Source organism: Erythranthe guttata, chromosome 3, assembly GCF_056151865.1.
Source record: "Erythranthe guttata isolate IM_541 chromosome 3, IM_541, whole genome shotgun sequence".
NCBI lineage: Eukaryota > Viridiplantae > Streptophyta > Magnoliopsida > Lamiales > Phrymaceae > Erythranthe > Erythranthe guttata.
This window is the reverse complement of record NC_142535.1, coordinates 13,271,475-13,331,205: the sequence shown is the minus strand read 5'-3', so window position 1 is coordinate 13,331,205 and position 59,731 is coordinate 13,271,475. Positions and strand designations below refer to the sequence as shown.

At 36.5% G+C, this 59,731-nt stretch overlaps 1 protein-coding gene and 4 long non-coding RNA genes across 8 annotated transcripts; 1 reads left to right on the top strand and 4 right to left on the bottom strand.

Moving 5' to 3' along the window:
* The first annotated feature begins 21,232 nt into the window (after nucleotides 1-21,232).
* LOC105971412 (transcription factor MYB44) lies at nucleotides 21,233-22,361 on the top strand. Its single transcript, XM_012996266.2, has one exon. The coding sequence runs from the start codon at nucleotides 21,387-21,389 to the stop codon at nucleotides 22,338-22,340; it is 954 nt and encodes a 317-aa protein (XP_012851720.2). The 5' UTR covers nucleotides 21,233-21,386; the 3' UTR covers nucleotides 22,341-22,361.
* A 13,033-nt stretch (nucleotides 22,362-35,394) lies between these two features.
* On the bottom strand, nucleotides 35,395-54,142 carry LOC148771847 (uncharacterized). 4 transcript variants are annotated; one of them, XR_016030316.1, is made up of 6 exons: nucleotides 54,092-54,142; nucleotides 53,939-54,045; nucleotides 53,703-53,809; nucleotides 36,003-36,075; nucleotides 35,705-35,778; nucleotides 35,395-35,556 (listed from the first exon to the last, which is right to left on the bottom strand). It is a non-coding gene; the product is annotated as an uncharacterized LOC148771847 (long non-coding RNA). The 4 variants fall into 4 exon arrangements; XR_016030317.1 differs by lacking the exon at nucleotides 54,092-54,142 and having other exon boundaries at nucleotides 53,703-53,796; nucleotides 53,939-54,073; XR_016030315.1 differs by lacking the exon at nucleotides 54,092-54,142 and having other exon boundaries at nucleotides 53,939-54,060.
* Nucleotides 36,694-40,062, bottom strand: LOC148771849 (uncharacterized). The gene is made up of 2 exons (XR_016030319.1): nucleotides 39,232-40,062; nucleotides 36,694-36,955 (listed from the first exon to the last, which is right to left on the bottom strand). It is a non-coding gene; the product is annotated as an uncharacterized LOC148771849 (long non-coding RNA).
* Nucleotides 42,617-46,631, bottom strand: LOC148771848 (uncharacterized). Its single transcript, XR_016030318.1, has 2 exons — nucleotides 45,801-46,631; nucleotides 42,617-43,524 (listed from the first exon to the last, which is right to left on the bottom strand). It is a non-coding gene; the product is annotated as an uncharacterized LOC148771848 (long non-coding RNA).
* On the bottom strand, nucleotides 49,818-53,200 carry LOC105954348 (uncharacterized). Its single transcript, XR_001172513.2, has 2 exons — nucleotides 52,370-53,200; nucleotides 49,818-50,093 (listed from the first exon to the last, which is right to left on the bottom strand). It is a non-coding gene; the product is annotated as an uncharacterized LOC105954348 (long non-coding RNA).
* Nucleotides 54,143-59,731: the final 5,589 nt, after the last annotated feature.

Sequence of the window (59,731 nt, the reverse complement as noted above, 5' to 3'; positions counted from 1 at the left end):
CTTTGTTGACTATTGCTATAGGTCATGTATGTTGAATTTTATTTATTGTAGAAGTTAAATGTAATTAATTATATATTTAAATTATTCACTTCATATCATTTGTATAATTCTTTCACATATTACATTTAAATTTTGAGATTCCTTCATAGTCCTAGATTCTTCACCCTTTTGTCTCTTCCATATTATTTTTTGTCATCCAAAACGCATATATCCTTTATTTCCGCAGAAATTACTTTTGAATACCAACACACTAATAGATTGGTGACATAAATTAGGGTTTTCTTTTTACAGCCTAGCTCACTGGTCAATCGATAAACTCTTCAACGATCGGTCGTTTATTCCAATATGTTCGCCCATCCACAGATCGATCACTCAATTTCCAAAGATCAATCCATGACCTTCTTCATTGCATTCATCGGCCCGTTTTCTCTCTCGTTTGCCATGTTTGCTCTATAGCCACTAAAACACCACTCACACACTTTTAATTATATTTTTAAGCTAAATTTCTTGCACGCACTTTTAATTGGAGTTTTTTTAATTCACGATTACAAAGATCTAGAGCGTTGTTTGCCTCCCGATTCATCACTTAACTACATTGATTTAAATTAGTTCACTCAGTTGATTTTAAAACTAGTTGATTGGTTTAAATCAGTTGAGCCAATTGATTTACAAGTGATTCAAATCAATTGGTTCAACTGATTTTAAATTAATTAATTAATTTGAATCATTTCATTCAATTGATTCACAATTAAGAATCAGTTGACTTAACTGAATTCAAATTAGTAGACATAACTAAGTTGGAAAAAGTGGTCGAACTAGTGTTTGAATTGTAGCTACTAATGTGAGAATTTCCTCTATTAAAATTGTGAGGGTATTTTCATAAAAAGATGAAACGATGGACTCTACTTGAAAAAAAAAAAAAAAAAAAAAAAAAAAAAAAGAATGTAACCAATGAAAATAGTTTTGATTGAATTTACTTAAATTGCCAATAGAAATAAATAGATTGAGAAGGGAAAACAAAATAAAATGGTTTAATTTTGAAAAGTTTTTATTTTGGGAGTGGTGTGGTAAAAGGAGAGTGCGTTATAGCTGTCAAAGCTAACTGACAAAGTGTGCGAATTTCGAAAGCTGCAGTTAGGCCACTTATTAACAGCCGTCTGACGTGGCGGGATACGGGGGTCATGATTTAGCTGCGAGGTTGTCGGAATTTCGGTCATCAAGTTCTGTCGACGTGGCATGTGGGTCCCCTTTCGCACCCAAGTGGCCAAAGTATTTTGTCGTTATGCAAAGAGTCTACCGCCACGTCACCACAGAGCTTAACGTGCGGTTAAGTTATATTAGGTATAAAGTTCAAAGGTGGGGCCCCCGTTTGTAAAGGAGGTTGGAGAGTCTGTTTAAATGATTAGACCCGCATTAGTCAGTCATTTGTAAGGCTAACACGTTTTATCTATTCCTAATCTCCTTTTCATATTTTTGCTAAAGTTGCTTTAACATTGTTGCTTAATGGGTTAAAATGGTTTTTTCACTATTTTTTTTATTTTTTAAAGAAGGATAAATATTTTCTTCTATATTCACTGTATATTCTTTTCTTTCTATATTCGACGAAAACTTAGGTTAGCGAAAATTAAGTAAAAGGAAATTGTGCCTATTTTTGTCAAACATATATAATTGCAAATGTTTTGGACCTTGTTTTCATTTGTTTCTTGTGAGATATAGATTTTTTGGGTAAAAAAGTTCGGAATATAAGTATTGTTTGCTATTGTTACGTGAGATAGTAAAAATTATTGTAGCTGTCAAATCATATTTAAATATATTGGAAGAAAAGATATGTTAAACAAATAATTTTATAATAAAGTGATGTGTATTTATTTTTTTACATTTTGTTTATTATAAGAGCCAAATCATATTTGAATGAAAGATAATGAGGTTGTTTGGAGAAATATTTTGAAACCCTTAAGAAATATAAATAATTAAATATAGATTCGTTTTGGTTTATTGTATTCTTTGTTCAACTAATTCTTGGGTAAATTACAATCACCCTTGAGCTATGGCCAAATTACGAAAATCCTCATTTGTTTGGATAATTACAACCACCCATCAACTCCTCAAATTTAGTGGAATTTTCGAGATTATATGGAATATTATCACTTTGTACCCGTTTTATCTCATTCGAACTCTACATTTTGAAGCAAGATGATCATAATATGTGTTTTTTGGCTTGTATATATCAGATTGTGGTGCATCATAAACTGTATTTTTACACAAACCGAGTACAAACTAGAGCACATTCTATGAAATCTAGATGATTATGTTGAATTTAACACCATAAGGGTGGAGGCATAAAAAAAAATCATAGCTAAGGGGTAGATGTAATTATCCAAACAAGAGAGATTTTTTTGTAAATTGACCATACCTCATGGGTTGTTTGTAATTTACTCTTAATTATTTTATCCCGTTGTAAATTTGCTATTTAATTTGTTGTGAAAGGGAATAAACTGAAACGAAAATGGAAATTCTATTATTATCTTAATTAGTACATACCTTAAAAAATAGTTTGAAAATATCTTAAAAGTAGAGCACTAAACAATTATCGTAGAGCAAATATAATCACAAAATTGAATTACTCTAATGTATGATTGGAGAGTAGATAATTTAGAATTTCATTGAAACTAGTCATAGTTACAAAATTTAAGATGATAGTCTCAATCTACAAAGCCTCCTCGAAAAGAAACACTAGAGTATCAATGGCAGTAAATATTTTTTTGTTTAATTATGAGAAAATAAAAACATAAATTATTATTACATCAACTAAAGTAAGAGATAAAGTTAGATAACTACAGTTTTGGTCTCCCAAGTTTGCACGTTTCTCATTTTTTGTCCTCCATTTACCACAGTCAACAAAATACACTATAATGTTGTCACATTTTGACACGTTGAGTCCCTCCTTTTGTTTGACCGTCAAGAAGTAACGAGTGTTGAATTAGGTCTGAATTTGAGATTTTCCTTTGAGATAATTACAATAAGCCCCATGTATTCTTTCAAAATATACTAAAAAATAAAATCCCTACAATTTTATCTAACCCCAATTTCATCAATTAACCAATTTTGACCAATGATCCTTATTTTGAAATTGGGGTTTAATTTGGGCTAGATGAACTTTTAGGAGCTTTTAGAAAGTTTTAACATTATACAGGGGTCTTATTGCAATTTTCTCAAAAAATAAATTCCCGAATTCACCGATAGTTCAACTGTTGCCAGTTGCTTGTTGACGGTCCTACAGACGGATGGACCCAATGTGTTAAAATTTGACGACATGAAAATCTATTTTGTTGACGAAGATAAATGGAGGGCAAAAGTGAAAAACGTGTAAACTTAAGGACCAAAACTATAATTATTTCAGATAAAGTTCGAAACAACGTCAAGTTTTCAACAAGAAAAAACCCGAAAAAAATTGACATTTGCATCATTTTTAATGAAGTCTTCATAGATTAATAATAAATGTAGTATGTATTAAACGGAGTTTTAAATTTATATATTTTGCGAAGAATACACAACTTATTGTTAATGTGCTATCTTACAAAGTTAGCGGATTAATAATTTGCCACGTCATTTTCGAATCGTGACCGATAAAAATATTATTTGAGCAAAACTATTAATTAGTTGAGATTAATTTAAAGTTTTGTATATATAGAAGTAGATATAGTGTTGATTTAAAAAATAAGAAAAAAAAATCATATAATGTAACATTGCACTAAACTATTCAAAATTACAAATATTACAGATATCACAATTTTTCATTTTTTTTATTTTATGTAAAGGGTCCAACTTTTCATGACTTGGTATAAGTGGAGCACAATGTTGTTGGGTGTCCCAAGAAAGCAACAAATTAAAAAAACAATTAAAAACTTATTATAGAATTATTAATTTAATATTAATTAATATAATGTTATTGAAAGGAATATAGCGTACTTGAGGATTGGGCATCTCCATGAACTTTTGCTTATGGACATTTAACTACTACATTATTATTATTATCAACCGAATTATTTTAGTCAGTTTTCACATGTGGAATCAAATTAAATTTTATTTATAATAAAGAAATTCACAGCCAACTGTATAAATGCATTGAGTAAATTTTCACTCTCGTATAATAACTTACGAACCATATGAGATACGTAAACACACTAGGCTAATCATGTGTGACATGTTTGACTTAGCGATCATTAACAAGAGAATTCGAATTTGGATCAGCTGACACGAATTCACTTACTTCAACCACTAAGTGATTCCATGCGGACCAAATTAAATTTAATTTGCAAATCAATAGTATCATTAACAAGGGAATTCGAATTTGGATCAGCTGACACGAGTTCACTTATTCCAACCATAAAATCATTTTATACTGTCCAAATTTAATTTAATTTGGCAAATCAGTAGTATGAAGTGGAAGGAAGCATCCTCTATCTTTCCTCACCATGTGAAATTATTAATCTAATTCAATTATTTTGCCCCAAAAAGAAAAAAAAGAATCTTTTTAACAATATATAAATATTTCTTGAAAAGATAAACATAACTGTCCGTTGCTTGTACTTGCTCAAAAGAAGAGATCGGCGAGAATAAAGTTCGATTTTTTATTAATTAATTCCATGGGTTAACTTTTTTTATATATAATTAAATATTTATAAATTAATATAGCTGAGACAAACAAAATTTTATTAATTTAGTAAGATATAAAATTATCAAGATAATTATTTAGTGCGTTGTCATCAAATTGGAATCGAAAAAATATTGTTGAATTTGAATGCCTATCAAAGTCCACTCTTCTGTTGAGACAGACTACGTGTTACGACATTAGGAGTGGCAACAGTATTCTTGTGTTATCACAGTAATTAACCTACTAAAAGCAGAATAAAAAACACAAGAATTTAATGTGGTTCGGATACAAACGTACCCTACATCCACGAGGACTTGCAAAACTAGTTCAGATTTATGTGTACATTAATAGGACTTAATAAAACACTAAAGACTCCCTCTTTATGTGATACGCCGTTCTTGCACACGACTCGAACTTGTTGATAATCAAAGCAATTCCTCCTCCGCACTCTTGGACTTCCTCCAATGTTGAACTTCCTTCAAACGGCGGATCGACCTCTCCCGAGATCTTTTAAGCACTTCTCCCGAAACGCCGATCTTCTTTATGGCCTGGTAGAAGAAACCTGTTATGTTGCCACACCTGCCGTGCAGACAGGGCTGCAGCACGGGCTGCACCCTTCAAAGCCTTTATGCTGGGATTTTTCTTATTAAAGCTCCACCGGACTCATATGAGGTTGAGGGCCTTATATAGGCACGAAATCTCCACCCTAAACCTAACTTGGGCCCTAAGAAATCGATTTAACTAGGTAATAGAATCCTAGTCGATTTCTACTTCTATTCTAGATAAATACAAAAGATACCTAACTAGAATACAATACATGGAAATAAATCTAAGTCCTAATAACAATATTACAAAAATAGGACTCTAATTAATTCCAAAATAAACATGGAAAACAAATCTTTGCCAATCTTTAATTTCCACGTATGGCGGATTTCTTCAATCTTCACAAATAGAAATCTCGTGCCAACAATCTCCCCCTTTGGCATAGATTGGTTAGAATCCATGTTTAACAAGAACTCCCCCTGCAGATGAGATTTACTCCCCCTGCAACAGAGATGCCACTTTTCTTCACCCGTCTTGGTCTTCTATCAGAGTGTCCCATCACGGGGCACGTTACAACGCAGCGGAATTGGGTGAATGCCGTGACAGACTTCCGTCTCAACCTTCCTTGTGAACACACGTCATCCAATAAGCAAAGCAAACAAATCAAAACCGAAAATCGGACACTAAGTATATCTAGTGACCCGCTCTGATACCAATTGTTGAATTTGAATGCCTATCAAAGTCCACTCTTCTGTTGAGACAGACTACGTGTTACGACATTAGGAGTGGCAACAGTATTCTTGTGTTATCACAGTAATTAACCTACTAAAAGCAGAATAAAAAACACAAGAATTTAATGTGGTTCGGATACAAACGTACCCTACATCCACGAGGACTTGCAAAACTAGTTCAGATTTATGTGTACATTAATAGGACTTAATAAAACACTAAAGACTCCCTCTTTATGTGATACGCCGTTCTTGCACACGACTCGAACTTGTTGATAATCAAAGCAATTCCTCCTCCGCACTCTTGGACTTCCTCCAATGTTGAACTTCCTTCAAACGGCGGATCGACCTCTCCCGAGATCTTTTAAGCACTTCTCCCGAAACGCCGATCTTCTTTATGGCCTGGTAGAAGAAACCTGTTCTGTTGCCACACCTGCCGTGCAGACAGGGCTGCAGCACGGGCTGCACCCTTCAAAGCCTTTATGCTGGGATTTTTCTTATTAAAGCTCCACCGGACTCATATGAGGTTGAGGGCCTTATATAGGCACGAAATCTCCACCCTAAACCTAACTTGGGCCCTAAGAAATCGATTTAACTAGGTAATAGAATCCTAGTCGATTTCTACTTCTATTCTAGATAAATACAAAAGATACCTAACTAGAATACAATACATGGAAATAAATCTAAGTCCTAATAACAATATTACAAAAATAGGACTCTAATTAATTCCAAAATAAACATGGAAAACAAATCTTTGCCAATCTTTAATTTCCACGTATGGCGGATTTCTTCAATCTTCACAAATAGAAATCTCGTGCCAACAATCTCCGATCCCCAACACGCGCGCGCGCCCCCTACGCTATTGCCGGGTGCGCCCTCGCGCCCCGCTCCGCGCCTAGCGCCCCGCGCCCCGGTTGTCCAGCAAGCCCGCGCCCTGTTCCCCGCGCGCTCAGCTAGCCTGCGCCCCGCACCCCATCATGCGCGCACTCTGTGCCGCCAAAAAAGAAAAAAAAAAAAAAGGGTAAAAACCGCAGCCAAGCCGCACCCGAGCCGAGCCACGCGCGCGCGGCTCTATTTAAAAAGAAAAAAAAAAAAAACTCGGGCACGATTCCCTAGACGCGCACGGACGAATCCCGAGGTGCACATCCGGCACGCTTCCCGAGGCAAAAAAAAACGTGCACGATTCCCGAGGCAAAAAATGCACGATTCCCGAGGCAAAAAACACTCGGGCACGATCCCCGAGGCGCGCGGGGCACGAATCCCGAGGCGCGCATCCGACACGCTTCCCGAGGTAAAAAAAAGGGTACGATTCCCGAGGCAAAAAATACTCGGGCACGATTTCCGATGCGCGCGCGGGTACGAATCCCGAGGCGTGTGTCCGGTACGCTTCCCGATGCAAAAAAACGGGAACGATTCCCGAGGCAAAAAATAATCGGGCACGATCCCCGAGGCGCGCGAGGGCCCGAATCCCGAGGCGCACATCCGACACGCTTCCCGAGAAAAAAACGGTCACGGTTCCCAAGGCCAAAAAAAAGTTGGACACGATCCCCGAGGCGCGCATTCGGCACGCTTCCCGAGGCGCGCATCCGGCATGCTCCCGAAACAAAAAAAAAAGAAAAAAAAAAGGGAGAAGAAAAAATGAATAAAGCAACATGATGCGTCACTCTCGAGGAAGTCTCTATCAACTCCTCATAAAATTCAGCTCTACACTCTCTCTCTCCGTTCACTACATGCGCGCGTGCCCCCCCCCCCACCCATGTGGGCTACTGCGATCATGGACCCCAAGTGCGCGCAAACTCAGGCACATCAGCGTCCTACAATGCGTGCCGCCTCTCCTACCTCGTAGCGCGCGCTTACCTGAGGTCGCGCACAACTCTCAAAATTCTACATCAAATCACGTGAAGATTTTGACGCACTTTACTAAATCGCGCAAGAATTTCTGTGCGCTCCACCAAATCACTTGATAGTTTCACCTCGCTTAACCAAATTGCGCGAGCTATTCAACGCGCCTACCAAGTCGCGCTCGCTCTCAAACGGATAAATAAATAAAAAAATTATTTCTCCACGCCATGCCAACGATTAACGCAAGACTACAGCACCGATCTACTCTCGACACGATCTGGTACCCTTTTCGACTTGGCTCCCACATCGTCTCGAGAGTGGGGGGCTTGCGAGACAACTCCCACAAGGAGCCAACTCGCTAGTACTACCACCCGCAGCGAGATAACTCCCACGAGGAGCCAACTCCCCCGGGTCTCATAACCACAGCGAGATAACTCCCACGAGGAGACCAGTCGCTCCGTCCTACAACCCGCAGGCAGCGAGATAACTCCCACGAGGAGCCAACTCCCCCGGGTCTCATAACCACAGCGAGATAACTCCCACGAGGAGACCACTCGCCCCATCCTACAACCCGCAGGCAGCGAGACAACTCCCACGAAGAGCCAACTCCCTCGGGTCTACGGAACCACAGCAAGATAACTCCCACGATGAGACAATTCGCTCAGAGCGACCTCAATCCGCGCGCTCCTAAGTCGCGCGCCATCCGATGCTCCTACAACTCCGTTGCGAGGCAAACTCCCACAAGGAGACAACTCGCTCGATCCTACAAACCCGTTGCGAGACAACTCCCATGAGGAGCCAACTCCATCGGCATTACGAATCCGCAGCGAGACAATTCCCACGAGGAGCCAACTCGCTCGGAACTACAACTCGTAGCGAGACAACTCCCACGAGGAGATAACTCGCACGGTCATATAACCCGTTGCGAGGCAACTCTCACGAGGAGCCAACTCCCTCGGGTCTACGAAACTATAGCGAGATAACTCCCACGAGGAGACCACTCGCTCCGTCCTACAACCCGCATCGAGACAACTCCCACGATGAGATAACTCGCTCAGTCACATAACCCGTTGCGAGGCAACTCCCACGAGGAGTCAACTCCCTCGGGTCTACGAACCCACAGCGAGATAACTCCTACGAGGAGACCACTCGCTCCATCCTACGACCCGCAGCGAGGAAACTCCCACGAGGAGCCAACTCGCTCGATACTACAAATCCGTTGCAAGGCAACTCCCACGTGCAACCACCTCGCTCGATAATAAGACTCGCTGCGAAACAACTCCCACGAGGAGACAACTCGCTCAGAGCAACCTCAATCCGCACGCGCCTCAGTCGCGTGTCATCTAATGCTCCTACAACTTCGCTGCAAGACAACTCTCTCGAAGAGACAACTCGCCCGAAATTCACTATATAATCGCAAGCTCAAGTTAGCATAATTACAACCCTAGAAGCACTTAAAGATATTATGAGAATCTATATAGCCTGGCCAGCTTGATTACTCAAATTTATCTACTTGTTTTCGATGGGTCATTCATTAAAACGTGGCCACGGTCCAAACATACTTAAGACCCACGAGGTCTAACAAGGGGCACGACCCCCATAAAAAAAATCTTGAGAGTCTGATCCCCTCCTCAAGTACATCACGCACAAGGCTATATGTAAACACATATAAGCAACGCGTCAAAACATTGACAATGTCGAAAAATAACAACTCCCACGAGGAGAATACTAGCTCCGTGCTACTACATTATCGTGAGACAACTTCCACGAGGACATAACTCGATCAACTCTATTACCCCAGAGACAACTCCCACGAGGAGATTACTTGATCCGTGCTACTACATTATCGTGAGACAACTCCCACGAGGAGATAACTCGATCAACACTATTACCCCGCGACGAGACAACTCCCACAAGGAGATAATTCGCTACTACATCGTCGCGGGACAAAACCGACGACTCAATTAACTTACATCGCGACAACTTGGTCGCGCTATGCACCTATGCGCATTCACGTCCCTCCGACACACGCTCCAACGCGTTATCGCACACCATCGACTACTACAATTTTTACTCTCGACACGATATGTCACCCATTTCAACATGGCCCCCACATCGACTCGAGAGTGGGGGGCTTAATGATACGCCTAATTGGCCCAACCCAATGGGCCTACAAATTATTTACCTACCGGGCCACGAGCCCAATATCGAAGACTACTATCACCGAGGCCCAATCACCTTCAAGCAAGGTTTGGGCCCGACAATCTCAACTAAGCTATAAATACACATTTGAACTCATTCCATAAGGTACGTCCTATTATCTGAGCAATACTATTAAATGTATTCTCTGGACTATTTCTACTATCAGCACGTCTGACTTGAGCGTCGGAGGGGTTTCCGTCGGATCAACCCCCGGCTTAGTTCATGTGTTCTATGATCGCAGGTACCTCAGGATCATCAAATTGTCAAGCTACTGATCTGCTATGCTCTCCCAGTACATTTTCTACACCACCCCAGGTGATCTAAGTAATTAGCATCATCATGGATCAAAAATTTGCTTTTGTATGTTTTAAAAATATTTAAACTTTGTTCTCTATTATTATATTATAAAGATATATATATAATTATAATAAAAATTAATGAAGGAAGACAGAGCTTGAAAATGTCAGGTACAAATTACCGTAGATCCGTATATGTAGTAGAAAATTATATTTATTGAAAGCTTTTCTGAAAGCCGAAAGGGTGAATAAATAATTTCTATTTTTTATTGTTTTTCAATAAATAATTGGGATTATTAATTAATTAATCAAAGGTTGTAGCTGATTATTTAAAGAAGTAGAGCATAAGTAATCATGTATGATTCGGTCTTCCTTTTTTCTTATTTATTTATAGAAAAAACATAAGAGTAGGTGCACCTTTTAAATAAAAATAACGTTTGAATGATTATTATATAATTTATAAGAGTAGTAGCTCCATGGTGTTAAACTTAAAGGGTAAATTACGAAAAATTATCCGGAATTAGATTAAATTACAAAAAACAACCCACATATTTTTAATTATCAAAATCCAAATGACGTTTGTTTCACGGATCTATTTTTATTTTAGGGATAATTTTTTGAAAAATGTCGATTCTACATCTACAGACGTGACATTTTCTTTGGGTAAACAGCATAAAACCCCCACGTGTTAAGAAAAACATGTGTCAAATCCCCTATGTTTTCTTTTTCTTGCGTAAAACCCCCTTATGTTTATTTTACTTTGCACGAAATCCCCTTTTCTGTTAAAAGTTAACACCGTTAACTATAGAGGGGGTTTTATGCAAGTTTTTTTGTAACATAGGGGAATTTATGCATATTTTCTACAATACAAGGGGATTTTAAGCAAAATATAATTTATTTGTTTAAATTTCATATTATCTTTGAAATTAAGTTGAACACATTTATTCAATTACAATATCAAAAATAAAAACTTAATAGGTGTGGTAAATGTTTTTTTAAAAAATCAATTTTTATATGATATAATTTATTAATGCATAAATTTTGATTTTTGAAATTATATAATTATTTTATTAGAATTATTATACATGTTTATAATTTATTCTTAACTAATTATATGTGAAAAGAGCATAAATAATTTGAGAATTTGTTCGAACTTCCATCTCGAGTATTATTTTTTTAGTTTTCATATTTTAAATTAGGGGCAATTTGCTATAGGTCCCTCTATATTATAATTTATGTGTGTAAATCCAAGTCAAAAATTAATAATATTTATTAAGACAAAAATACCCTTAATTAAATCAAATTAAATCAAATCAAATCCCCAAATATCTCTCTATCAAAACAAATTCCCAAACATATCTCTTTCAAATATTAACTAAAACAAATAAATTAATTCATAATAAAAGTATACAATTTATTTTACAAACTCGTACTCTAGAAACGCCACCGCAGCCCCATCACCGCCTATGATCCGGGAACTGCGACGCCTATGACTCCGCGAGCTGCAAATAGCAAACTGAAAATTAGATTTTATATTATTGAATTGCAAACAACAAAGTACCTATGATTTCGCCAAATGCAAACAACAAACTGAAAAAACAAAATCCATAATTTGTATTACTGAATTACAAACAAAAAATTACCTATGACTTCGCCAAATGCAAACAGCAAATTGAAAAAAAAAAAAAACATTCAGCAAAACTTGCATTATTGAATTGCAAGAAATAAACTACCTATATGACTTGGCCAAATGCAAACAGCAAACTGAAAAAAAAATAAAAAAAAAATCAGCATCATTAAAAACATCAACCAAAAAATTGTTTATTAAACAATTTGCAAACAACAAAAACATTAAACAAATTGTAAGCAAATTGTAAAATATAACTTAAGACATACCTTGCAAATTGTAAACCAGAGGAATCAAATCTCAACATCAAACGCAATTCTTCAAACAACAAACGAAGTTAAACCAACCTAGAAACGAAAATTGCTAACAACAAAAACGATGGGAATGTTCTACGTACAGGAAACACAATGTAAATTTTGGCTATGATTTTGGATTTCTGATTTTTTTTTAGAGGGAATGTTTGTTGTCCTCTTTAATTATTTCACCAAGAAATCATCTCATAATCTAAAAAGATCCTTGTTTTTTCCTTCTCTAGAATATTTCTTCATTAAAAAAATAAAAAAGAAAAAGAAAAAAAAAAAGAAAAAGAGAAGCACGAGACACAAAGAGAGGCGTGAGAATGGAGATGTAGAAGAAGAGATAGATGAGGAATTAAATATAGGGGAGATTAACGTGAGATTGGAGAGAGAGGGTATATAAGATTTGTTTTCTTATTAATTGATGGTATTTATATATATATATACTAATTATTTCAATTTATTTATATTAATTTATTGGGTCAAAGGACCATGCCTATATTCATTTAATAACTAGGATCTCTACCTATATAAGTCCAAAATAAGGGGTGTCTAGCAAATTTTCCCTTTAAATAAATTAATAGATATATTCGACTTAATTTAAGAAAATAATTTGAATTTTAAATGAATAAATTAATTTGCATAGACCCCCCTTGTTTTGATTAATTATGCACCAATCCCTCTATGTTACAAAAAACTTGCATAAAACCCCCTCTATAGTTAACAGCGTTAACTTTTAACGGAAAATGGGATTTCGTGCAAAGTAAAATAAAACACAAGGAGGTTTTACGCAAGAAAAATTACACAGGGAAATTTGGCGAAGGTTTTTCTTAACACATGGGGGTTTTATGTTGTTTACCCCATTTTCTTTATGCTACATTTTAAAGACAAAAATTAGTCTCATACGGATAATGGTAATAATAAAAAAATGTGAACGTGTTTTTTAAAAAAATAAAAATTATGTGTAATGTTTATAGGAATAAAATCGGCATTTTTCGGGAATAATATTTGCCTTAAAAAGTAGCATAAAACAATGTAATGTTTATAGGAATAAAACCGGCATTTTTCGGGAATGTTATTTGGCATCTAAAATTTTCCGTGGGAAATAACACAATAAGGGAATCGGTGTAAGATAAAAATAAACAACTGAGGGATTTTGGTAATTACGGATAGATGGAATATTTTTCGTATTTTATCCTAAACAATCACAAACTTTCCAAGGAATTTTTACATATATATTTGTGTGTACAACAAAATTTGTATAATAGATTTTAGGTTTTGAACATGTTATGACATGATTACAATTTTTTTTATTTGGCTTTAAAGACTTCTCTATGCTAAGAATTTTTGTTATAATTTATACATACAGTAGAACCTCGAGATAAATTAATATCCGATGAATGTACATTAGTTCTATGTATATCATTTAATATATATATATATGCTATTTTAAAATAAACTGAAAAATCATATGATCTACAATTTATTACCATTTACTATTTGTATATATATATTTTTTAAAGATTTGTGATTCGACTAACATTAACATTCATGTATTCAATACTCATAAAAATAAAACACGGAATTATAAAAAAAAAACGGAATTGAGGTTGAGGATCAAAGAAAATGGAAAAGGACAAAAATAAAAGAAGAAGAAAATAAAATAAATAAATAAATAAATAAATAAGAGAGAGTATACGAATACGAGTGAAACACACGTGTGGCGCAGTACAAGTCACGTGATGAATCGGAATGAGAGGAAAGGGTGCACGTGCGGAATATGGGGGGGGGGGGGAAAATGATAGAAGTAGGTGAAGGATGGGCCACACAAGTCAGAAATAGAGAAAATGAATAGTATTCAGTTTGTTAAACAAACAGCTGTAACGGACTTAGTAACGGCTGCGCCAGACTCCGTCATCATTTTTGCGCAATTTCTGTTTGTTTCATTTGGAAATTGGCACCACTCCTTTCATTTATTAAACCCCGTTCCTTTTCCATTTCCTGCAATTTCTGTTTGTTTAAGTATTCCTTTTTGTTTATTTATTGGGTAAATTACAACTACCCATGAGGTATGGTCAATTTACGAAAAAATCTCTATTGTTTGGATAATTACATCAACCCGCTTTAACTATGATTTTTTCTTACACCTCCACCTTTATGGTGTCAAATTCAACATAATCATCTAGATTTCGTGGAATGTGCTCTAGTTTGTACTCATTTTGTGTAAAATTACAGTTTCTGATGCATCACAATCTGATATATACAAGCTAAAAAATACATATTATCATCATCTTGCTTCAAAATGTGGAGTTGAGGGGGTAGAAAAGTGATAATATTCCATGTAATCTAGAAGATTCCACTAAATTTAATAGTTGAGGGGTAGTTGTAATTACCCAAATAAGAGAGGGATTTTCGTAATTTGACCATACATAAGGGGTTGTTGTAATTTACCCTTTATTTATTTTATTTTTTTCGTTTTAGTTTTCATTTATTTTCTTTCTATTCAAGCTCCAAAAAATGCATTTGTTTATTTTATTTTTAAATAGGCAAATTTGCATTCACCTCCCCTAAACTTTCGTCTTTTGACAAATACACGCGAAACATTTAACATTTTGACATATATATATCCCTTCCATCCATTTTTCCGTTAATAGTCTGCAGTTTGAGGGGTACAGTAAGAAAATCACATATAAATTAATAAATAAAAAAAAGTTAACTTGCAAAATTAATATGTGGGCTAGAAACTGACTTTTTAATTAATTTTTCAATCTTACATCTCCTCAAACTTCTCGGCCATTATTTTTCAATATTTATGAAAAATATATGCGAATCTTAAAAAAAATTATGAGATGGGAGAAACAAGGGCACACATGGAACACCTTCTGATTAATGGGTTTTTCATAAGAAATTCACTATAGTAAAATTATTTTTCTTGTTATTGTATCTACAAAAGTCATCATGCCTATGTAAATATGATACGATATATATTTAATATATCGTATATTTATTCGTTAGTTATTATTTTATTATTTAATATATTATTGAAGTATTATTTTAATTAATAGTTTATAGATTAGTATATTTAGATATATATATGGCCGTGAGTTAGGAGATTAGTTAGGAGATTATTTAGTATTTTATTAGTATAGGTAATTATCTTTTCTAGTTAGATTAGGATTCTAGGGTTTTATTCTCTTTAAATAGTCGTTTTGTGCTAGGGTTTTAGAATGAAGAGAAATAATAAACAAGAGTTTTCTTACGTTCAGTAAAGAAATCTTATGATACACAAGAGATCGCATCAATTGGTATCAGAGCGAAGTTGCGATTAACACCAACGCTTCGTTAGCAAGGCAGCGATTACATCAAAGCTACGCTGGAGCAAAGTTGAGATCACATCAAAACTTTGTGAAAATCATGATGTCAGAAACAAGACGGTTGGAGCGATTGGAGAAATCCGTAGAGAGATTACGGATTGACTTTCAGAAATTGCTCGAACAAAGTCACGGACGACGTCAACGCCAACACAAAAGCCGAAGGGACCGCCGCCCATCACCGCCAACGCCACTGCTACCATCACCACCGCCGTTGTCGAGCCTATCGCCGGAGGAAGAGGAAGAGGACGACGATGATTTTTTCGAAGAACCCCAGATTTTTGTGAGTTCGCCGGAAGAAGAAGAATCGAATTCCACTGAGATAAAGTGGGACGAAGAGCCGAAAGAAGAATTATCGGATTCACTTGAGGTAATTTGGGACGAAGACGAGGAATTAACAAGGGAGGAGAACGAAGAGCTACGATGGATATTGGGTGATTTCAATGATCTTCAAAACAAAGAAGACGAAGGAGTATTGACGATTTTCAAGGAGATTAAGAAATCTAACATTGCTATTGATAAGATTGAGGTATCACTAAAAGTGTCAAATATTTCCTCGATGATGTTTAATGAATTGTTTGACCATAACAAACAATACGTTAAAGAGTCAACGATGGTGGAGACATGTGATGAAGTAGTCGATCAATTGATTGAGATTCGTGTTCTCAGCATCCTACATGAGAACAAATTATTTTTGAAGAAATTGGATGGCATCAAGCATAGATGGAAGCGCAAAAAAGAGAGAGCTGCAAATATTCGAACCTTGAGGACAAGGTTCATTTCAAGAGGGGTGGTTTGATACGATATATATTTAATATATCGTATATTTATTCGTTAGTTATTATTTTATTATTTAATATATTATTGAAGTATTATTTTAATTAATAGTTTATAGATTAGTATATTTAGATATATATATGGCCGTGAGTTAGGAGATTAGTTAGGAGATTATTTAGTATTTTATTAGTATAGGTAATTATCTTTTCTAGTTAGATTAGGATTCTAGGGTTTTATTCTCTTTAAATAGTCGTTTTGTGCTAGGGTTTTAGAATGAAGAGAAATAATAAACAAGAGTTTTCTTACGTTCAGTAAAGAAATCTTATGATACACAAGAGATCGCATCAAAATATAATATTGATCTGTAAAAAAAATGTAATGTTTGATGAATTGTAATATAAAATTTGAACTGTAATATAATAATAAAAATAATAAAATAAAAAATAAAAAAGTATAGTATAATAATAATAATAATAATAATAATAATAATAATAATAATAATAATAATAATAATAATAATAATAATAATAATAATAATAATAATAATAATAATAATAATAATCATCATCCATTCTAGATGTTCTCAAGCTTAATCAAAAGGAAATTAATGAATTTAAAAGTTTTTTAATAACAGATGTTTATGTTTTTCATTGATTTGAATTATTTAAAATATCTCTCTCATTTGCAAATGATCAGAATAAAAGTAAAAAAAAACCTCATTTTCATGCAATTTTATACCGAATGGACAGTATGCATGAAATTCTAAAAAACACAATAGTATTATAAGTTCAATTAGAGCACCGTACCATTTAAACTCTAAGTCTTTTTTACTACGAATTTGGTACATTTTGCTACAATTAATGATCGTAATAAAAAATAATTTTTCTACTAATGGTAGAGAGAGAAAGAGAGAGAAGGGGAGGGAGGGTTTGGGGTGACGGGAGAAAGAGAGTAAAGAGAAAAAAAAAAAAGAGAAACATGATTTTTATTAGTTATTGTAAAAGGATTTTCGAGTTAAATAAAAAAAAATGTGTATCAATTTTTATTTTGAAATAGCCTAAAAATATTTTATTTGAGATTGTCGCTCACATATGACTAAGTTTGGTTTGAAGGATGTCACACGCGTAACCCCTTAAATTTAAGCTAATAAATGCAAAAACTAAAATTGTGAGAATAAATGCAATTTATTACTTGTAGAATGAAGAGTTCTCTATTAAATTATAATATGAGAAAACATGTATTCATCACAATAATCAATGCACTTAAAAATAAATTAATCAATGAACTCTTCTCTTTATATGTTCCATAAAGAGGCTTTATTCAAAATATCTTTATAGTAGAGTTTAATTATGCTATATTTTCAGTTTTCTGTTTCGAAAAGATGACATAATTTGATAAAAATATAATTTTAATTCATGGGTCAAATACATTTTACCATCTAAAGTATATCTTATGTAACAATTATAGGTCAAAACCTTTTTAATATGATTTATATACATCGCTTTCCCTACGAACACTATTTTGATTAATATCTTATGTTTCAAAATATGAGTATACCTCCTAAAACATCATTTAATTTACATCATAAGTTGTAATAGATCATAGTATTTTTTTTTTTTTTAAATTTCCCCTTATTTTAATTAATTAATAAAAAATATTAATGGAAAAATCAAATCATATTTTAAAATTTATAATTAGTTTTATCTTGCATTTGTAACATAAACAACATTACAATTTTATTTTTATTGGATACATATATAAAATTCAAAAGTAACTAAAAATCAAATTATCAGACAAAGAAAATGGGAAACGATATATGTACAGTGTTTTTACTAATCCGAAGGAAATTTAATAAATCAATGTACATTTGGAATTGGAGTATTATTTTCTACTTAATTTCACCTTGCGTCAATGAAAATTGCCTTCTTGACACTTTGCACGCTTGGAAAAAATTTAATACCATTATTTTTATCAAATAAAACAAATTCGTACCAAATTATCTTAGATCGTAGGTCTTGTAGTGGAATTGGTAAAATCAATATTGATGTAATCAATTATGGTAATTTTATTTCTCAATATATTTAAGTTAGTGGTGCAGTGCCTGAGTTAAAAAAAAAAAAAAAAAAACAATTTAGCTAATTTCATATATAAAAACAACTCCAGTAAATATTTTCACAAATTATAACAAACGAATATACTGATTTTATAATTAGTTGGAAAAAAAATATGATTTTTTTTTTTGTTTTGGGTTGAAATATTTAGTTCTCAAGCAATTTAGTAATATTACAATAGTAGACAGTAATATTATTATGTTACCCCATCAACAACTCAAATAAAACAAAAAATCCAAAAAAATAATAAAATTAATGTGGTTGGCATCAATATTATTGTTGCAATTAAGAAAATAAAATCAAATTAGAAGAGAGAATCCCTCAACATCTTTGGTAGTGTTGACGAAGTCGAACATTTACAGTTATTTTACTGTCTACGACAGTAATATAATTACGTTGACTTGTCAGCAAATCAAACAAAATAAAAAAAAAACCAAAAAAAAAATAATAATATTGTCGCTGACTCTAATTAGGGGTGGTAAACGAGCCGAGCCGGCTAGCGAACTCGACGAGCCGGCTCGACAAAGGCTCGAACTCGAGCTCGAGCTTCGGACAAACTCTCGAGCTCGAGCCAAAATTTAGTTGTTCGACAGTTAAATAACTGCTGGAGACAGTAATTTAGCAACAAATACAGTAGTATTAATTAAAATATTTAAAAAAAAAATCAATGAACAGTTAAATTACTGTCTCCGACAGTTAAATAACTGCTTGAGACAGTAATTTAGCAGTCAAGTTAGTAATATTAGTTAAAATATTTTTGAAGGAAAAAAAAAGTTAATTAACAGTTAAGTTACTGTCTCCGACAGTTAAATAACTGCTGGAGACAGTAATTTAGCAGCCAAGATAGTAATATTTATTAAAATATTTTTTTAAGAAAAAAACAAAATTATATAAAAAAAAGAAAAAGTCAGCGCTAGAGACCGACGGTCACCGGCGGCCAACGTTGGCTGACCGGCGGTCTCCGGTGGTGGCTGGTAATTGAAATTAGGGTTAAAATTGGTTAATTGATGAAATTGGGCTAAATTGGGGTGTAAATCATGAAATTGGAGTTGAAGAATTGGGTTTCAATGAATTGATGGTAATTTTGATATATATAAAATGATTTTCCTTACTTGCAAATAAGTTTGAATGAACTGGATTTATTTGAAAGACAAAAAAGTTGGATTTCCCTCTTTTAATTAAGTGCCCTTGTCATAGGCCTATTTGCTATTTACCCAATTTTTAAATCAGTAGTAGTATTCTGATTAAAAGAATGACTCAATAAATTTAAAAATTTACAAGATTTATAATGTTTATTGATTACAATTCATGGATTTTTAATATATCTTACGACATAATTAGAATGAAGAAATAAAATAGGGTACGCATGAAACATTTTAGATAAGTGAAATATGATGGGAATCAAATGATAGTTATGCTAAATTTCTATAGTTTTTGGTATGTGCACAGTGCAGATAATAAAGTAAGGAGTATATATGTATTTTCTTTTTATTTCTACTCTCATGTTTGATAATTTGAAATAAGTATGCTATAATTGTAATATAACTTATATTTAACAATCAAATTATGTGTTAGTAGTTATTTTCAATATATGGTTGTACTATTAAAAAATTATAATACTTTTATTCAAATCATGTCTTAGTTATTCAAAATATACGAATTTAATAAATTAACTTTGATTAGTTTTCGCTTGAAATTTAGGGAAAATTCCACTTTTCCCCTCTGTACTTTGGTTCAGTATCACTTTACATCCTTTTACTCTCGATTGTGTCGATTTGCCCCCTGCACTTGAAAAGTTGTCCTAATGTGAGCCTCGTTGTTAGTTGTCAGACATTTGACATTAAGACTGTTTGGTCTAAACTCTAAAATAACAAAAACGTCACTCCTCCCAGTTTAAATAATTATTAAAAAAAATTAAAAAAATCGACACAACGAAAAAGCATAGTCCACGACGACAACCACAATTTATTTTTATTTTTGTAATTATTTAAACTGGGAAGAATCGTTTTTTTTTTTAATTTTCAGACCTTAGATCAAACGGTGTTAAGGTAAAAGTTCTGAAAATTAACTTCAAGTACCACATTGAGACAATTTTTTAAATATAGATTGGAATCGATGCAATCGAGAATATAAGGGGTAAATTGATATGAAGCCACAGCCGAACGAGGAAAGTGAAATTTATTTGAATTTCATAAAGCAATATAATTCAAATTTGCATGACTGACACGTGGACGAAAAAATCCAACGGCCGTTGGGAAGTGTCAGGCACTACAGGCTGTCTATTGACGTTCCTCCTCCTCCGTTTGTTGGTGTGGCTTTTGTCGTTTTCTGCCAGCTCACTCCCCTTTCTCTCTCCCCATAATAAAATCCCTCTCAATCTTCTCTCTCCTAAAAAAATTAAATATCACAAAAAATCCGTTAATGCTCTCCAGCCTGGCTTAGTCAAAACCCATATTTTCCCAACCGTAATACGGATACCACCCCCACCCCACCCCACCCCCAACCCACCCCGGTTTAATTAACTTCTAAAACGGTCGGTGATTTGAATTTTCTGTAATTAAAAAAAAGAAAAGAAAAGGAAATTGCTTTATTATTTCCGTAATAAAAATATCCAGGATTTCTGTAATTTGATTTTTCTTAGGTGTCCCATCTAAGCCACCGCCGTGTCCCATGCCAGCTATACATTAGTAACTGCCCTTCCAGCCGGTCACTTTTTACCGGCTCAGCCGGTCATCCCTATCCCCTTGCTCACACATAAATAAATACCCGTCTTCTCTTCCACGCCACCTTCCCTCATTTCAAAAGGCGAGGCTCCGCCTCTCCAATTCCAAATACCTAACCTCTACACACACTAAAAACTGTATCTATATATATATATATTTTTTCCCCGAAAAATCAAAATCAGTTAATTTTGAATTTCTAGGGTTTCTGATTCTCCGATGTCGCAGAGGAACGATTCCGATCGGATCAAGGGGCCGTGGAGCCCGGAGGAGGACGAGTTGTTGCAGAGGCTGGTGGAGAAGCACGGCCCGAGGAACTGGTCCTTGATAAGCAAATCGATTCCCGGCCGCTCCGGCAAATCGTGCCGCCTGCGGTGGTGCAACCAGCTCTCGCCGCAGGTGGAGCACCGCGCGTTTTCGCCGGAGGAGGACGAGACGATTGTCCGCGCGCACGCCAAGTTCGGCAACAAGTGGGCCACCATCGCCCGGATGCTCTGCGGCCGGACCGACAACGCCATCAAAAACCACTGGAACTCCACGCTCAAGCGCAAGTGCGTTTCCATGTCGGAGGAGTTCAACAACTTCGATCCGGAGGCGCAGCCGCCGCTGAAGAGATCGGCCAGCCTCGGTCCGGCAACCTCCGCCTTCTGTTTCAACCCAGGCAGCCCGTCCGGTTCCGATATGAGCGACTCGAGCCATTCCGGTCACCTTATCTACCGACCGATTGCCAGAACCGGCGGGATCTCCCAGTCCCCGCCCGATCCAACCCGTGAACCGGTTACATCACTCAGCCTTTCACTACCCGGATCCGACCCGAATCTAAATACTATTACTGAACCGATCCATAACCCCATACCCGAACCCGACCCGAACCATGCTGTTAAACCAATGATGGTTCCACCCAAGCACCCAAATCAAATGATCTCATCTCTTCCGGCGGCGGCGCCGCCTCTTCAGACGTACCAGTTTGCTCCGGCGGCTCAGCCAGCAGGAGTTGTGGGGGAGAAGCAGTTTTTCAGCGCGGAGTTTCTGGCGGTGATGCAGGAGATGGTGAGAAAGGAGGTGAGGAATTACATGGCGGGGGTTGAGCCTGAGCCGAATGGGTTCTGCATGCAGACAGAAGCCATTAGAAATGCTGTGGTGAAGAGAATGGGTATTAGCAAGATTGACTGATTGTTGATGATTAAAAATGAGGAGACAGAAAAAAAAAATCGGTGCAGAGGGAGGGGGGTAAAAGAGAGATCTTTATCTCCTGTTTGGTTAGAGAGAGAAATAATTTTGGGATGATGGTGTACAGATGATGAAGGTAGAGCTCGCTAAAAAAAAAAAAATAATTAGAAAATGAGATGCAGTTGATAGAGGTGGTTGATTGTTGAATTATGTTTTATGAAACTGCAGAGGACTTAATGTGAATTAAGTAATTAATTATGTTTTTTAATATTTGATTGGAACTAATTAATAAATGGTAGCAAAATCCTTTCTTTGGCCGTAGAGTTTTTGAAATTGCAAATTTTGCTATTGTTAGTTTAGAAGTTTCTGGATTTTAAATCAGTCCAACTTCATTGAAACAGAGGTTTGCTGTTTTCCCTAGTACTTTGGATCTATTTATTAGAATGGCATAGTTGACTAAAATATCTAGGTTTTACTTGGAGTGGTGTTCATTCACTAAATCGAAATTTGGGTGCTTCGAACATTTGTACCGTTTATCGAGCCGAACTATTAGGTTTGGTGCGGGTTTTTACAGAATTGGTTCAATTTTTTCGGTTCGGTACCGGTAAAAACTGAAGATTTAATTTCTTATTTTCGAAAAAAGGCAAAAAAAAATAATATTTAAACTAATTAATCTTTAATTTTACTTTCAAATTTCAATAATGGACCTAAAAAAAGTTATTTATCAATAGAGACTGATTTGTAAATAATGAGTATAAAGAGTCTACAATATAATCTCAACAAATTAATACTCGATAAATTACTTTATAGATGTTCGACTGTATAATTACTTTATAATTTGTTATCACCTCAAACGATTTAAAATAAAAGAAAAAGAATATTTATAAAATATTTGAGTATTCGGTACAGTACAATATACCGGACATGAATAATGTATATTGTATCGAGTACTGGAATTCAAAAATAATATTACGGAATACCGAACCGAATTTTCAGTTCGGTCGGTTTATGGATCGAGTGACACCCCTCTCCTAGGTTTTACTCACGAATAACTAGGTTCACTTTTTGTTTTAGGGTCAGGTCAATATTTGAAATTTGAATGTCAAATTCAAGTATTATTTCGTTTAAATTGTTTTTCTTTTCTTTTACCTTTTCTAAAATAAGAAGAAAAAAAAACGATTTTTTCGGTACAGAACCGTACCGAATTGAATAGTTCGTTTCCATGAATTGTACAAATTTTAAAATACCAAAATTTTGAATTGCTGAAATTCCAGTACCATTTGGTACGGTTTTACCACATGAACGCCCATACTTCTAACCATTGGGCTACAACTCGATCTTTTAAAATTATCACATGTATAATACAAAATTATATAGGTAATACTATTTAAAAATCAAGGTCGTGCAATTGCACACATTTGAACGTAGATAGATCCCCACTAAAGACCATGCCAATTAAATTAAGAATTTTACACTCCGATCAACTACTAATCTTTCTTTGTGTTCTCTATTTCACTTCTTTCTTTTCAATAATGAAGAAACTAGAGACATTCAAACCAGACGAGAAATATCCGTTATTCTTATGGGCAAATGGCAAAAAGGCCCATCACATGGGACTTAAATGCATTTTGGTCCTAAAAAAATACAGTCTCTCAATTAAGTCCATCCCTATGTCTTTAGTCTAAAATAACCTCAATAATATAATTCTTATCAATTCCACCCATTATGATCTAACTTCCTTAATATTACACATTGACCCCGGATTTAAACAAATATATCACATTAACCCCCAAAACTTTTTTTTTCTGAAATGTCCAGATTCTGGCGTTGACTTTTTTTTTTTTTTTTTTTTTTTTTTGAAAACTTTTTTTTTTTCCTGAAATTTTTTCCGGTCGGTCAACCACCGTTGACTGCCGGTCTCCGGCGTTAACTTTTTTTTTTGAACTTTTTTTTTCTTAGAAGAAAAAAATATTTTAATTAATATTACTGTTTTAGCTACTAAGTTACTGTCTCAGACAGTAATATTACTGTTTGGGACAGTAATATTATGACTATTATTTTTTCCGAACAATAATATTATGAATATTATTTTTCCGAACAGTAATATTATTAATATTATTGTCTAAGACAGTTAAATTACTGTTGAAGACAGTAATTTAGCAAACGAATACAGTAATATTAATTAAAAATATTTTTTTTAAGAATAACAAAGCCAATTAATAGTTAAATTACTGTCTCCGACAGTTAAATAACTGCTGGAGAGAGTAATTTAACAAACGAATACAGTAATATTAATTAAAAATATTTTTTTTAAGAATAAAAAGTCAATTAACAGTTAAAATCACTGTCTCCAACAGTTAAATAACTGCTGGAGACAGTAATTTAGCAACGAATACAATAATATTAATTAAAATATTTTTGAAGAAAAAAAAAGTCAATTAACAGCTAAATTACTGTCTCCGGCAGTTAAATAACTGCCGGAGACAGTAATTTAGCAGCCAAGACAATAATATTAATTAAAAAAAATTAAGAAAAAACAAAATTAAAAAAAAAAAGTCAACGCCGGAGACCGGCGGTCAACGGCGGAATCTGGCCGGAAAAAAAACATTTCAGAAAAAAAAAATATTTTCCGAAAAAAAAAATTTTTGGGGGTTAATGTGATATATTTGTTTAAATCCGGGGTCAATGTGTAATATTAAGGAAGTTAGAGCATAATGTGTGGAATTGATAAGAATTAGGGTTAAAATTGGGGTCAAAATTGAAATTATGGTTAAAATTGGTTAATTGATGAAATTGGGCTAAATTGGGGTGTAAATCTGAAATTGGAGTTAAATTGGGTTTCAATCAATTGGGGGTAATTTTGGTATATATAAAGGGATTTTCCTTATTTGCAAATAAGTTTGAATGGGGTGAATTTATTTGAAAGACAAAAAAGTTGAATGTCCCTCTTTTAATTAAGTACCCTTGTCATGGGCCTATTTGCCATTACCCCTATTCTTATTGGGAAAACTAGGTAAAATTCCCCTAAAAAATATTTTGTATTGTTAATAGTTCCCTCGAATATTTTGAATTTACGCATTTAAGTGTCTCGGGCAACTTTGTTGGACAATTTAGGCTGGAAACAAATATATAAGTTAGAAAGCTTAGAGCATCTCTGATATGCTTATTTGGGCCAACCCAATAAGCCAACAATTTCTTTGCCTACTGGGCCACGAGTCCAATATTGAAGACCACCACTATCGAGGCCCAATCACCTTCTAATAAGGTTTTGACCCGATAATCTCAACTAATTAAACTTCAGCCCAATCAATGAGGTATAAATAAATGTTCGAGCTCATTCCTTAAGGTACGTCATATTATTTGAGCAATACTACAACATGTATTCTCTGGACTATTTCTACTATCCGCACATTAAACTTAAGCGTCGGAGGGGTTTCTGCCGGATCAACCCCCGACTTAGTTTACGTGTTTAGTCATCGCAGGTATCTCATGGTCATCAAGTTCGTGAGCCGATGGTCCACTTTGCTTTTCCAGCTCATCCTACTTCAACCCTCTAAGGTGATCTAACTCTAACATCATCATTTTGGCGTCGTCTGTAGGAAGGCAGACACAATCACGTAGCGCGAATGATGGCCTCGAGACATTTTCTCAGAGGGAGTGTGACATTGCTAACAACCTCCCACCTCGTGGAAGTTCTGGCTTACCACATCCTCCTCCTCGTGCTCGGGATCCACCACGAGTCCCTCCTCGTGATGTCCCACTAGATCCTCATCAGAATCCACTTATTCCCGCCCCTCGAACTGTTCAGCTAATCGATGAGACCCTTCATAAAGAACAACCTCCCTCCTCATGCAGGCTTTGGCTTGGCGATTCCCCCTCCCCACATTCGGGATCCAACACAAGTTCATCCTCGCGAGGCCCCACTGGGTCCTCAACAGGATCAACTTCTACTTGCTCCTCGAACGGTTCAGATAACCGATGAGGACCTTCAGCGTATGATCGCGGAAGCTTCAACAAGATCAACTTCTACTTGGTCTTCGAACGGTTCAGATAACCGAAGAGGACCTTCAGTGTATGATCACGAAAGATTCAACTCGTGCTGCCACTGAAGCAGTGGTACAATACATCTCTATAGCAAGACTACACGCTCCTCCTGCGGCTCCACCTGTGGCATATCCACCGCTATAAGGTAACGGCCACCAAACGAGTGTGTCGTGGGCATCCACTTCGGACCCTAGATTTCGGATACAGTAATCCACTCATCGCCGAGAAATACGAATTGGGAAACAACACACACATTTACCTCCAAGAGGCAACGCCTCTCCCTTATGACCTCCTCCTTCCAATGATGTCAACGACACTTGGAGTCCTTCAAATCCATAACAGGGTTCGTGATCACCTCATCATAAGCTAGGGGCTATCCCACCCCATGGTTTGGCATCTCATCACAACGGTTGGATATTTAATCTCAAGGGTGGTACATCTCCCTTTCAACTTCAAGGGGTTTCACATCCCATCTCAAGAGTTGGATATGGTCTCCCTACTCTAGAGATAGAACATCCCCAAGGCGTGGACAACAAACACTGTAAAAAAAAAAAAAAAAAATTGAGCCGCGTCGCGCGCCCCGCACCCCAACAGCCGGCAAACGCGCGCCCCAGCAACACCGCGCGCGCGAACTTCGCGCCCTGCTCCCCTTGCCGCACATGCGCGCGCGCCCCGCTTCCCTGCCGCTCGCGCTTCCCGCTCCCCGCTCCACTCGCGTGTCCGCGCCCCTCTGCCTTGCCGCGCGCACGTCCGCACCCCACTCACCTGTCGCGCGCCAACCTTGCGCCTCGAACCCCGCTTCCCTTGCCGCGCGCGCGCGCGCGCCCCACTCCTCTTGCCTTGCGCCCCGGGTGCCCAGCACGCCCGCCCCCCCGTTCTTCGTGCGCCCGGCCCGCCTGCGCCCCCCCGCTTCATCGCGCGCGCTCCACTACAAAAAAAAGGAGAATGAATAATAATATCTTTATTATTTTTATTCCACGACAATGATTAACACAAAACTAAAACACCGATCTACTCTCAACTTGATTCTGCGCCAATCGCGCAGCACACGCTCCGATATCTCCAACCGCGCTACGTGCGCGTGCTGTCCACCACCGTGGGACCTTCATTCCCGCCCAAGACCTCGATTCACGTGATACTCTACTGTGCAACCTCGACCCACGTGATCCTCCACCGTGCGACATCGATCCACACGTGCTTCTTAGATACGCACGTCGCTCCACAGCCGTTGGAATACAACTCGCTCGGTCCTACGGACATCAATTCGCGCGCGCGCCTCCCACCACTCACTTAATCGAACGCAACTTACACTGCGCACCACCAAATCGCGCGTGAATTTCAACGTGTTAGAGTAGGTGACCAACAAGCCAACATGTGGCTGTGGTCTTTCCATTTATTCTTGTAATAAATAAACCTTTTTCGTATTAATGATAAAAAAACACCTTGGCATAATATATCTTTGGAGCTAATTGCAAATACCACCCATGTGTTATCTCTAATTGTTAAATAACCCCTGTGGAAAAAAAACTCACCAACACCCCCTTGTGTTATCATTTTCGAAGTACACTGCACCCTTTGTGATTTTAGGCTTTGACTGAAGGTAAAATTACAAAAATGCCCTATAAGGTTTTTCAGCAATTAATAAAGCATATTATAATTTTATAAATATTATATATTTTTTTTATTTTGTAAATATTAAAAATACAAAAATATAATTAAACCAGAATAAAATATATATTATAACATTACAAGTTTTTATATGTTATTTATTTATTTTTTACATTCTATATTAAATAAAGAAAAGAAAAGAAAAAGAAAAAAGAAAAAAAGAAAAGAGCTTCTTCTCCAGAACCCGGCCATTGCAGATCCCTCCCTTCCACCCAACTCACAGGCCGTCACTCATCAACCATTTGTTCATCCGGCCGCCGCTTCTGCTCCGCCGCTGTTCACCACCATCTCAGCCCTCCACCACCACCACCACCACCATCTTCTTCAAATTCTCCACCCACAACGTCTTCGAAATTTTAGTTTCCACCAATAAACTTTACACGTGCCTCAAACCTTACCACAATCTACTATTTTGATGGCGGTGGCGGCGATAAGGCGAGCAAGAGAAGAGAAAAGCACAAAAAAATGCAATTTTTTGACCTAGCAGGTTCGGCCGTCAAACTCGTCGCCGTCGAGAGAAATCGTTTGGAGATGTTGTAAATAGGTCGTTGCTGTAATTGGGGCTGGGGTTAGCCTCGGATTGTTCGGATTCGGCTCCGATATTTGGATTGCAGAATAGGAGGTGATGATGTTGAACTTGGGGTTGGGGTTGGGGTTGGGGGTGGGGATTCGGGAAGAAGACAATGATTTTTTATTTTATTTTTTTATTTTTTTATTTTTTTTAATGACATATAATATTTGTCACATTATTATTTTGAATTCTAAAAATTATAATTTGGTCCTATAAATTTAGGTTATTCATAATTTAACAAATAAGGTTATTTTTTATTTTATAAAGGGGTATTTATGACATTTCCCCCTAAAAATACTATTAAAAATCGCACAATCCGCGAGTGAGTGACACGGTTTGCCTCTAGGGGTCTCGATGCTCTGACTTTGATAACACAAGGGGGTGTTGGTGAGTTTTTTTTTCACAGGGGGGTATTTGACAATTAGAAATAACACAGGGGTGGTATTTGCAATTAGCTCTATATCTTTGGGTAAATTCTACTTTACCCCTCGTACTCTTCCCAAGAACCACTTTACCCCCTCGCACTCTTAATTTCGTCGATTTACCCCCTTGTACTTGTACAATTTCCCAATACAACCGTCTTCGTCAACTTTTTTTGATTTTGACTCTGACACCATTTGGTCAAGAGTCAAAATATTGACGTAAATATTGATTTTTTTTTTATTTTGACTGTCGAGATTAGAAAAGAGAAAGTTTCACACGTTCATATATATTTTTGCTTTGCAGTGGGTGGAATCGATCAATTTTTGGGTCTTGATTTTTACTAAGTTAGGGGTTCAATTTGGGATATCCTGGAAGGGGAAGTGGTGGGAGAAGAAGAAATGACAATATTGACGGAGGAGAAACGACGCGTTATATGCAGTGGCAATTTTGTAATTTACAGAGTTGACCAAAAGGCGTCAGAGTCAAAATTGACAAAAGTTGAAGGAAATGGCTGTATTGGAAAATTGTACAAGTACAATGGGGTAAATCGATGAAATTGAGAGTACGAGGGGGTAAAGTGTTTCTTAGGCAGAGTACGAGGGGGTAAAGTGGAATTTACCCTATATCTTTGTCCCTTTGTCACGAACATAGATATAGTCCTTACAGTTATTACAAGTACTAGTAATTGATCTTTATGATCGTGAGATACTTACTTTAGGATTATAACTGTTAAACGTATTCTTAGTCGAAGGGGTTACGCCACCAATGAGAATATTGGCCTTTCCCATTAAGAGACTAGCATTTAGTGTATGTGTACTGCATCTCATAAGTAAAAGGTATTATGATATCGGCATGCATAAGTGGGTGCTCGTAAGGGGACGAGTTCATTGAACTCCCTCACCCTAGACATCTCTAAGTGGTTCTCAATAATCGAGTAGAGATATCTATGGTGTAGATGTACACCATTAGTCCTTATGACCTAGACATGACCGTGACTTCACTAGCTAGAGGACCAGCTGTATCGTGACCTGTCCCTGAGTCCCACCGAGGACCGCCCCAAGGGACAGTGCTCGTGCAGTCCGAAATCTAGTGGGAGGTCTGTGCATTGTAGTCGGGGATTCGATCGCTAGAATAGTCTTGAATGTCCTGTGTGTTCTCATAGTTTGTAATCTCTAAGTCTCTGGCCAGAGCTGACTAAGTGATGATTAGAGAGTTCGATTCTTTAAGTCATGCACGTACCGATTACAACATTTAGAACGACCGCACAGTCATTGAACTACTAAGGAGGTCTCGATGAACCAATGCCTCTAGTTCAATCGGGACATATGAATCGATGAGATCGTACTGTACGTTAACTATATCAAAAGGTTCTTGCAGGTACTTCATTTGTATCTAGGGAATCATGACGCGTAGTTGCTAGACGCCAATCTTGATTCGTTGGGTGATTAAGGTGAAACGAATTTCATCTTAATCGTAACTCTAAGGGACGAGTGTTGAGCACAAAGGGTTGTGGATACAAGGCTAGCTTACACCTGAACCATCGAGGGTCACACTGCTCGTGCACTCGAGATCTTTGAATAAACGATCAGAGATAAAAATGTTTAATCTTTGCATGATCGGAAGTTAACGTGATTGAGTCCAACATTCGTAATTTGGAATTATGAATGAGAATAAGAAAAGAAACAGAATAGGCGAACATCATAGTGAACTTTCTAAATCGGGAAGTCTCCAAATTTAGAAAGTGCACTGAATTAGGGTTTCCCCTTTTAGAAAGTTGGAAATCAAGAATCGGTACTCGTAATGACGAGGACATTATAATAATTCCGAAAATGTAATCTTTACAATTTTCCGATCATTGAATTGAGAGAAACGAGCAAGTAAAGAACTCACGAAGTTAAGCTATTGGGCCCGGTCCAACTTAAGCCCGTTAGGGCTTTTTTACAAGACACTATAAATACATGATTTATAGGTCTTGCACAAAACACACAACACATCTAAAACCCTAGCCGCTCGTCTCTCTCTCTCGGCCGATCTCACCCACGGCCACCGCCGCCGTTTCACCGCCGGGATCAGCCCCCCTTTGGCCGATTGTCTTGGTAGTTCTTTTCTTATTTCATTTTCTTCCGTATGTTCTAACTTTTGCGTGTCTAGTGCCACGTATTTAGTAGATCAAAGTATACGAGCTGAAATCCGAGAGGAGGAAGATCGAAGATTCGAAGAACCGAGGAGCTGCCCCGATCCGACGACGCACGCGCTCCCACACGCCACCCGAAGACAGTGCGTGATCCACACGCGCCGTCGTTGACGTAGCTTCGCCGTCGCCGCTACCCGACTGCACGGATTGGTTTCCGTGGCAGTCGTGCTTCGATTCGTGCGCCAACCTCACGCTTCAAGAGGTAAGTCTCGAATCCGGTATTCGTTAGGCTTTTAATTTAATTAGATTAAATTATCCATGTTCGTAGTATGTTTCGTGAATTAATATGTATGTTATGTTTAAATGAAATTCATGATTTACTGCGAGCATGTTAAATGCTTTACTGCGAGCATGCTAATTGATTTACTGTCGATTAAATTAATTCGCATGATTGTTGTTTTTAATTTTCGCTGGAAGCGCAAAGGTACGCAACTAATTGTTTATAATTGTCGGGCATGTGATTATGTGATTTAAATTTGTTTAAATTCGCATAAAATTTTTGTTTTCCGCTGCGTATACGTGTCTGATTCCCAACACAACGTGCTCTACCAAATCGTGCAAGGATTCCAACATGCCCCACCCAATAACGCTCGCTCTCCGCAGAGAAAATAAAAATTATTATTCCTCCACGCTACGTCAACGACTAACGGAACACAACAACATCGATCTACTCTCGACATGATCCGATACCCTTTTCGACTTGGCTCCCACATCGACTCGAGAGTGGGGGGCTTGCGAGACAACTACCACGAGGAGACAACTCGCTCGGTACTACAACCCGCAGCGAGACAACTCCCACGAGGAGACAACTTTCTCGGTCCTACAACCCGCAGCGAGAGAGCTCCCACGAGTAGACAACTCGCTCGGTCCTACAACCCGTTGCGAGGCAACTCCCACGAGCAGCCAACTCCCTCGGTACTACGAACCCGCGGCGATACAACTTACACGAGTAGCAAACTCGCTCAGTCCTACAAACCCGTTCCGAGGCAACTCCCACGAGGAGCCAACTCTCTCGGTACTACGAACCAGCAGTGAGACAACTCCCACGTGGAGACAAATAGCTCGGTCTTTCAACCCACGGCGAGAAAATTCCCACGATGAGAAAACTCGCTCGGTCCTACAACTGGTTGTGAGGCAACTCCCACGAGGAGCCAACTCGCTCGGCATTACGGACCCGTTGCAAGGCAACTCCCACAAGGAGCCACCTCGCTCGGTAATAAGACTCGATGTGAGACAACTCCAACATTTCAGAGCGACCTGAATCCGCACGCTCCCCAGTCGCACGTCATCCAACGCTCCTACAACTTCGATGCGAGACAACTCGCCCGGAATTCACTACATAATCGCAATCTCAAGTTAGCACGATTACAACCCTTGAAAAACTTAGAGATATTATGAGAATCTATATAGCCTGGCCAGCTTGATTACTCAAATGTATCTTCTTTTTTTCGATGGGTCCTTCATTAAAACGTGGCCACGGTCCTATCATACTTACGTCCCACGAGGTTTAACAAGGGGCACGATCCCCATAAAAGAATCTTGAGAGCCTGATCCCTTTTTCAAGTACATCATGCACAAGGCTATATGTAAACACATACAAGCAACGCGTCAAAACATTGACAATGTCAATAAATAACAACTCCCACAAGGAGATTACTCGCTCCATGCTACTATATTATCGCTAGACAACTCCCACGAGGAGATAACTCGATCAACTCTATTACCCTGTGACGAGACAACTCCAACAAGGAGATAACTCGCTCCGCGCTACTACGTCGCGGGGCAACACCGACGACTCAAGTAACTTACATCGGGACAACTTGGTCGCGCTACGCGCCTTCACGCCCTTTCGACACACGCTCCAACGCATTTTCGCACACCATTTGGCCATACGCCAACGAGCGACTACTATATTTTTTACTCTCGACACGATCTGACACTCACTTAAACATGGTCCCCACATCAACTCGAGAGCGGGGGCTTAATGATATGCCAAATTGGGCCAACCCAATAGGCCAACAATTTCTTTGCCTACTGGGCCACGAGCCCAATATTGAAGACCACTACTACCGAGGCCCAATCACCTTCAAATAAGATTTTGGCCCGACAATCTCAACTAATTAAACTTCAGCCCAATCAATGAGGTATAAATAAATGTTTGAACTCATTCCTTAAGGTACGTCCTATTATTTGAGCAATACTACAATATGTATTCTCTGGACTATTTCTACTATCCGCACGTCTGACTTGAGCGTCGTAGGGGTTTCAGCCGGATCAACCCCCGGCTTAGTTTACGTGTTCTGTGATCGCAGGTATCTCAAGGTCATCAAGCTCGTGAGCCAGTGATCCACTTTGCTTTTCCATCTCATCCTACTTCAACTCTCTGAGGCGATTTAACTCTAGCATCATCAATCTCCAACCGGTTTCACCATTTTTCACTAATTTCTATTTTTGGTGGTGAACAAATTGGTTCATTTCCCACCGGTAGCATACCATTTTACCCTTCCACCATTTTTGGTGGAAAAATGGTCGTTTTGGTCTCCCATGGATTTCAGCAAAATTTAGACCAAATTTTTTTTTTTGAGTAAATTCAAGTCCATTACAAGGGGAAGTAGGGGAGGGGGGACTCGAACACTAGACCGTTACCCTATTGGTAAAGGCTAGGTACCAACTCTCCTAATGATAAAAAATATGTTATCAATTTTAAAAAACTATCTAAACATGAAATAACATGAACTGAAATTATTTTACATATAATAAAATCATAAATAAAACAATAATCTCATAAATTATTACATAAATAAAAGTATTACGACATATATTAATTTAAAATCATAAAAAAAATATCATTCACCATTCTTATCATAATCATCACTGTCATAATCTTTGTATCATCGATTTGAGCACGTTTATCCCACAAGTGTTCTACCACTCTCCTCAATTCATTGTGCTTTCCTTGATTTATAAATTTCGATGTCGACCAAGAAAACTAACATATGTCGCATTATTAAAATCTCTCAAAAGCTCAACAGGCGGAATATATTTTATCAATTAAAGTATGTTTCGTTAAACATTCTATTGTTACTTATTATATTTTATAAATAACAATTAGTGTATTAGTCAAGTAAAGAAATGAATTAATTAACATTGATAAAAAAATATATAAATCAATTAGAAATAAGCATTTTTATATTAATATAAATAATATTTTTATTAATAATAAAAAATGCATTCATATTTTAGAAACTAATTTAGTAATTAACATTAATATATTTACAATAAATATGTTAATAAGTGAGTAATCAGGTGCAATTAGTTAAAATCATCATTTATATGCTAATTAATAAAATGGTGTTAATTATATCAAATCCTATTTTCACCTCTATATTTTGTAGAAAAAATAGGATTTGGTGGAAAAAATAGGAAAATGGTACATGGGGAGAGATGAAAAATCTTTCACCAAAAAATTTGGTGGAAAAATAGTATTTGGGTATATAGTGATATGGGGATTGACCACGGCGGGAGGCTAAAATCAAATCTCCATAATTTTAGGTGTAATGTTGACATATGAATTTCGAGTGAGAGGCTAACACTACAAGAAAATGCACTTCTGGTGAGGAAAATATTCGTCACAATAGGTGCTTTTTTTGTCACTAAAACTTTTAGTAACGACGAATTTGTTACCTTTGTATTGTCCTCTAAAGCTCGACGCTAAAAGTTTTGGTGACAAGTTTTTTGTAATCGTTACCAATTCATTGGTAACTAAAGTTGGTTCGTTACAATATAGTAATCTATGGTAACAACATGATCCTTACCAATACTATTTATGTCGTTACAAAAACAACATTCGTTACCAATAGTCAAATTTTGAATATTATTTGATATATATTTTTAGTAATAAAATTTGTCACAAATACTTATTATGACAAACTAGTCCTCGCAAATGCCCATAATTATTATATTATTTTAGCCTTATATAAATCATAATTTTGTCACAAATACTATGACAATAAGTAATAATAATAATAATTATTATTATTATTATGATATTTATATTTTCATATAGTTTTCGATAATGGCTTGTAAACCTGAAAAAAAGTTGTATAAATTGGCTCAAAAATCATATATACAATTAAAAAAAATATATCCCAACTAGCAAAAAAAAAAAATACATCTTTCAATAGAAAATATATAAGTTTCAAAAGTAAAATAAGATGACATGTAGCAATATATTTCAAAGTGTATGGCTAATATGATCAAAATTCAAGCTAAGTTCTAAAACTTCATACCGCACTGTCTATCGTATTTACTCCAATAACCTGTAAATACAAGATGGTTTAATGTTGTTAAATCATCAAGACACATGAACAATTTTAAGAATAAACGCTATACATAGAACAAAATAAAATTTAGGAAAATATGTATATTATCATGAGATCATATAATTGAATGTCAATATTTACTTACATTATAATCAACTCCTTCGTCTCTTCTCGTACACCTTGTATTTCTTCACATCAACTCCGTTTTATATATATGTTCTGTAATGAATGCTAATAGAAATAATAAGTAACCGCAGATGAACAAGATTTGCACATTATTCTATATCTCAAGAAGCATAATCACCCAACAAACACATAACAATGTTGATCCATTTAAATTTCCAAGACTATTCCGTTGGAATTCAAGTTTAATATTATATCCTTTTTGAGTCCTTGCAAAGACGAAAACAATGAAAAGAGTTGTAAAATTCCAAGTTACTGACCTCTTGTTATTTTTCAGTGATGATGACCCTACTTAGTCATTGTCCTCAGCCCGAAGTTGTATATAATCTCAATCTGCAGTAACCACACAATTAGTGTTACAAGTTGTGAAATGGCAGAGAAATGCTTAAAGGCTAATCAATTGAGAGACAATGTTGTAATAGCATAATAGAAGAACTTCCTTTTCTATTAGCAATTGATTTGAAATATAAATGCAAACAAAAAGACGAACGAAAGCTCAAACTCGTGCAAAACTTTACAATCAACTAATACAGAATCCATGCAATAGATAAAATAGGCTCCAGGGAAAGGAATATAAATACAGAATTATGCAAAGATTCATTTTCGTTACTCTTGCACGTATAATGGACGGCATATGAAAGCCTACATGAGAGTAAAACTTTATACTGTTAAGAGTAAAATGCCAAGTAAAACATACAAAACCCAGATTGCCCTTATGATGGAAAACAGAATGTAGTACTGTAATACAAAGTGTAGCACCCTCAATGATTTAAAAGAAATTTTAGAAAACACGGACTTTATTAAAAACTTTTGGAACAAATTTGAACTTTGAGAAAAACCACTTTAAAATTTAAGAACCATGTCCCTTTACTTCAAATCTAACCCACAATCGGAAAATAAGGTTTTTCATAGAGAGTGTACCATAACATGAACGGGATTTTGAAAATAATCTCGAGGTGGCGGAATAATCCACATAAAACATTATCGGGGTTTAGAAAACATTCGTGAGACAGCGGAAGGAAATAAACTTTATTTAAGATACCCCCGTTTAATAGACTGGGTTCCCAAATCAGAGTACAAAATGAAATCATACTATGTTGATTAGTTTTTCGGTAAATCGTTGACGTGGTAAATACGAGTAAAATAATCTAGGCACCAAAGCTCGTGATTCCTCGAACTCCTCTCCGCCGGCCTCCTACATAGCTTGGAGAACCTGAAAAGATAATTTGCATAAAAGCATGAGCCCAAACACTGGCTCAGTAAGGACATTAGTCTTAGTCTGACGAACTCACGCCTCTCTCAACGCATCTCTCACGACCTATGGGAGTCCTAAAGTATTCGTCTATGTTCTTTTCCGTCTATGTTATTTTACGTCATAATTATATTATGCTATATTATTTCGTATGCAAGTATGCACTTGTTGGGATCCCTAACGTAAGCATCGGCAATAGACGTTTATATGCTGAGCCCGGTCATTCGGTGGGAGCTAACCACCCTGTTGTTCTATAGTAACTGTTGTTGGGATACCGGCCCCCCGTATCCCGTGTCTATTCAACCGTAGCAACGTTACAACTTTGACTTTTCTTTAGTAGACCATGCAATACCAATTAATGACTCGATGAATGCACGAAAGTCCAAGATCTTAATAGCAACACGATAATAATTCCAATTATATCATTCACGTAATTCGAAGGAATTAAATCACATAATTCGGAAGTAATTTCCGAGACTATAGTAAGCACATAGAGATCAAACATTAGTAATAAAAACACATATACTTTTACACGTATATACACATAGGTACTTATACGTATATATATACTTATACATATACGTATATACTCTAATTTATAACTATGGGCTATAAGTTTCCTCAACCCGAAGGGAGTACGCCTATAACATCATAGGTCTAAACTATCGATATACATATACATATACTTTTATATATGCATACTTATACCTCATAAGAGTAAAACACATTATTCAAATAATCATCATGAATTTCAATATTTCACATAATACCTATTCAAAGGACTATAGAAAATCAAATCTAGTAGAAGTACTAGGACATAGAAAGTTTCAAGAACAACTTATAGTTCTAAATATATACTAGTCTTTGTATCTTACTTGTAAGTACTCTAATAATGGTTCTCTAGATGTAACATCATAATCTATATTCATTACCATATTAAATCATGTCTCAAGAGTTTAAATCATGCTCACAAAGGACCCCTTTTATTCAAAGAAATTCGTTTTTAGGAAAATCGGGCAGTTTTGACATCTTAACTTTGAAAATACATTTCTCTTAGACCATAACTTCAAAAATTCTGAAACTTTAACACAATACTCCTATATCAGTGTAACAGACTCCTTTAAAACAGTTTTCCAAGAAAACCAATAGCCTAAGAGAAATAAGTAAAGCAGTACAGTAGTATGGTCACACTTTCAGAAACAGAACCAACCACTTTAAAATTACTCAATAAATCACCCTTTTGTTAAAACACTGCACACTTTTGTAGAAAACTGGTTTTATAAGTTATAAATATATTCCAAGTGGAATGAAGGAAATCCAAGTAAGAAAACATCGATTTTAAAAGCAAATACTCAGCTGACTCAAAGGCTGTGCAGGTTTAGTAAATAGTTCATATCTTAATCATCTGAAATCCGATTGATGATTAAAATATATCAAATTAAAGAGAACAGAAAGATCTAGTTACCCATGAAATTTCGTGATTTTAGGAAAACAGGGCATCTGTGAGACATGCAGTAAACTCCGAGACTGAAAACCTGAAAATTCATTAGTAATCTATATCTACATCTTTGATCAAAACAGATCTGGCAGTTTAGGCACTATAACTTCAGAAATTCATATCTCCTAATCCGTAGATCCAAACCTGATGAAATTTGGAACACATGTTCATATCTAAGTCTAGTTTATAGGGTTAAAACAGTTTATGAAGAAACTCATCTATGTAAGAGATATAATCAATTTAGTGCAGTAACATAAGCAGAAATTCAGAACAGATCCACTAACTTTAAAAATACCAAATAATTCATCACTTAATCCAAAAATTACCAAATTTCGTACAATATTAGTTTCATAAGTACATAATCATATTCGAGTGAAATCACTTCAATAAGAGTAGTATAAAAAGCTATTTAACACATAATTCGTGGATGACTCCGAAACTGTGCAGATTCAGAAAACGATGCATAACTCACTCAATACTAATCCAATTTATTCATAATTTATATCCACATGAAGCTAACCGAAAGATCTAGACTACCATAAAATTTCATAATTTTATCTTAGGGATTACCCGATGAGACATGCAATACAATCAGAAGCTACGAAACTGAAATTCAAGTAGTGTTCATCAAGAACTTTATCTTCTAAAGCCCAAAATTAAACCACAACATATAATTCATTAAAACCCATATAATTTATGTTAATTAAGTTATTATTTCAGTAAAGACCAAGGTCCTTACCCAAGAGCAAGAAATCGAAGATGGAGGAGTAAGAAAACCAAAGGCTCGGTGGATTTTCGGTGGGTTTGGCTTGGATGTTCTTGGATGGCTTTGGGGCTGAGTTTGATGGATGTTAAGGGGCTGTTTCTTGAAGATTTTTAGCAGAATTGAAGAAGAGGGAGTTTCTCTTGGAGAGGAATTGAAGAGAGGAAGGAGAGAGAAAGGGGCTTGATGGGAGCTTCTTGAAGTGCAAGAAGAGAATTCTTCTTGGGGCTGTTTTTGCTCGATGGAGAGGGAGAGGAGAGGGCCTTTTGGCTGATGTTTTGGTGTGTAGAAAATGTGAAGAGGAGGGGTTTATTTATAGGGGAGATGAGGCCCTTATTTGCAATATAAAAGACATTGGGGTTCTATTAGCAATTTGGGAGAACATACCTTGGGGGCTTCTTAGCAATATAGAAGAGAAGAGGGGGGTCCTTTCTAATTAATACATTTAGGGAATAATTCACACACACAAAACATACGGTCATATAACTATTAATTATTAGCATTTACCCATATAATTCACATAAATTCAATATGAGGCCAAATAGAAATTAGTTATCATGTCACAACTTATTAAATCTCATATTATCCTAATAGATTAATTATCAATTAAAGCACATCATTAAAATTCATGGACATAATTCCTTTAATCATATAATCATAATTATTATAAACATTTGAACAAGCAACCACATTATAACATCTAATAAACATTATAATTCACATAGACACTTATGAAGCACTTAATCAGATAATTGCTAATCATATATTAGATTAATTAACTATAAGCGCATAATTCATTACATCACATAATTAGAATCGACTACTCAATTAATAATAATGTCTACTTCTAAAAATACTATAATGTATCTAAATCACATAAACACATAGAGAACGTATAAATTGCTACTCGATTCATGAAATGCACGTATATTCGTATTTACTATATGTTCAATATAATCATATATAAATGCTTATGAAAATGCGGGTTGTTACAATCTCCCCCCCTTAAATAAATTTTGTCCTCAAAATTTGAAACGTTCCCCGTAAAAGACGATGAGACCAAGTTACAAAATAGCGTTTCTTGAATAGGGGGGTTAACAATAATTAGGAAAACTTCTTCCTACCTTTTCAAAAGTTCGCCTTGATTCCAAAATATTTTGTAAATAAATAGGAAACATGTTTCTTGTAAAAATTCCGGTAAGAGTTTTAGCACGACTATGATAGCTTTTAGGGAAAATAGTAACCGAGTCGAGTTGAAAATTCTAATTTTCATAAAAACAAAACTCAATTTTGAAATATTTTAAAAATTTCTCTTACCTTCTTTTGAATGTTTTGAACGCCTCTGGGCTGCATGATATGAATGCGTTGTCCGATATGCAACACTGATCTTATCTAGTCCTTATATGCACATAAGTTTCACACAAGATACATATCATCAACTTTAATACATGGCATCGCATATATCCACATAGATTCTACAAAAAAATGTCAGATGTGAACTATACTCTAAAATGCGCACACATGATTCATATAGTAAGAATTTAACTTTCAAACTTTCGAAAATCATCCTTTCTAAGTATTTCATTAATCTCCCCAATTTATTTTACTTAATATCAAAAGTGGCATGGTTGAAGTATTTGGAATTCCATTTGGGTACATAAAGATACCAATATTCCACAACAACCCACAAGTAATTTGAAACACCACAAGACATCACAAATATCAATCAAGTGACAAACAACCACATACTACACAAGAAATTAACCATCATCACACATCAAATTATGCATTCATGAATATTTACCCACATATAACCAAAATTCCCAACAAGACTAGTAGAGATTCATATAATTTCCTATATTTTCCTTAAGCTACTAGATCCCAAAATTCTTTAATAGCAAAATTAGGATCAAGAAAACAGATTAGCTTAGAAGATTTCGGGTATTCAGCACAATGCCCCTAAATCTCTGGAAATTACAGTTTTGACCCCAAAAGTTTCAAAACTCACACATGCAATTAAGCTAAAAGTTCCTAATTCAAATTTTCATGGAAATCAACCCTTAATCCATCTGAAGTTTAATGCAGAAAAATCCAGTTAGAAGTTATTTTATGCAGATTTTTCGGAAATTACATATTTCACCCTAGACTCTCTAGATCTATACATGCATGACCCTTAGAAATTCCCAAAAATCCTTTTTCTTACAAAACTTCTTAGGAACTGAAATTGTCCTTTACTAAGTGCTGAAAAACATATTTGGAAAACCATTCAAAATTAATTTCTCAAAAATTGCAGGTTTGCCCCAAAAATCTTTCGGATTACACATGCAACCACACTACAATTTCAAAATCCACTTTTTCATGAAAAACCCCTAAAAATCCGAAAACCTTTATTCAATATATGCAGAAAAATGAAGTTAAAGATTTAATTTATGCAACAATTTCGAAAATTCTATTTTCCACCCCAAAATCCTTTAGATCCATACACGTAGAAAAATCATAATTCATATATATCAATTTTAAATTGCACACAAATACTTAATTTGTAACAAGAGTCGATCATACTTTTTCACATACATGTCACATAATATTAATAGCACACTTAGTCAATTATTTCAGCAAATCGATCATATAATAATCGAACACATAGATTAATCAAGAAATGGACATATGACAAGAACTTAGTGAGAAATCTATAGCATATCACGTAATTCTTTACCGTTGAAATTCACGAAGTTGTAAAGTGATCTTAAAATAATTTGAATTAAACATCATCGAGGGACAGCATTCTTAATTCTTATATTGTTCAAGTAAACCAGGATTAATGTGATCTAATCTTATATATTTCAATACAAGTAGACTACCACAAAATTAGACTCTACCAATTGGGCGCATAAGTAAGAATGTGGTACAATATCCACGATTTATCACTTAACATATGAGGTGCACATAAAAGATTTATTTATACACCCATTAATTCAATTGCTATACTCCTAGATCATCAAGTCCATTCAAAATAAGTTAGAGACAACAATTCATACCACCACTTCATTCAAGGAAAAATTCAAGAAAAATGAGTTTCTCCTATGAAGAAAATTTCTTTTTAATTTAAGAATCCGACTTAGTAAAAGTCTGAAAGTTTTATTGGAAATTTCGGACTTGGTTGAAACATGCGCTCTATTCCTTAAACATCGAAAACAATCTTTTTCTTTCATAATTCTTATAAATTCGAAAATTTTATGATTACACCATCATCATGACTTTAGATCTTCAAGTTAAACAAACATGCAAGATCAACAAGCATAAAGGTAGAGCATGAATCAATTAACAAAATATCAAATACTTCCCAAAATTATCTTATGGGAACAAATATTTTTCAATACACTAAATAGTTTCACATGCAAATCTCAATCAACGATATTATAGCATGGAATACTCAAAGACAGTTCGAATCACATAAGATTTAATTCTAAGTCAGGAAGTAAAATACCAAACATTTCGGGGTACTTATCTCAAATATTCGATCAATATGGCATACACCAAATTACATAAAACTTCAAAATCACATAAATTATCTACACCTCATTATTAGTAATCAGGAGATTGTAAATCTTACTAAGATCAACTCGAGATATAGTTAATGAGTATAGTGACAAGATCACATAGAATTGTAAGTTCTCCAATTCGAATTAGTCAAAACTAAATATGAATCATACCTCATGACTTAGGCCGGGAATCGGAGGAGGAATCACATGTGCCTTGAGCCATAACGAGGAACCCAGTGTATTAAACACTGCTCTGATACCATGTTGTAGCACCCTCAATGATTTAAAAGAAATTTTAGAAAACACGGACTTTATTAAAAACTTTTGGAACAAATTTGAACTTTGAGAAAAACCACTTTAAAATTTAAGAACCATGTCCCTTTACTTCAAATCTAACCCACAATCGGAAAATAAGGTTTTTCATAGAGAGTGTACCATAACATGAACGGGATTTTGAAAATAATCTCGAGGTGGCGGAATAATCCACATAAAACATTATCGGGGTTTAGAAAACATTCGTGAGACAGCGGAAGGAAATAAACTTTATTTAAGATACCCCCGTTTAATAGACTGGGTTCCCAAATCAGAGTACAAAATGAAATCATACTATGTTGATTAGTTTTTCGGTAAATCGTTGACGTGGTAAATACGAGTAAAATAATCTAGGCACCAAAGCTCGTGATTCCTCGAACTCCTCTCCGCCGGCCTCCTACATAGCTTGGAGAACCTGAAAAGATAATTTGCATAAAAGCATGAGCCCAAACACTGGCTCAGTAAGGACATTAGTCTTAGTCTGACGAACTCACGCCTCTCTCAACGCATCTCTCACGACCTATGGGAGTCCTAAAGTATTCGTCTATGTTCTTTTCCGTCTATGTTATTTTACGTCATAATTATATTATGCTATATTATTTCGTATGCAAGTATGCACTTGTTGGGATCCCTAACGTAAGCATCGGCAATAGACGTTTATATGCTGAGCCCGGTCATTCGGTGGGAGCTAACCACCCTGTTGTTCTATAGTAACTGTTGTTGGGATACCGGCCCCCCGTATCCCGTGTCTATTCAACCGTAGCAACGTTACAACTTTGACTTTTCTTTAGTAGACCATGCAATACCAATTAATGACTCGATGAATGCACGAAAGTCCAAGATCTTAATAGCAACACGATAATAATTCCAATTATATCATTCACGTAATTCGAAGGAATTAAATCACATAATTCGGAAGTAATTTCCGAGACTATAGTAAGCACATAGAGATCAAACATTAGTAATAAAAACACATATACTTTTACACGTATATACACATAGGTACTTATACGTATATATATACTTATACATATACGTATATACTCTAATTTATAACTATGGGCTATAAGTTTCCTCAACCCGAAGGGAGTACGCCTATAACATCATAGGTCTAAACTATCGATATACATATACATATACTTTTATATATGCATACTTATACCTCATAAGAGTAAAACACATTATTCAAATAATCATCATGAATTTCAATATTTCACATAATACCTATTCAAAGGACTATAGAAAATCAAATCTAGTAGAAGTACTAGGACATAGAAAGTTTCAAGAACAACTTATAGTTCTAAATATATACTAGTCTTTGTATCTTACTTGTAAGTACTCTAATAATGGTTCTCTAGATGTAACATCATAATCTATATTCATTACCATATTAAATCATGTCTCAAGAGTTTAAATCATGCTCACAAAGGACCCCTTTTATTCAAAGAAATTCGTTTTTAGGAAAATCGGGCAGTTTTGACATCTTAACTTTGAAAATACATTTCTCTTAGACCATAACTTCAAAAATTCTGAAACTTTAACACAATACTCCTATATCAGTGTAACAGACTCCTTTAAAACAGTTTTCCAAGAAAACCAATAGCCTAAGAGAAATAAGTAAAGCAGTACAGTAGTATGGTCACACTTTCAGAAACAGAACCAACCACTTTAAAATTACTCAATAAATCACCCTTTTGTTAAAACACTGCACACTTTTGTAGAAAACTGGTTTTATAAGTTATAAATATATTCCAAGTGGAATGAAGGAAATCCAAGTAAGAAAACATCGATTTTAAAAGCAAATACTCAGCTGACTCAAAGGCTGTGCAGGTTTAGTAAATAGTTCATATCTTAATCATCTGAAATCCGATTGATGATTAAAATATATCAAATTAAAGAGAACAGAAAGATCTAGTTACCCATGAAATTTCGTGATTTTAGGAAAACAGGGCATCTGTGAGACATGCAGTAAACTCCGAGACTGAAAACCTGAAAATTCATTAGTAATCTATATCTACATCTTTGATCAAAACAGATCTGGCAGTTTAGGCACTATAACTTCAGAAATTCATATCTCCTAATCCGTAGATCCAAACCTGATGAAATTTGGAACACATGTTCATATCTAAGTCTAGTTTATAGGGTTAAAACAGTTTATGAAGAAACTCATCTATGTAAGAGATATAATCAATTTAGTGCAGTAACATAAGCAGAAATTCAGAACAGATCCACTAACTTTAAAAATACCAAATAATTCATCACTTAATCCAAAAATTACCAAATTTCGTACAATATTAGTTTCATAAGTACATAATCATATTCGAGTGAAATCACTTCAATAAGAGTAGTATAAAAAGCTATTTAACACATAATTCGTGGATGACTCCGAAACTGTGCAGATTCAGAAAACGATGCATAACTCACTCAATACTAATCCAATTTATTCATAATTTATATCCACATGAAGCTAACCGAAAGATCTAGACTACCATAAAATTTCATAATTTTATCTTAGGGATTACCCGATGAGACATGCAATACAATCAGAAGCTACGAAACTGAAATTCAAGTAGTGTTCATCAAGAACTTTATCTTCTAAAGCCCAAAATTAAACCACAACATATAATTCATTAAAACCCATATAATTTATGTTAATTAAGTTATTATTTCAGTAAAGACCAAGGTCCTTACCCAAGAGCAAGAAATCGAAGATGGAGGAGTAAGAAAACCAAAGGCTCGGTGGATTTTCGGTGGGTTTGGCTTGGATGTTCTTGGATGGCTTTGGGGCTGAGTTTGATGGATGTTAAGGGGCTGTTTCTTGAAGATTTTTAGCAGAATTGAAGAAGAGGGAGTTTCTCTTGGAGAGGAATTGAAGAGAGGAAGGAGAGAGAAAGGGGCTTGATGGGAGCTTCTTGAAGTGCAAGAAGAGAATTCTTCTTGGGGCTGTTTTTGCTCGATGGAGAGGGAGAGGAGAGGGCCTTTTGGCTGATGTTTTGGTGTGTAGAAAATGTGAAGAGGAGGGGTTTATTTATAGGGGAGATGAGGCCCTTATTTGCAATATAAAAGACATTGGGGTTCTATTAGCAATTTGGGAGAACATACCTTGGGGGCTTCTTAGCAATATAGAAGAGAAGAGGGGGGTCCTTTCTAATTAATACATTTAGGGAATAATTCACACACACAAAACATACGGTCATATAACTATTAATTATTAGCATTTACCCATATAATTCACATAAATTCAATATGAGGCCAAATAGAAATTAGTTATCATGTCACAACTTATTAAATCTCATATTATCCTAATAGATTAATTATCAATTAAAGCACATCATTAAAATTCATGGACATAATTCCTTTAATCATATAATCATAATTATTATAAACATTTGAACAAGCAACCACATTATAACATCTAATAAACATTATAATTCACATAGACACTTATGAAGCACTTAATCAGATAATTGCTAATCATATATTAGATTAATTAACTATAAGCGCATAATTCATTACATCACATAATTAGAATCGACTACTCAATTAATAATAATGTCTACTTCTAAAAATACTATAATGTATCTAAATCACATAAACACATAGAGAACGTATAAATTGCTACTCGATTCATGAAATGCACGTATATTCGTATTTACTATATGTTCAATATAATCATATATAAATGCTTATGAAAATGCGGGTTGTTACAATCTCCCCCCCTTAAATAAATTTTGTCCTCAAAATTTGAAACGTTCCCCGTAAAAGACGATGAGACCAAGTTACAAAATAGCGTTTCTTGAATAGGGGGGTTAACAATAATTAGGAAAACTTCTTCCTACCTTTTCAAAAGTTCGCCTTGATTCCAAAATATTTTGTAAATAAATAGGAAACATGTTTCTTGTAAAAATTCCGGTAAGAGTTTTAGCACGACTATGATAGCTTTTAGGGAAAATAGTAACCGAGTCGAGTTGAAAATTCTAATTTTCATAAAAACAAAACTCAATTTTGAAATATTTTAAAAATTTCTCTTACCTTCTTTTGAATGTTTTGAACGCCTCTGGGCTGCATGATATGAATGCGTTGTCCGATATGCAACACTGATCTTATCTAGTCCTTATATGCACATAAGTTTCACACAAGATACATATCATCAACTTTAATACATGGCATCGCATATATCCACATAGATTCTACAAAAAAATGTCAGATGTGAACTATACTCTAAAATGCGCACACATGATTCATATAGTAAGAATTTAACTTTCAAACTTTCGAAAATCATCCTTTCTAAGTATTTCATTAATCTCCCCAATTTATTTTACTTAATATCAAAAGTGGCATGGTTGAAGTATTTGGAATTCCATTTGGGTACATAAAGATACCAATATTCCACAACAACCCACAAGTAATTTGAAACACCACAAGACATCACAAATATCAATCAAGTGACAAACAACCACATACTACACAAGAAATTAACCATCATCACACATCAAATTATGCATTCATGAATATTTACCCACATATAACCAAAATTCCCAACAAGACTAGTAGAGATTCATATAATTTCCTATATTTTCCTTAAGCTACTAGATCCCAAAATTCTTTAATAGCAAAATTAGGATCAAGAAAACAGATTAGCTTAGAAGATTTCGGGTATTCAGCACAATGCCCCTAAATCTCTGGAAATTACAGTTTTGACCCCAAAAGTTTCAAAACTCACACATGCAATTAAGCTAAAAGTTCCTAATTCAAATTTTCATGGAAATCAACCCTTAATCCATCTGAAGTTTAATGCAGAAAAATCCAGTTAGAAGTTATTTTATGCAGATTTTTCGGAAATTACATATTTCACCCTAGACTCTCTAGATCTATACATGCATGACCCTTAGAAATTCCCAAAAATCCTTTTTCTTACAAAACTTCTTAGGAACTGAAATTGTCCTTTACTAAGTGCTGAAAAACATATTTGGAAAACCATTCAAAATTAATTTCTCAAAAATTGCAGGTTTGCCCCAAAAATCTTTCGGATTACACATGCAACCACACTACAATTTCAAAATCCACTTTTTCATGAAAAACCCCTAAAAATCCGAAAACCTTTATTCAATATATGCAGAAAAATGAAGTTAAAGATTTAATTTATGCAACAATTTCGAAAATTCTATTTTCCACCCCAAAATCCTTTAGATCCATACACGTAGAAAAATCATAATTCATATATATCAATTTTAAATTGCACACAAATACTTAATTTGTAACAAGAGTCGATCATACTTTTTCACATACATGTCACATAATATTAATAGCACACTTAGTCAATTATTTCAGCAAATCGATCATATAATAATCGAACACATAGATTAATCAAGAAATGGACATATGACAAGAACTTAGTGAGAAATCTATAGCATATCACGTAATTCTTTACCGTTGAAATTCACGAAGTTGTAAAGTGATCTTAAAATAATTTGAATTAAACATCATCGAGGGACAGCATTCTTAATTCTTATATTGTTCAAGTAAACCAGGATTAATGTGATCTAATCTTATATATTTCAATACAAGTAGACTACCACAAAATTAGACTCTACCAATTGGGCGCATAAGTAAGAATGTGGTACAATATCCACGATTTATCACTTAACATATGAGGTGCACATAAAAGATTTATTTATACACCCATTAATTCAATTGCTATACTCCTAGATCATCAAGTCCATTCAAAATAAGTTAGAGACAACAATTCATACCACCACTTCATTCAAGGAAAAATTCAAGAAAAATGAGTTTCTCCTATGAAGAAAATTTCTTTTTAATTTAAGAATCCGACTTAGTAAAAGTCTGAAAGTTTTATTGGAAATTTCGGACTTGGTTGAAACATGCGCTCTATTCCTTAAACATCGAAAACAATCTTTTTCTTTCATAATTCTTATAAATTCGAAAATTTTATGATTACACCATCATCATGACTTTAGATCTTCAAGTTAAACAAACATGCAAGATCAACAAGCATAAAGGTAGAGCATGAATCAATTAACAAAATATCAAATACTTCCCAAAATTATCTTATGGGAACAAATATTTTTCAATACACTAAATAGTTTCACATGCAAATCTCAATCAACGATATTATAGCATGGAATACTCAAAGACAGTTCGAATCACATAAGATTTAATTCTAAGTCAGGAAGTAAAATACCAAACATTTCGGGGTACTTATCTCAAATATTCGATCAATATGGCATACACCAAATTACATAAAACTTCAAAATCACATAAATTATCTACACCTCATTATTAGTAATCAGGAGATTGTAAATCTTACTAAGATCAACTCGAGATATAGTTAATGAGTATAGTGACAAGATCACATAGAATTGTAAGTTCTCCAATTCGAATTAGTCAAAACTAAATATGAATCATACCTCATGACTTAGGCCGGGAATCGGAGGAGGAATCACATGTGCCTTGAGCCATAACGAGGAACCCAGTGTATTAAACACTGCTCTGATACCATGTTGTAGCACCCTCAATGATTTAAAAGAAATTTTAGAAAACACGGACTTTATTAAAAACTTTTGGAACAAATTTGAACTTTGAGAAAAACCACTTTAAAATTTAAGAACCATGTCCCTTTACTTCAAATCTAACCCACAATCGGAAAATAAGGTTTTTCATAGAGAGTGTACCATAACATGAACGGGATTTTGAAAATAATCTCGAGGTGGCGGAATAATCCACATAAAACATTATCGGGGTTTAGAAAACATTCGTGAGACAGCGGAAGGAAATAAACTTTATTTAAGATACCCCCGTTTAATAGACTGGGTTCCCAAATCAGAGTACAAAATGAAATCATACTATGTTGATTAGTTTTTCGGTAAATCGTTGACGTGGTAAATACGAGTAAAATAATCTAGGCACCAAAGCTCGTGATTCCTCGAACTCCTCTCCGCCGGCCTCCTACATAGCTTGGAGAACCTGAAAAGATAATTTGCATAAAAGCATGAGCCCAAACACTGGCTCAGTAAGGACATTAGTCTTAGTCTGACGAACTCACGCCTCTCTCAACGCATCTCTCACGACCTATGGGAGTCCTAAAGTATTCGTCTATGTTCTTTTCCGTCTATGTTATTTTACGTCATAATTATATTATGCTATATTATTTCGTATGCAAGTATGCACTTGTTGGGATCCCTAACGTAAGCATCGGCAATAGACGTTTATATGCTGAGCCCGGTCATTCGGTGGGAGCTAACCACCCTGTTGTTCTATAGTAACTGTTGTTGGGATACCGGCCCCCCGTATCCCGTGTCTATTCAACCGTAGCAACGTTACAACTTTGACTTTTCTTTAGTAGACCATGCAATACCAATTAATGACTCGATGAATGCACGAAAGTCCAAGATCTTAATAGCAACACGATAATAATTCCAATTATATCATTCACGTAATTCGAAGGAATTAAATCACATAATTCGGAAGTAATTTCCGAGACTATAGTAAGCACATAGAGATCAAACATTAGTAATAAAAACACATATACTTTTACACGTATATACACATAGGTACTTATACGTATATATATACTTATACATATACGTATATACTCTAATTTATAACTATGGGCTATAAGTTTCCTCAACCCGAAGGGAGTACGCCTATAACATCATAGGTCTAAACTATCGATATACATATACATATACTTTTATATATGCATACTTATACCTCATAAGAGTAAAACACATTATTCAAATAATCATCATGAATTTCAATATTTCACATAATACCTATTCAAAGGACTATAGAAAATCAAATCTAGTAGAAGTACTAGGACATAGAAAGTTTCAAGAACAACTTATAGTTCTAAATATATACTAGTCTTTGTATCTTACTTGTAAGTACTCTAATAATGGTTCTCTAGATGTAACATCATAATCTATATTCATTACCATATTAAATCATGTCTCAAGAGTTTAAATCATGCTCACAAAGGACCCCTTTTATTCAAAGAAATTCGTTTTTAGGAAAATCGGGCAGTTTTGACATCTTAACTTTGAAAATACATTTCTCTTAGACCATAACTTCAAAAATTCTGAAACTTTAACACAATACTCCTATATCAGTGTAACAGACTCCTTTAAAACAGTTTTCCAAGAAAACCAATAGCCTAAGAGAAATAAGTAAAGCAGTACAGTAGTATGGTCACACTTTCAGAAACAGAACCAACCACTTTAAAATTACTCAATAAATCACCCTTTTGTTAAAACACTGCACACTTTTGTAGAAAACTGGTTTTATAAGTTATAAATATATTCCAAGTGGAATGAAGGAAATCCAAGTAAGAAAACATCGATTTTAAAAGCAAATACTCAGCTGACTCAAAGGCTGTGCAGGTTTAGTAAATAGTTCATATCTTAATCATCTGAAATCCGATTGATGATTAAAATATATCAAATTAAAGAGAACAGAAAGATCTAGTTACCCATGAAATTTCGTGATTTTAGGAAAACAGGGCATCTGTGAGACATGCAGTAAACTCCGAGACTGAAAACCTGAAAATTCATTAGTAATCTATATCTACATCTTTGATCAAAACAGATCTGGCAGTTTAGGCACTATAACTTCAGAAATTCATATCTCCTAATCCGTAGATCCAAACCTGATGAAATTTGGAACACATGTTCATATCTAAGTCTAGTTTATAGGGTTAAAACAGTTTATGAAGAAACTCATCTATGTAAGAGATATAATCAATTTAGTGCAGTAACATAAGCAGAAATTCAGAACAGATCCACTAACTTTAAAAATACCAAATAATTCATCACTTAATCCAAAAATTACCAAATTTCGTACAATATTAGTTTCATAAGTACATAATCATATTCGAGTGAAATCACTTCAATAAGAGTAGTATAAAAAGCTATTTAACACATAATTCGTGGATGACTCCGAAACTGTGCAGATTCAGAAAACGATGCATAACTCACTCAATACTAATCCAATTTATTCATAATTTATATCCACATGAAGCTAACCGAAAGATCTAGACTACCATAAAATTTCATAATTTTATCTTAGGGATTACCCGATGAGACATGCAATACAATCAGAAGCTACGAAACTGAAATTCAAGTAGTGTTCATCAAGAACTTTATCTTCTAAAGCCCAAAATTAAACCACAACATATAATTCATTAAAACCCATATAATTTATGTTAATTAAGTTATTATTTCAGTAAAGACCAAGGTCCTTACCCAAGAGCAAGAAATCGAAGATGGAGGAGTAAGAAAACCAAAGGCTCGGTGGATTTTCGGTGGGTTTGGCTTGGATGTTCTTGGATGGCTTTGGGGCTGAGTTTGATGGATGTTAAGGGGCTGTTTCTTGAAGATTTTTAGCAGAATTGAAGAAGAGGGAGTTTCTCTTGGAGAGGAATTGAAGAGAGGAAGGAGAGAGAAAGGGGCTTGATGGGAGCTTCTTGAAGTGCAAGAAGAGAATTCTTCTTGGGGCTGTTTTTGCTCGATGGAGAGGGAGAGGAGAGGGCCTTTTGGCTGATGTTTTGGTGTGTAGAAAATGTGAAGAGGAGGGGTTTATTTATAGGGGAGATGAGGCCCTTATTTGCAATATAAAAGACATTGGGGTTCTATTAGCAATTTGGGAGAACATACCTTGGGGGCTTCTTAGCAATATAGAAGAGAAGAGGGGGGTCCTTTCTAATTAATACATTTAGGGAATAATTCACACACACAAAACATACGGTCATATAACTATTAATTATTAGCATTTACCCATATAATTCACATAAATTCAATATGAGGCCAAATAGAAATTAGTTATCATGTCACAACTTATTAAATCTCATATTATCCTAATAGATTAATTATCAATTAAAGCACATCATTAAAATTCATGGACATAATTCCTTTAATCATATAATCATAATTATTATAAACATTTGAACAAGCAACCACATTATAACATCTAATAAACATTATAATTCACATAGACACTTATGAAGCACTTAATCAGATAATTGCTAATCATATATTAGATTAATTAACTATAAGCGCATAATTCATTACATCACATAATTAGAATCGACTACTCAATTAATAATAATGTCTACTTCTAAAAATACTATAATGTATCTAAATCACATAAACACATAGAGAACGTATAAATTGCTACTCGATTCATGAAATGCACGTATATTCGTATTTACTATATGTTCAATATAATCATATATAAATGCTTATGAAAATGCGGGTTGTTACACAAAGAACTAACAAATTCTATTTTTATCCCATAAATAACTGTAAAGAGAAAAACACAAACACATTTAAGGTGCAACGGAAGATACCATTAAAGAACGAACCAATTCACACAAATTTTAACATGCCGTTGCCCCGCCAAGTTCCTGGATTATAAATAACAGAATTCCAAAATGAAACACGAATCAAACAACGAGAACTTCAACATTTTTTTTATTTTCCAGACAAGTCCTTCAACAATAAATCCCGAATTTGAATATCTCTATGAATGTACATATATACATATTATTAAACCATAAAATAAACCTGTAAACCTAACCTGGAAACATAAATTTTAGATGTTTGAGGTCCAATTGTCGTGTATGCTCACTGATTTCCATTGAATTGTGACCACCAAGCAATTAATCAGGAGTCTTATTATAAGAACTATAGAGACGGAGAATCAAACAACGAGAACTTCAGAAATTTTAAAATAATTGAAAAGGGAAGAGAAATAATTTTAAAATAATTGAAAAGAGGCGGAGAAATCAAACAACGCGCCGATTGGAATTATACCTCGAGCAAACCAGTTCTAATCTGGTAATGGAGCGGATCGAAGGCGATTTTGAGATGTTCGCGGCCGGAGACAATTCGCCGGAGCTTGGTTTGAACAGAATCGAAACCTAATTGAGACGATTTGCCGGAGGTTGGCTTGAACAGAATTGAAACCTAATTGCGAAAATTACAGAGACGGGGAATCAAATAATCGACAGTGATACGGGCTTGTTTGACAATTAATAAATAAACATAAGCCCATTAGGGTAAGCCCAATATGATAGGCCCATAATGAAGAACCCATGATGCCGTAGCTCGGTCCTATGAGCGAGGTCGTCATATGGCGCGAACCTCGGAACTACGTGGGAGTACCTTAACTCGCTAGCCCAATACCAAAACGCGGTAAGGCGAGCCCAGGGCAATATAGGCCCAAGATACATGACTTGGGGGAAAAGGGGAAACCCTAAAAAAGGAAAGCCTTGGAAGCCAAGCTTTCCTCATCTATAAATAAGAGAATCAACATACACACACACGGGATTTTTTACACTAATCACTATTACATTGCATATACATTTTCTCTTCTATTCCGATCACTGACTTGATCGTCGGAGCTTTCCCGCCGGGAACCCCTCCCGGCGTTGCAGGTTTATTCACCCAGAGCACGGACGGAGCTGGCTTGAGGAAGACGAAGACCTACGGACCAAATCAAGTGGCGCCGTCTGTGGGAAAATCTTGAAGTTTTGGGAAAACAACTTCCGGGAAAAATCAGATCTACCCCCGGAAGTCCAGATCTGAGCTGAGAACGTGGAGAAAAAATGGAAGGAGAAGACACGGTTACCCGAAACCTACAGAAGGAGCTGGAAGCAGCAGCTCACGATACACCTGGCGTTGATCCGCCGCCTGCCTCGAGGGAGAAGTCCGGGTGCAGCCTGCTCACGCCCGAGAAAGAGAGACGAGTCCCTCTCTTTTCAGGAAGCCCTTCTTTTGAATTTCAGAGCGCTGGAGCTGCTTCGAAAAGACCGGCTGCAGCACCGGCTCCACCCCCTGATGAGCGCACGTACACCCGAGATGAAGTAGAAGTCATGATCACCACGGCCATCCGCAATTACGCCCAATCCTTACCTCAGGATAACCGACCCAAAAGGGACCTGAGACGCTCTCTGAACGAGGGGCGAACTGATGATGAAGGCGACAGTTATTCGGAAAATCGAGGAGGCGACAGTCATGGAGTCAGGACCGAAGTAGACAGCCTGAGACGTGATATGAACGAATTAAAGGCCTTACGGAACAGGTCAATGCAAGATCTCGTGGGATCTAGCCCTTTCGCAAAACACCTCGATGATGACCCCATACCCGCTAGCTACCGACCCATCTCGTTCGAGTACAATGGCACATCGGATCCCGCCGAACACCTAAGCCGTTTTAACAACACGGCATCACTTCATCAGCTCACGGAAGGGGTGAGATGTCGTGCCTTCGCCACCACCCTAGCCGGGCCTGCGCAGGCCTGGTTCGGTTTGTTGCCTTCCGGGAGCATGCAATCTTTCGAACAATTTGCTAAGGCCTTCATGAACCAGTTCGCCAGCTCGAAAAAGTGCAAGAAAACCTCCCTATCGTTGTTCAGCATCCGCCAGAAGGAGAAGGAAAGCCTCAGGAGTTACATCAAACGGTTTACCTCGGCCACCCTGGAAGTCCCGACTACCAGTGACGAGGTACTCATGGCGGCCCTTTCACAAGGGTTGAGAGATGATGAATTTTTCCGAGCTCTAGCGCTGGAGCCATCACCTGATTTCGATAACTTATTAGAAAGGGCATCTAGGTTCATTAACTTAGAAGAAGCCCGCCAACAGAAAGTGGAGGAATCTCACCAAGCCACAAGTGTACGGGTCAGCGAAGTAAAGAGAGGCAAGGAGCCCATGTTACCTCGCAGGGATGCCAATATTCCTAGTCGGAGTATTGTTCCGGATGCTAAGGGATCTCGGTTCCAATCATACCAGCCCCTTACAGCTCCTCTATCCCAGGTGCTATACGCGATCGAGAAGAGAGCCGATCTGCGGTGGCCTCGAACTGCTCGCGGAGCCCCCCGTCGAGATCCGACATTGGGTACTTTCTGCCGTTTTCATAACGAATACGGACATACGACCGACGACTGCGCACATCTGAAAGACGAAGTGGAACGTCTCATCAGGGATAACAAGATTGGGGATTTTGTGAAGATAGATTCGCCTCGGGGGCAAAAACGTGAAGCCCAGTTCGGGAACCCGCCACGAGCACCGCCCCCACCGCCAGCGCCGAAAAGAGGGTACATTCAGATGATTTCAGGAGGTCCTACAGGAGGAGATACTCACCGGGCTAGGAGACGTCATCTCGGTAGCCTAAAAAATAATCATGAAGTTTGCCAAATTTCTACACCGAAGTATCGTCACTATCCCACTATCTCGTTCAGTCCTGAAGATGAAACAGACCTAGATGATTTTCACTGTGATCCTCTCCTCATCACGATTAACGTGGGAGGATACGATGTCGCTCGCGCCTTCGTTGACCCCGGAAGTTCGGTGGACGTCATATCTTACGAGTGTTTCCTGCAAATGGAGCTTGACCTCCCGGTTTTTCCCGTCACCACAGCGATATTTGGGTTCACAGGAGGGTCCCTGACGCCGATTGGACAAGTTAAAATCCCTGTCACTATAGGAACTCCACCTCGAACACGCACTCAAACTGTCAATTTTGTCATCGTTGAGGGGTCGCCGACCTCATATAACATCGTGGTAGGACGACCAATGTTACATACCTTTCGGGCGGTCCCTTCGACCATTCATCAAAAGCTTAAGTTCCCGGTTGATGGGATGGTAGGAGAGGTCAGAGGCGACCAAGCCCAATCGAGATCGTGTTATGTCGAAATGGTTAAGATAGCAGAGAAGGGCCGACGCGATACCCTCACCAAAGAAGACTTGGGAGACGAGAAGCGCCCCCGAGTTGATCCAGAGGATAAAGTTAATCATGTACAACCCATGGACGAATTGATGACAATCGACCTCGTCCCTGGGATGATGAAACAAACCCGGATAAGTAAGGATTTAGAACCACCTCTTCGGGATGAGTTGATAGCGTTATTGCGGTCTAATGTAGATATTTTTGCCTGGCAACCAAGTGATCTGACCGGTATATCACCACGAACTGCTGTACACAGGCTCAATTTACGACCCGAGTGCAGGCCCGTCAAGCAGAAACGGCGACACTTCGGTACCGAAAAAGACGAAATCATACAGAAGGAAGTTCAACGACTTCTGGAAATCGGACACATCCGGGAAATTCAGTTCCCTACATGGCTGTCCAATGCGGTGTTAGTACAGAAGGCTAATGGCCAATGGCGAATGTGTATCGATTTCAGGGACTTAAATAAGGCTTGCCCGAAAGACGATTATCCTTTACCTCGCATAGATCAGCTTGTAGATGCCACTGCTGGATGCGAGCTACTTAGTATGATGGATGCCTCGCAAGGATACCACCAAATTCCGCTAGACGAAAAGGACCAGCCAGCAGTAAGTTTTGTCACCGCCACGGGGACTTACTGTTACGTGGTGATGCCTTTCGGCCTGAAAAATGCGGGAGCCACGTATCAGCGATTAATGGATAGGATGTTTCGGGCCCAACTCGGACGCAACATTGAAGTTTATGTGGATGACATGTTAGTTAAAAGCAAGAGGCGCTCTACGCATCTCGCAGACCTAGCTGAGACCTTTGCAACTCTTCGTTTATATGGGATGAAGTTGAACCCTGCTAAGTGTGCATTCGCAGTACAAGCTGGAAAGTTCCTGGGATATATTGTTAATCGGGAAGGCATCAAGGTAAACCAAGATAAAGTGGAGGCCGTACTTCAGATGACACCTCCTCGCTCCATCAAGGAAGTCCAATCCTTGGCAGGAAAAGTTGTAGCCTTAGCTCGGTTTATATCGCGAATGGCTGACAAGAGCCTGCCTTTCTTCAAAGTACTAAGGAAAACAGCTCAGTTCGAATGGACCACCGAATGCCAGCTCGCATTCGAAGCATTAAAACGATCCCTCACTTGCTTGCCGATCCTTAGCACCCCTGAAAAGGGCGAAACCCTGTTTGTATACTTGTCAGTGGGCGATGAGTCCATCAGTTCGGTGTTGTTTAAGGAAGTTAATAATCAACAAAGGCCGATCTACTATACTAGTAAGATCCTCACTACGTCGGAAAGCCGATATTCTGAAGTCGAGAAAATAGCGTACGCACTGGTCCTCACTACGCGACGACTCCGGCCTTATTTCCTGTCGCATACCATGGTGATTCGCACAAGCTTACCCCTTCGGCAGACCCTAGGTCAACCTACCGCGTCAGGGCGAATTGTTAAATGGGCCATCGAGCTGGGACAATACGAGATCCAATATCAACCCCGTACCTCGGTCAAAGGACAAGCGTTAGCGGATTTCATCCGAGAAACCACCAGGATACCCATCGAAAAGGAGTGGAAAATTTACGTGGATGGCTCCTCTACAACCTCGGGAGCGGGGGCAGGGATAATAGTTATTGATCCCACTGGAACGGAAGTCGAATTTGCCGTCAGGTTACCTCGAGTTTCCAATAATGAAGCAGAGTATGAAGCCTTTATCCGAGGTATGGAGATCGCCCAAGAGCTCGGAGCGCGCGTGGTGCGAATATACTCCGACTCTCAATTGGTAATACATCAACTCGAAGGAGACTACGAAATAAAAAACGATAGAATGAAGAGTTATGTAAATAAAGCCCGAGCTGTGCAAGAAACTTTTGAAGTCTGTACCATGCATCAAATTCCGAGAAACGACAACCAGCGAGCTGACTTCCTCGCTAAAGTCGGGTCGTCAGTCGTTGACTGCATTGAAAGAAAGATCACTATCCTTATTGCCCCCACCCCAACACCGGGGATAATGACAATAGACGAAGAGCCGGATTGGAGAACACCCTTGTTCAAATACTTCAGAGGAGAGCGAGCTGGCACCAAGAGAGAACAGCACCGTTTGGCGTATAAGGCAAGGCACTTTTACGTACGGCATGGGACATTATATAAAAGAAACTTCACCACAGTAGATGCGAGGTGTTTGGGAAAGCAGGAGGTAAAGCATGTGCTGGATGAAGTGCATCGCGGTGGTTGTGGCGAGCATGGAGGAGCTCGGGCCCTCATGCAGAAACTACACCGGGCCGGATATTACTGGCCTGGCATGAAGAAAGACACGTACCGATATGTTCAACACTGCATACAATGCCAAAAATATGCCTCGCTCATCCACAAGCCGGGGGAGGAAATGACCATCATGAGTGCTCCATGCCCTTTCGCCCAATGGGGAATCGACCTGGTGGGGCCATTCCCTCAAACCACGGGTCGGAAAAAGTTCATCATTGTCGCGGTAGACTACTTTACTAAGTGGGTTGAAGCTGAAGCCTTATCGAAAATCTCAGAAGACGAGGTCATGCACTTCATTTGGAAAAATATCTGCTGTCGATTTGGCCTACCTCGAAGCCTTGTATCGGACAACGGCACTCAGTTCAACGGTAAGAAAATTCGAGCGTGGTGCGAAGAGATGAAAATTGCACAAAAATTCGTAGCAGTAGCGCACCCCCAGGCCAATGGACAAGTGGAGTCCGTAAACCGGACCATTGTCAATGGGTTGAAAAAACGGTTAGACGAGCTGGGTGGAAGTTGGGTAGACGAGTTACCCTCCGTCCTATGGTCTTACCGGACCACATCCAAAGCAGCTACTGGCGAAACACCGTTCCGGTTAACCTACGGAACTGAAGCGGTTATACCGGTCGAAG

What these genes read in the sequence shown, in the direction of transcription:
- LOC105971412 (XM_012996266.2), top strand. Translation starts at nt 21,387, where the DNA reads ATGTCGCAGAGGAACGATTCCGATCGGATCAAGGGGCCGTGGAGCCCG.